This window comes from Rhinopithecus roxellana, chromosome 5 (genome assembly GCF_007565055.1).
Source record: "Rhinopithecus roxellana isolate Shanxi Qingling chromosome 5, ASM756505v1, whole genome shotgun sequence".
Lineage (NCBI taxonomy): Eukaryota > Metazoa > Chordata > Mammalia > Primates > Cercopithecidae > Rhinopithecus > Rhinopithecus roxellana.
In genome coordinates, this window is record NC_044553.1 from 1,170,773 (window position 1) to 1,242,861 (window position 72,089).

The following is a 72,089-nucleotide window of genomic DNA, read 5'->3' on the forward strand; positions in this document are numbered from 1 at the left end:
TCCAGAAGGCCGTGTATGCTGTGAATCAGCATCCAATATATGGTCCTGTTTCTCCCACAGCCATAACTCGTGGATGCAGGAGTCAAGGGTGGAAGTGGAAGTGGCACCATTCACCATCGCCCCCAGTGATCCACTAGCAAAATTTTTGCTTCCTGTTCCCATGACATTACATTCTGTTGGCCTAGAGGTCTTAGTTCCAATGGGAATAATGCTGCTGTCAGGAGACACAACAACAATTCCATTAAACTGGAAGTTAAGATTGCCACCTGTACACTTTGGGCCCCTCCTACCTTTAAGTCCACAGACTAAGAAGGGAGTTACAGTGTTGGCTGGGGTGATTGACCTGGACTATCAAGATGCAATCAGTCTATTACTCCACAATGGAGGTAAGGAAGAGTATGTATGGAATACAGGCAATCCATTAGGGCGTCTCTTAGCATTACCATGCCCTGTCATTAAGGCCGATGGGAGACTATAACAGCCCAATCCAGGCAGGACTATGAATGGCCCAGACCCTTCAGGAATGAAGGTTTGTGTCACTCCACTAGGAAAAAAACCACGACCTGCTGCGATGCTTGCTGAAGGCAAAGGGAATACAGAATGGGTAGTAGAAGAAGGTAGGCATCAATACCAGCTACAACTACATGGTCAGTTGCAGAAATGAGAACTGTAATTGTCATCAGTATTTCCTTCTTTTGTTAAAAGCGTGTTTGTGCATGTGTACCCTTGTACTCAGAAAATTCTTTCATTTTATTTCTTTTTTCCTTTATCATGTGACATAAATTTATTGACTTCGTATCAGCATTTAAGTGTTCTTAACTTCATGTAATAGCATTTGGGTTGGGGACTGGTGCATTTCTGGTTGTACAAAAGATAGTTGTATTACATTAGGTGTAATTATGACCTTATTATTGTCTTTGTTTGAAGCTTATGTATGATCTCAGGAGATTCGTGTGGGCTCAAGTTGACAAGGGGTGGACTTGTGATGGTTACTGCTGAGTGTCAACTTGATTGGGCTGAAGCATGCAAAGGATTGATCCTGGGTGTGTCTGTGAGGGTGTTGCCAAAGGAGATTAACATTTGAGCCAGTGGGCTGGGAAAGGCAGACCTACCCTTAATCGAGGTGGGCACCATCTAATCAGCTGCCCGTGTGGGCAGGATATAAAGCAGGCAGAAAAACATGAAAAGACTAGACTGGCTTAGTCTCCCAGCCTACATCTTTCTCCTGTGCTGGATGCTTCCTGCCCTCAAACATCGGACTTCAAGTTCTTCAGCTTTGGGAATTGGACTGGCTTCCTTGCTCCTCAGCTTGCAGGCGGCCTACTGTGGGACCTTGTAATTGTGTGAGTTTAATATTCCTTAGTAAACTCATATATATATAAAATATATATAAAACATATAATATATATTATATAACATATAATATATTATATATAACATATTATATATCATATATATAACATAACATATATTATATATATACATATTAGAGTTCTCTAAAGGATTGGAACTATATATAGGTTCCATAGTCTGTGGTGTAGAGTAGGTAAAATGAACTTTACAACCTCCCGAAGGGTAACACCCAGACTCTCACCTGAATTCCCTGAAATCCTGTGCCCTGGGGATTGGAGAAACCTTCAAACCAAAGCCAGTGTTAAGTTAGCTTAGTCTTTGATTGAGCATGCAATCTGCCTATACTTGGTTTCCAGGGGTGGGTGAGGGAGAATTCCTGCCTGGAACAAAGTCACATTACAAAGAATCTTCACGATGCTCATGAGACATTTCGGACCTTCCATCAGAAGCATTCAGGATGGCAGGAGACTGGACATGATGTGCAAACATGGGGATAGGAGGAAGGAAACAGAGAATAGAAGGAGGTGACAGCTGACAAGGCCTTGTGTTCTCAGATGCTGAGCATGAAATGAAGCGTTTATGACGAAGGAAACAGAACAGATGTATGGTACAATATTAAATATACAACAGTAAATTACAGCAGGTGGCTGCACAGCAGCTTAGACACAGCAGAAGAGAAGAGGACGGAATTGGAAGATCGATGCTCAGGACAGATGCAGAGTGAAGCCAAAGACCTGGCAAAGAGGATTTGGGAGTTGCAGACTCTGGGAGTGGACCCACTCCAGAAAGAGAGGAGGAGGGGGATTGGAGGAAGAAGGAACATTTGAAAGTACCCCACTGAGAACCAGGACAACCCCTTGGGCCAAGCTGTCCATGACCCTTACAGCCTCAGAGGTCCAGACTCCAGCCTGGCCTCACGTGCTGGTTGGTCTTGTCCCTGCCAGGCCAGAACCCTCCTCAGAACCCAGAGCCCCCACGGCTCTCCCTCACCCTATGCCCAGGACATGTCTCCTGTGCACTCTTCCCTGGCCCACAGGTGGGAGTTTACACCTGCTCGGGCGGCCTCGGCATCCACACCAGCAACCTGGTAGCAGTTGTCCTGCTCCCTCCACCTGGCACAGCTCGGATCTCCCACAGCGCAGGCCCTGTGGTTAGGAGTGATTAGAACACACAGGAGGGCAGCTCAAGACAACAGGTGCTGAGACGTGCAGATTTCGAGGATTTAAGTGCTGATGCCCTTGGAAGACCATTTCCGTGGGGTTAATCGTGGTTTCTCTTGGTGAACTGTTGGCTTGTGTTTTTGATATTGTTGTTGCTCTAAATAGTGTTTACCTGACTTCAACATGAGCTCGGTTGATCACGTTCTTTGTTAAGATATGTATCATTCTAAAAGTTCACACAGTGTTAGATTTGTTACTCAAACTACCTATAACATTTCTCCAACAGAATGCACATTTGCCTTCCTTCCCCGCATACCTCCGCTCCCTGCCCTGAGCAGTGTCCCTGCCGGTCCCATCTGTTTAGGGGGTGGGGCAGAGGACACAGGCCCTGACACGAGGTGGGGCCACGCCAAACTTTGTGGTCTTGCATGGGCACTGAGTGGGTGGGCCCTGGAGAAAGGGGAGGTCATTCCCCCTGGGGAACCCCCCAGGCCACAGGGGAGAGGTCAGCTGATGTGTGAAGTGGGGGCGGAGATGCATAATGAGTGGGACGGGCCTGCTGCTCCATCAGCAAAACCCCTCACACCCGAAGGGCACACAGGGAGAGGGCATCGTATTTACTGACCTCACAGGTAACTGTCCATTAGCATTCACCCACAAAATAATAAAATACACTGAGAGGGGAACAGGAATGAATTGCTCGCATCTGTATGTCGGCTGAATGGAGGAAATTTCTAAGCAGGTTGAGAGAAAGGATATCAAGCTGTGTTTGGAGAAAGGGGTGGGAATTCTAAACAATGTTATGGAAGCAGGGCAGCTAGAACCACAGGTGTATTCAGAAGAATGCTAGATCTCAGTACTACTCTAGAATATCAGCGGTTTTCTGTGGACGGTATGGGAAGTGTGATTTCTTCCGTTTGTGGGCTTTGCGTTTGACATTCTCTGTGACATATCTACACTGCGTTTTAAAAATCAATATTATTGTGAATTTTAATTTAAAATAAAATGTTATTTCATTCAGTTCTTTATACATTTAACTTTCATTTTCCTTCACAATAACTTAGCAACACACCTAGCCCTGTTTTCACCCGGACCAGCCTGTGCTGCTACAAGCCTGGTTTCTCTTCCTCATCACGACTAACTCAGCTTCCCTTCCCGTTTCAGTTCAAGGAAATGTGGGGCGGGAAGGGAGGGGCAGCTGCCACTCACACAGCTCACACTGAATGCCAGAGAGCTTGCCCCGCACGTCCACCTATTTTTCTAGCTGAATTTCATTGCATGCAGCAATCAACCTCAGGAATTCATTTTCCCACATACGGGAAGCTCAGCCCCAGGTAGGGGGATTTGCTTGGTGGGGAATTTAAACCCAGGTCCCTCTCACTGCAAATCCCACAACATCCCCATGAGGAAGAGACAGGGAACAAGGAGTAGCCCTGGGTCACCCTAAACTGACTTCAGGCTCAGAGAAGGACAGATTACCTGGGGAATGAGGAAGCGCATTGCTCTGGAGCTCACTTCTGGAGAAATGTCATGAATGGGCCCTGTAAGGAGCTGGTGGCAACTTCTGTTACTTCTGGGACCAGCGACCTCAGGTCAAGAGCCAGATGCTCACTCAGGTCTCTCCAGGCCAGAGGCTCTGGCCAAGTTTGGGCTCCCAGTGGAGTCTAAGAAAATGTGGAGGGCACCAATGTGTGTTTATGAAGATTTATTTCAGAGTGAGCATCATTTCGCGAAATGTGGACTTGAGCTTTGCCATCCCTTCCCCTGATCCTGTTCCATAGATTTTGCTGTTATATTCTCTGTATCTTTACCGGGGTCGGGAGGCTGAATTAGTCTTATTCTGGGTCAGTAGCTGTTACTTCCTTAACGGCGGTGGTCCTGATAGTTCGCACATTTGTGGCCGTCCCAAAGAGCAGTGCAATTATGAAGGTGTAAATACGACCAAAGACCACTCTCAGATACAGCACTGACTGCTGGCTTTGTTTGACCGAACGTGTTCTTCTTGGAGGTGGCCCACTGTCAACACTCCCACCAATACCTCTTCTTAGGCACCGTGGAGGATCCCAGCCTATATGGCAATGGCAGTTCCTTCTGTTGTTGCAGACCCCTCTGTGACTGCACTTCTGAGGGTAACAGTCATAGTTCAGTGAAGTGATAGTCACATTGCACTGGGTGTTTTTACAGGCCATTCCACGAAAACAAGGAGTGCCGTCTATCACACGCCCAACATCAGTTGTGCCTGTTGCACGGTGTTCATCCAATCCAAAACACTGAAACCTTCCTCTCACTGAGTGATGGAATGAAACATGTTCCTGCAGCCGGGGAAGATGGGTCACGTTGGTACACTGCAGTCTTCCACAAAACTTATCTTTTCCTACACAAGGCTCATAGCTGAGAGCTGTTCGTTCTCGAGTACAATGTCCAAATCGGTGACTTTCAAGATTGATGTCATAGCAGTCCTCAGGAGCATCCTCAGCACCGACACCAAAGATCGCCTTGCAGAGCACATTGCGGTCAGTGCAGTTCCCATGATAGCAGTAGCCTTCTTCAGTGCACGGGGTTCCATCTTGCAAATAAAAGTCTGAGGGGCATGTCAAGGTGGTCCCGTGACAGTACTCTGGAAGGTCACATATATTTTGGATAGGTCTGCATAGAGTCCCTGGTGCGGAGAAGCTGCAGTTTGTACAGCAGTCTCCTAGATGACAGATGCTCCCCGGTGTGAAACGACAGTCACTTTGGCAGCAACGACTGGCATAACACTGCTTGAAGGAGCCACAGTCACATTCCTCCCTCCCTTCCACGATGAGGTTTCCACAGAGAACCGTTGTCATGGTTTCGTTATACACTGGAGCGAGTGCTTCAAAAACGCACCGCGCTGAATTTACAAAACAATTTTGTGCATGTCCATAAGAACAGTTACTGAAAGCATCTGTTATCCCAGGATATCGCTGCATAATGCAGAAGGCCCTTCTCTGACATGTGCAGTAGTTGTCATCATACTCCACACCCATACTTCTCATCAGTGTCTGGGTTGTTATGACGGCTACCAATAAATAATGTCTGCCTAGAGTACCAATGTGTAATAGGCCTAAATGTGTACAGAAGCCATACCTTTGTGGTTCATAGGTAGATTCATGTGGTGCGTCTTTAATAAGTAGTGTGGATGAATGAACATGAAAAGTATCAAAAAAGGTTCTTCTAAAATAGGTAAACATCGCACTACGAACTTGATATTGATTCACAGGAGCTGGGTCACGAACATTATATATGGTCAAAAGATAAATATAGTACCGCAGATCAATATTTTGAACAATGCTGTCAATGACACTGAACATCTGGACCACCTCTTTGGAACACGTTGTAATATTGCCATATATACGATAATATGAGTTGGAACATTGAACGTGGCCTTTTATGTTACCTCTGTGAGAACTATACAGCGATGGAGATAACCTGGGGTTCATGCTGTCATTTGCTTCAGAGAACAGGGGGTCTGTCTCCTCATTGTCACCGTCTCTAAATGTGGGCCCCGTTGCGTTGGGCTCAGCCACTATCTGAGAAACAACATGTTCAAACCTGCGGGAATCCTGGAGGGGTTTGATTTCGTAGGCAAGGTCGTCCAGCTTCATGATGCCTCTGAGGCCCCCATAGCACGTGTTGATGGTGACCATGGACAGAGGCACCTCCTCCAGGTAGCCGAGGTAGTAGCAGTCTGGAGGGATGTAGGGGTCATCCACCTGCAAGGCTCCTTGGTCATCCTGAGTTGTCACCAGCAGATGTCTGGGCCAAAGAAAGTGTTTTCTCCGCATGTGAACGACGTGTCTTTGACCCCCAAAACGCAGGCTGTAGGACAGCCAGCCGGGAAACTGAAGGCCTTTGCCATGGTGCGTCTCCTTTCTGGGAATCACCACCTCGGAGGATGCGTAATGCCACAAGGGACGGCCTTGAGAACACCAGACTGGAGCCAGGAGTGCCCAGAGCCCCAGCAGCAAGAGGGGGGCCCTAAGGGTGACCTGCACTTCTGCTGGCCTCATGTCCCAGCCCAGGGATAGTCATCCAAAGAGAATGGGAAAGGAAAGTCCTGTCCTTGGGGAAGCCAGGCCCCAACCAGCTGCGGTGGCTGCGTCCCTCCCAGGGAGACCCTGATGGAGAACAAAGGACCTCCCCGCAGGCTCCTGCACCACACCCTGGGGGCACCTGGACTCCTGGAGGGAATGAGGTAACAGTCCCAGGGCGGGGCAGGGGTGGACCCAGAGAGGATGGCAGCTGCTGCACACGGAATGAGGCTGAGGGTCCTGGCTATGAGGATTCATCAGGAAGGGAAAAGGGAGAGGGAAGCAGGGCTCTGTCTCTTTTACCACCGTCAATCTTTTCTGTTGCTTTCTGAATCTGCAAAGTACAAAGATGTGTTCAATGCCCTCGCATCAGGCGTGTTATTCTCGGTCGCTCTGTGGGTTAATACTGCTCCTTTCTGTGGGTCACATTGCTTGGTCCGTTGCCATGTGGAGGTGGACACTGCCAATACTTTCCTTGTGGACTGATGTTTTCTCGTCTTCATAAGTACCATGTCTTATTCTTTTTGTTGTTGTTTCGTTTTGTTTTGGTTTTGAAGTTTGGTTTGAAGTTACCAGATTGTGAAAGGAAATATCTTGGGCCCCGCTGAGCTGGGAACCACTCCGGGCAAGTCTGCCTCCCAGTCTATTTAAAGCTGTCCCTGTGGTCACAGAGATAGATCAGAAACTCAAAAGAATGCAACCATCTGTCTCTCACCTACCTGGAAGCCCTAAGTGGGGAGGACTTGCTTTGAGTTGTCTGAGCCTTTCTGGGTGGAACTAATGTCCTTCTTATATTCACTGATGTCTCACGTCTCCCTGAAGTGCGTAAATCAAGCTGTGCCCGACCACCCTGGGCCATTGTCATCAGGACTTCCTGAGGCCGTGTCACAGGCGTGTCCTCAACCCTGGCAAAGGAAACTTGCTAAATTCACTGAGATCTGTCTCAGAGTTCCTGGGTTCACAAGATCAACAGTTGAAATAGGGTAACTCTTTCTTCCGTGCTGTGTAAAACCCTTGCGAATTATGATACTTTTTACTTAGTCCGTCTATTGGGGGCAGACGCTATTCCTGACCCCATGAGCCCAGGTGCTGTCCCTCCGATACTTCTGTGTGGTTCTCTCCTGGTCTTTGGTCATTTCTTCAGATGCACGAGCCGATCAGTTCTCAGGGAAGGACACAGGGGGCCCTCTGTGGGTGTCTCATGTCTGAGAACAAATATTTCACATATTTCTCCCATACTGAGTCCTCTGTGTTCAGTCCTGATTACCAAATGGAAACCTCTGGGCATCCCAGGACTGTGGGTCTTCTCTCAGAGCTGCAGGATCAAGTCTAGGCTTGTTTTCACCAGGAGAGAGAGGGCCCTGTTTTCCTGCCTTCTCCTCCATAGCAAGCTGCGATGTGGGACGCCTGAGGAGAGGGCAGAGCCCAGAGCAGATGTGCGACTCCTGGAGGAGTTGAGTGGCAATGGCAGCATTTGGGAAAATATGATGACTTATAATGTGACTGTGCCATGAAACTCACTTAGCAATTATTACTATTCACACATGTGGACAAATTCAAATACACTGCTTTAGGCAAACTTTAAGAGACATAAACAGAGAAATAGCACACAATATAAAAATAAGAGAAGACCTTAATACCTCACTTACAACAATGTGTAGCAAATCCAGAAAGAAAATTCTTAAGCCTCCAAACTTGAACAACACTATTCAACAAATTCACCTAAAAGACAGTTATGGAACCTTCGAACCAAGAGCCATGTAATACACACTCTTCTCGAGCACGCATTGAGCATTGTCCACGATAGGTTATATGTCACATCATAAGATGAGCATTAACATTTAAAGACGTAATCCTAACCCTTCTCTAACTCTTTCAAAAATTTGTGAAGGGTCAGCCTTCCAAACTATTTCTGAGGCTACCGTTACACTATTACCAGTAATATTACCAGTAATAGGCAAAGGCACCACAAGAAAATAAAATTATAGATCAATGTCATTGGTAGACACAAATTAACCACTCCAAAAATAGTAATATTTTATATTACTTTTTTATATAATAAATTAATAAAAAGTAATATTTTTATATTTATATTTTATATAATAATAATAACTAAGTCCTAAAGATTTTACAGAAGACCATACACCATGACCCACTCAAATTTATTCTGAGTTGCACAGATGATTCAACATCCTCCGTCAATCAATTTGGTACACCACATTAAAAAGTAAAGAAAAAGTATTTCAGTAACGTTTCAAAAGACATAGAAAAAACATTTGAAAAAATTCAGGGTTACATTATAAAACTTCTGAACAAAGTAGGAAGGCAGCAAAACAACTTGTACATAATAAAATCCATTTTAAAAAGTCACAGCTACTCTGAAAGTTTAGACTATTTTGTTCTAATATCTGAAACAAGTCAAGAATACAGCTTGAGGTATTACACTTGCAGGCCTCAAAATTTATTGCACACTTAGAGTAATAAATCAGATTGGTATTGGCATAAATGCATGCAGAGAGCTTAGACATAAACCCACATATTGATGGCCAGCTGTTTCTCAGCATGAGAACCAGCGATGTACAATGTCTAAATTACAGTGTCTTCCAAAGAGCATGTTATGAAAACTGGATTTTCACATGCAAAGAATTAAGAATTTTAAGTTAGAATAAAACAAAAATTAACTCTAAATTCATTAAATATTTAAATGTAATAAGCTTAATTGTAAAACTCCCACTCCTGAAAAAAATAGCAATCTTTTTTCTGGATTTTGCATTCAAAACACATATAAAAAAAGCAGAATTGAATAAGTGGGACCAGATTTTACAAAAGATTCTGCAAAGCAACGAAATAATTCCAACTTACAGAATTGGATAGTACACCACGTATCTGAAAAAGTGTTAATATCCAATATATAAATAAAACTTCTATAACTCAATAGCAAAAATAAAAATAGCCTGTTTTTGTGGATCACGAGGTCAGGAGATCGAGACCATCCTGGTCTACACGGCGAAACGCCGTCTCTACCAAAAAATACAAAAAACTAGCCGGGCGAGATGGCGGGCGCCTGTAGTCCCAGCTACTAGGGAGGCTGAGGCAGGAGAATGGCGTAAACCCGGGAGGCGGAGCTTGCAGTGAGCCGAGATCGCGCCACTGCACTCCAGCCTGGGCGACAGAGCCAGACTCCATCTCAAAAAAAAAAAAAAAATCAGTTTTACACCTTTAACAGTATAAGAACCTAGAACTCAGGTTAAATGTTTTTCTCCATGGCTAACGATCTGTCTTATGGTGTACTTGGCTGGACAATACTTTGTATTGATTTGACAAAACACTAATCCAGGTGGTGTTGTGAATTTTGTAATAAAGGTTATTAAAACCATAATCAGTTGACTCTGTGTTAGGTAGATTATCATTGCTAACCTGCTTGGCTCTGATTCCATCAGATCAGAGCTGGAGAAGGTCAAACTCCACAGTGATTAAGCAGCTTCAGCTGTTTCTTTGACTGCCAGCCTGCACTTACTAATGGCCGGCCCTGAGGATATTGGATGTTTCCAGTCATCCCCCAAAATTGACATCCCCTACATCTCACAGGAAAGTGGTGTGTCCCTCTGCAGCTTGTCACACCTAAACTTCAGACAGAGAAAGACTCTCCAAAATCAAATAATATTTATTTGAAAATGGGCCTCGCAAGGGGAATATGCATGGGCACATTTAAGGAGGTAAATGAAGACACAGGTTTTAAAGGATAACTGAGGAGGCTTACCTGAGCTGTTTTCAGACAATTATCCTGGGCTGGAAGAATCAGTAACAAGGGTGGAATCAGTTTAAGGTTGGACAGGGAGTGGTAGGGTAGATATCCCCACAATATTAATACTTTTATTGTTGTGGCAGCCTTAGCCTTTGTTCAAGGTTGTAGTCGTGCAGATAATTTGTGTGTGTGTGTGTGTGAGTGTGTATGTGTGTGAGATTGAGTCTCACTCTATCACTCAGGCTGGAGCGCAGTGGCGCAATCTCAGCTCACTGCAACATCCGCCTCCAGGGTTCAAGCGACTCTCCTGTCTCAGCCTCCCATGTAGCTGGGACTACAGGCATTTGCCACCACGCCAGGCTAATTTTTTTTTTTTTTTTTTTGTATTTTTTAGTAGAGATGGGGTTTCACCACCTTGGGCAGACTGGTCTCCAACTCCTGACCTCAGGTGATCTGCCCACCTCGGCCTCCCAAACTGCTGGGATTACAGGCATGAGCCACTGTGCCCAGCTGTGCAGAGTACTTTTATGGTAGTTCTTGTTATCAGGAATATGTTCATGAGAACCCTCCATTCATGACCTTCTCCAGCTTCACCTGTAAAGATCATAACTCAAGTTGTTCTATTTTGATTCTGACAACTTTCACACCCTCTTCCTCACACCAGTAGTGAAGAACGTTACTGTGTGAGGATTTTTCAGAACAGGATTAGAAACATATCCACATCCCACGTTAACCAAACAAGCTTGTCCCCTTCAGTCCCCACTGGGAACTTGCATTTCCAGATGAGTCTCCAGGCAACACAGTGGAGGGTCCTGAGTGACGAGGAGTGAAGAAAGTCCCACCAGCCTCTCCTGCGTGACTGCGGCAGCCACAGCCTGAGACCCACCTGAGCTCCAGGAAAGGGCTTGAGGCCTGGAATTGTGACCACAGGGAAAATATCTTCCTTTTCCAGAAAGCAGGAAGAGCAAATGGAAAAATGAGAACAACAACTAGAAAAGAAAGTAAATGAATTAGGAATAAAAGAATCAGTGTTGATCTGATTCGCATACTTCAGTGTCAGGAGAAGGGCCAGACGTGAAACCTGTGAGGTTCTACATGACACTGGCCCTGGCCCAGCCTCTACCATCTGTGATCAGGATCCGTAAAGACTGTTCTAGTCATGAAGGCTCACTGAGGTCCCTGTCCTGGGTCTGACTGGAGAAGACTCATCAGGAAGCCCTGAGCTTACTCAGGATTCTGATCGTGGTGACTATGTTTGAGGACTTTGCATCCCTGTAAGCTCCAATCTGCATTTTGTGCCGGTGAGAATAGCTCCTTATATTAAACTAATCTCTCTCAAATACTTAGAGAAGACATTGTTAGGCACAGAATCCTAAACTTAGAGAGGTTCCCGGGGAAACTGTAAGAAGTAGAGGAAGCCCCACATCCTGACAGGAAATCAGGCTCCGTGTGCGCCGGCCTCTGGGTTGACTCTGATCCGTGGGTCCCGAGCGCCCCCTGGTGGCCCGGCGCGCCCCTGCAGGGAGGTTTGTGTCTGGGCTCACACCGACTTCCCCTGACTGTGTCTTTCGCACAGTAATACACGGCCGTGTCCTCGGCTCTCAGGCTGTCCATTTGCAGGGAGAGCGTGTTCTTGGCGTTGTCTCTGGAGATGGTGAATCGGCCCTTCACGGAGTCGGCGTAGTATATAGTACTACTAGCACTACTAATATACGAGACCCACTCCAGCCCCTTCCCTGGAGCCTGGCGGACCCAGCTCATGGCATAATCACCAAAGGTGAATCCGGAGGCTGCGCAGGAGAGTCTCAGGGACCCTCCAGGCTGGACCAAGCCTCCCCCAGACTCCACCAGCTGCACCTCACCCTGGACACCTGCAAACAAAGAGACACCCTGGTCACAAACTGCCACACAGATCCACTGTTTCTCTCACTCATATCCACACACACTCAACCTCTCTAGTTTTCCCTGAATCACCTTCTAAAATAGCAACAAGGAAAACCCAGCTCAGCCCCAACTCCATGGTGAGTCCTCTGTGTTCAGGGCTGATCCCCAAGTGGAAGTGCCTTGGAATCCAGGGCTAAGGCTCCTCTCTCAGAGCTGCAGGGTCAGGGTTGGGTCGGTTTTCATCAGTAGAAGGAGGGCCCTATTTGCATGTCTCCTACTATATAACAAGCTCTAGGTGGGACGCTTGAGGAGTAGGCGGTACCCAGATCAGAAGACAGTGCCCTGCAGAAGTTTTATGACAATGACGGTATTTGGAAAATATGCTGTCTTATGAAACTGTGCTGTGGTAAACACTTTGCCATGATCACCCTATTTCATTTTTAAATATTTGTGTAAGCTATGTTATGTAGAAGTCAGTATTTTCTCCATTTATGGATGTGGAAGTGAACCCACACATGGAGGGGACTCTGTGTACATCTAGGAGCTCGTGTCTGGGATTCGCCCTGTGCGCCTCGTCACTGGCTCTGACTGCTCCTTAACCAACTCCAGGACAAAGCTGGATGTGTTAGTGTTTTTGTCAGAACCCACTTTCCATAATAAGAGCACATGTGGTTTTGCTGCACTCCAGCACTTGCCTGAAAATATGGAGAGAACTAGGGTCCAGGCACATTAATTTTCAGGTACTTCTGACATTTAACTTATTTTTTCTGTCTTTCTAAGTTTCCATTTGTTTGCTTGCAATACATTTTATGATGCTTAATTGAAAGGTAATATACTTCACACATTTAAAATGTACAATTAATAAACACGATGTGACTGTCATCATTATCAAGAAAGTGGACAAGTGAATTATTCTCAATGTTTCCTCATGTTCTGCTGTATTCCTCCTCCTCTCCCCTTCCCTTCTACCATTTCCCCAGGCAGCTACTGATCTTCATTATGTTACTTTAGATGCATTTTTATTTATCAGAATTTATAAAAATGAAATAACATAGTATATATTCTTATTTGTTTGACTTATTTTAATCAACATAAATACTTAGATATTTTACCTTGTTGTTCTGTGTCTCAGGCATTAATTTATTGTAAGTGATGGGTCGTATTCCAGTGAACACATTTACCATAATTTGTTTTTCTATTAAGCAGTTTAACAATATTTGCATTCTTTTATTACTCTGGGTCTTACTAAAAAATCTTCTACACAGCTTGGAAATGGACATAGATGAATAATATATTTTACTTATTTTTTCAACAACAATATCAATAATAACACATAAACAGAGAAGCTGGAATTTTTCAATTTTTTTTGGAGACTGAGTCTCACTCTGTTGCCCATGCTGGAGTGCAATGGCATGACTTGCAAACTCTGTCTCCTGGGTTCAAGCGATTCTCCCTTCTCAGCCTCCTGAGTAGCTGGGATTACAGGTGCCCGCCACCATGCTAGGCTAACATTTTTGTATTTTTAGTAGAGACAGGTTTTACCACGTTGGCCAGGCTGGTCTCAAACTCCTGACCTCAGGTGATCAACTCACCTCGGCCTCCCAAAGCGTTAGGATTACAGGTGTGAGCCACTGCAACCAGCCAAAATTTTTTTTTCATAATACTTTAGATACTTGAAGTTTTAATGTAAACATCAAATGTGAAATCTAGGGAGAGACAAGTTGAGACTGGTTGAGAGTAACAAAGCTGGGGTATGAGCTGAATTGAGGCAGCGTATGGCATAAAATGTAGGCTGCTACAAGATAAAAACACACTTATACATTGGATTGCTTGAAGTCAAGTGTGGTAAATGTGCTATAGTGTGAATTTCTAAGAGACCATATCCTGAAGAGCTTTCCTATCCTATTGAATCCCTTTCCCCCAGAATGGGGACAGTCAGAGAAATCTTTCAGTCCCAATGTGTCTGTCTAGGAGGGAAAAAGTGCCCACACTTCTGAAAAGCATTCAGACCCACCCCATTGGAGAACTAAGAAATTACTCTGCAGGGGCAAGTCACCAAAACCAGTATCTTAGGGGCACTGCTTAGGAACTGAGATGGGAAAAGGGGTCTTCACCTGAGTCCCATTGAGAACTACCTCCCCTCTCTTTCTTATTTAATCAGAGCCCTGATCTGCAGTTCAAGTCAGCAAATCTTGAAGGTGATAACACCAAAAGAGAACATGGGAGCTGTGGGAGGGAACAACTGGGGAAAACAAGAGGACTCCAACCCGGGGGAAGAGCAAGAACACGCAGACGGACATCTCATCGGGAGGAAGTTCAGAAACCCTGGAAAGCTGACACCCAGACTCAGGGTCACAATATGAACCCAGGAAAGGTCAGAAAATCTCCCTTTATTCTATTGCTTTCCACCAGTTTCACAACTGTCACTTAAATAACATTTTAATCCACCTAAGAGAGCTGAGCATGATTCTCTGGAAGAGGGAACAAGGTAAAGCGGCAAAGCCAAGCAGGAAAGAGAAACAAGGTCTCACTGGAGGATCTGAAGTCTCCGGTGGACACAGAAGAACAGACTTCAACTCGGACGTCCACTGCAAAAGAAAATGTCAAACGTAGCTCTGAGAAGATTCACAGACACTCCCACAATAAAGTCCTGGCAAAGATAAAGTGTGATCCAACACAGGCAGAAAATGCATAAAATGAAATAATAGACCAGTAACAACTGTCCATCCCAACATGTGTGGCTATCAACCACTATTATGTACATTAATGAGAAATAGCAAAGTTGTAATAAATGAATGATCAGCGTGAGATTTGTAAATGATACAGATATTATAACGATCTAATTAAACAATATATGTAAAGTAGCTCTAATTCATATGCAAGAATCTCTTAAAGCAACTGTGAACATAATGCAGGACTAAATAGGCAACTGAAATATGAAAATACTAAGAGGAAATCAAACGGAAATGCATAAGAAATCAAAAGCAATGCCGTATAAACATCGAGCAAGCTTTGGGCACAGACCTCAGTCGAGCTGGCTCAGCTTTTAAATGAAACCATGCACTTAAAATGTCACTAGAAATTTCACAAAGTAAATTGCAAAGAAAAGAAAGTAAAGGAAGAAACTAAACATTAATATCAAAATTATAGTATATGTGTATTTTAAATCTGAGAAGGAGAAATTATAAATACAGAGAAAGTATTTGAAAAAATAATGGCTAAATATTTTCCGCATTTTGTGAAAGACACTGAACTACAGATCCTAGAATCACAGAGAACCCCAAGCAGAGTAAACACAAACATACAGACACACACACCACACATACACCTCGGACAGAGTGGCACACAAGAAAAAGCTTACACATCACAGACAACACACACATTTCCTGAACTTTATTCATCCTACTTAGTTGTTTTAAAATTATTTACATTTATAGTAATTAGTAGTCTAAAATTAAAATATATTATTTTATGCCTAAGTCTGTCTATACTTAGCACGATCAAATACAGAGTTTGGTGCAAATGAATGTAACTACATTGTTAGTTAATTTGCTATTTCAAAGAAAAATGGTATTTATTCCTGTCTCTGTGTTGAATCATCTGTAATGTACGCCAATGAAATTATTTTTAATTAAAGAGTGTTTTAAGTGGGCATATAATAACTGTTTATACTTATGGAGTACACTGTGACATTTCAATACATGTGTGCCTTGAGGTATGACCAAAATCAGAACAATGAGTCAATTAATCAGCTCAGACACTAACATTAATTTGTGTTGGTAGCATACAAAGTTCTCTCTTCTGATTACTTATAAACAGAAAACGTACAATATGTTGTTAGCTGTAATAACCATACCGTGCTGTGGGACACTAGGGCACATCCCTCCTGTCTACCTGTAATTGTGCGTTTGCTAACAAACCTCCTCTTATCTCTCAGTTTCCCCCCATTCCCAGCCTCTCATGACCACTACTCTACTATTTACTTCTGGAACACCAACTTCTGAAAAAATTCCATATAACACAGAAACGCCGCATTTATTTGTCTGTGTCTGGCTTGTTTCACTGAAGATAATGGTGTCCAGTTCCATCCATGTTGCTTCAAATGGCAGAATTTCATTGTTAAGGCTGAATAATATTTCATTGTGTAAATATATCATGTTTTATTTATCCGTTCAACTGTTGATGGACACATACGTTGATTTCATATCTTAGCTATTGTTATTAGGGCTGCAGTAAACATAGGTGTACAGGTATCTCTCCAATATTAGTTTTTTCTTTTAATTATTTAAATAGGTATATGCTCAGCAGTTGGATTGCTGGATTATATGGTAGTTCCATTTTTTTCCTTTGATGGCTGTACTAATTAACATTTCCACCAGTGGTTTATAAGAGTTTTCCTTTCTAGGCCGGGCGCGGTGGCTCAAGCCTGTAATCCCAGCACTTTGGGAGGCCGAGACGGGTGGATCACGAGGTCAGGAGATCGAGACCATCCTCGCTAACATGGTGAAACCCCGTCTCTACTAAAAAAATACAAAAAACTAGCCGGGCAAGGTGGCGGCGCCTGTAGTCCCAGCTACTCGGGAGGCTGAGGCAGGAGAATGGCGTGAACCCGGGAGGCGGAGCTTGCAGTGAGCTGAGATCCGGCCACTGCACTCCAGCCTGGGCGACAGAGCGAGACTCCGTCTCAAAAAAAAAAAAAAGAGTTTTCCTTTCTAGGCATCCTGGCCAGATTTTGATATTTATTTATTTATTTATTTATTTATTTATTTATTTATTTATTTATTGTCCTTCAGACAACAGACTTTCTAGCCGAGATGAAGGGTGAAAAGACATCTTATTGTGAATTTGCATTTTCCTGGATATTATCTACGTATGATCTATTTGCCCTTTGCATGTCTCTCTCTCTTTTTTTTTTTTTTTTTTTTTTTTTTTTGACAGGAGTTTCGCTCTTGTCACCCAGCCTGGAGTGCAGTGGTGCGATCTCGGCTCACTGCAACCTCCGCCTCCCAGGTTCAAGCGATTTTCCTGCCTCAGCCTCCTGAGTAACTGGGATTACAGATGTGCACCACAACACCCAGGTAATTTTGTATTTTTAGTAGAGACAGCGTTTCTCTATGTTGGTGAGGCTGGTGTCAAACTCCCGACTTCAGGTGATCCGCCCACCTCGGCCTCCCAAAGTGCTGGGACTAGAGGCGTGAGCCACCGTGCCCAGGTTTGTCCAGGCTTTTTCGGTCCTTCAGAGAATTGAAGAGTCATCTCCTTGCCTGTTCCCGCCAATTTTCTTATCTGTGTGTGACCCTTGAGAATGTCATTGCCATGTCTCTACATAACAGGAGTCCAGTCTGGCATGAAGCTGACCTGCTGGGTGTGTCAGTGTAGAATTGGGCAAAGAAACTGCCTGCATACATGAACTGTTGCGTTATCCAGGCCTGGAGCCTCTCACGTCTAGGCTTTGCATTTTGTCTGTGATTTGCTCTGTTGTTAGTCAGTACAAATGTGATTTTTAACTTTCTACTGAAATAGCCTCACATAATAATCTAGAGGCATAAAGATTAAAAAATAACTTATTTGGAAATTAACCCAGGTTCCAGGTGAGGCCATAGTTAGTTTGTGGTGATAGTGAGACAGGGAGAAGCATGGCTGGAAACTATGACTGTGCTCACAGATGCTTCATGTTAATAGGGAAGACCCTGGACAAAGAAGGGAATTGGACACTCCCGCTGAGAACCTCGACCTAATATAATTTTGTGAATCATGCTCAATAATAAAACTCTAGGTTTTTGACTAAAATTGATGTTACTAACGTAAGCTTTTCCTTAGAACACAGTCCTCTATCTGATGTAAAATCAGCCCAGATGGCAGAAGTGATTATATTTATTATATTTATTAGAATTTTTATTTCTAATAAATAAATATTTATTTATTAGAATTTTCCAATTTGTCAAACTAGAAAATAAACACGTTTGAGGGCAGTGCATGGCATTGGGCTGCTTTGTGAACAAAAGAGCATCTCACATACTCTGGAACACCCACCAAAATGGGCAAGTTAGGGGGCTCTTAGAGGCAGTCCTTTATCCCAGATTCCGGGCAAATATAAAGGTGGAAGTCAATGCAAAATGGTGACACTGAAGCTAAGAAAACTGCCACCCCAGGTCATATCCTCAGAAGAGAAAACTGCTGAGAGGGTCACAGATGTTATTCACAAATATCAATGCTTAGCCCCTGATTTTAAATAAAAATGAATGAAAAATATCTAGTTATCATCTTTGCTTAATTTGTGCCATATTATTACAAATGAATATTTTTTGTATTTCAACTCTACAATTTATAGACAAATTGGTTATCCGATTAAATAAACACTTTGAGGAATCAGCAGAGGTTGATTCTTGATGAGGTGTGACGAGCTAGCCACAAAATCCTCGGAGAATCCTAACATTGGGACCGAGACAGAATCGAGCCACAGGGCCCTTTGGACACATTTAGGTAAACTTTCCTCTATTTTCACCCTTAAGGGGATGTGAATATATTTTATTTATCATTTATCTGTGTTCTCTGTGTCTTGAAATAATTCTTTGACAAAAGGCTTCAGCCCTTTCAGTTGATTAAAAGCTTCTGCATTTTGTGTTTTTAGCCTGTGACCTGCCAGATTTTGCATGAACTGAGTGAAGCCTGGGTGGATACAAGAGAGAAGGGGATAAAGAGAGGTGGATTACTGAATTCAGATATATAGTTATATAGGAGAAATAAAACCTAAATGTCTGATAGATCAGTAAGGTGACTATAGTTAACAATAATCTAATGTACACATTAAAATAGCTAGAAAACAGTCATTCCAATGTGCCTAGCATAAAGAAAATATACATGTTTAACATGATAGATATATCAATCCTGATCTGATCTTTACACGTTTATAAATGTATCAATATATTACGTTCCCATAAAATAGGTATGTCTATTATGTGCCAATAAAATAAATAAATAATCTTCATGGCATGTTTTTACAAAAATGTTAAAAAGTTCTTCAGTTTATATAAAAATACAAAAGCCCTTAAATAGCCAAAGTAATTTTGGGCAAAATTTAACTCATATTCTGTAATTTCAAAATCAAATCTATATAAATCAAAACAGTATAATGCTGACATTTAAACAGACATATAATCCGATGGAACATTGTAGACAACCTGGAAATCAACCCATTCCTTCCGAATAAACTGATATTTGACAAATTGCCACGGACACACAGTAGAGAAAAAACAGTCTCTTCAACAAGTGGTGTGAAAACTGGGCATCCATATACAGAAGGAAAAAAAATGGACCTTACCTCACACAATACAGAGAAATCAGGTAAAAACGGATTCAAGACTTAAAAAGACCTGAAAATGTGGTACAAAGGTATCCATGTATGGTTTGGAACAAAATGTAAATTAGTACAGCCATTATGAAAAACAACATGAAGATTACTCTGTGAATTGAACATAGAATATATCCACTTCTGAGTATACATCTAGAGAAAATAAAAGAAGTGTGTCAAATATATGTTCATTGTGAGATTATTCCTAATAGCCTAGATATGGAAAGTAAGTCAATATCCATCTATGAACAGACAAAATGTGGCTTACACCTACATAAAAGTGAACGTTATTCAGCCTTTGAAAACAAGGAAATTCTTACATTTACAACACATAGAGAACATTATGCTAAATGGAATAAGCCAGACACAGAAAGACAAATGCTGCGTGATCTCATTTACATGTAGAATCTAAAATATTCAAGCTCTCCAAAGCAGAGTAGAATAGTAGTTCCCAGGGACTGGGAGGAGGAAAAAATTGGGTGATGTTTGTCAAAGGGTGAAAACATTCCGTTGATGTGGTTTGGCTCTGTGTTCCCACTCAAATCTCGTGTCAAATTGTAATCCCTGCATGTTGAAGGAAAGGCCTAATATAAGTTGACTGGGTCATGGGGTGGCCTTCATCTTTGCTGTTCTCCCGAAAAAATTCTCAAGAGATCTGATGTTTTAAAAGTGTGACACCTCCCCACTCACTTGCTATCTCTCTCCTTCCACCATGTGAAGAAGGTTCTTGCTTCCCCTTCACCTTCTGCCATCATTGTGTGTCCTGATGCCTCTCAGTAATACTTCCTGTTTAGCCTGCAGAACTGTGAGCCAACTAAACCTCTTTGCTTCATAAATTACCCAGTCTCAGGTAGTTCTTAATAGCAGTGTGAGAATGGACTAATACAGAAAATTTGCACCAGGAGTGGGCACTGCTATTAAGATACCTAAAAATGTGGAAGTGACTTTGTAACTGGGTAATGGGCAGAGGTTGGGAAAGTTTGGAGGGCTCACAAGAAGACAGGGAGATGTGGAAATGTTTGAAACTTCACGGAAGCTTGTTGAATGGTTTTGACCAAAATGCTGGTAGTGATATGGACAATAAAGTCCAGGCTGAGGTGATCGCAAATGAAGAGGAAGAACTTCTTGCTAACTAAAGTAGAGCTTACACACTTTTAACTGAGATTCTCCATTAGGGCTCAGCCCCTGCATCAGACTTCTGCCTGAATATCTAGGCATTTTCATACATCATCTGAAATCTAGGAGGAGGTTCCCAAACTTCAACTCTTGCCTTATGTGCACCAGCAGACGCAACACCACGTGGAAGCAACCAAAGCTTAGAGCTTGCACCCTCTGAAACAATGGCCTGAGCTGTACCTTGGTCCCTTTTAGCCATGGCAAGCATGAGAGGGACAGGACACAGGACACTTGCATTGCTTTAGCAAAAAGACTAGTGGCATTTTGCCCCTGCCCTAGAGGTCTGAGAAATGTTGAACTAGGGAGAGATGATTTAAGGTATCTGGCAGAAGAAATTTCTAAGTAGCAAAGCATTCAAGATTTGCCCTGGCTGTTTCTGAAAATATAAGTCATATGCATTCATGAAGAGATGGTCTGAAATGTGAACTTAGGTTGAAAAGGGAAGCAGAGCATAAGAGGTTGAAAAACAAATTGCAGCCTGTCCATGTGGTAGACAAGAAGATCCCATTTCTTGGGGAGCAATTCAAGCTGGCTGCAGAAATTTGCTTTAAGTCATGAGGAGCCCAAAGGGATAAATGTCTCCAGGGCATTTCAGAGATCTTTTCCGCAGCCCCTCCCATCACAGGTCCAGAAGCTCAGTAGACAAAGATGGTTTCATGGTCCAGGCCCAGGACTCGACTGCTCTGTGCAGCCTCAGGACATGGCAGCTTACATCTGTGTCCCTCTCATGCCAGCCATGGCTAAAAGGAGCCAAGGTACAGCTCAGGCCATTGCTTCAGAGGGTGCAAACCCTAAGGTTTGCTTCCTTTCACGTGGTGTTGAGCCTGCTGGTGCACATAAGGCAAGAGTTGAGGTTTGGGGACCTCCTCCTAGATGTCAGATGATGTAGGAAAATGCCTGGATATTCAGGCAGAAGTCTGATGCAGGGGCTGAGCCCTAATGGAGTATCTCAATTAGGCCAGTGTAGAAGAAAAATACGGTGTTGGATCTCCCACACAGAGTTCCCACTGGGGCACTGCCTAGTGGATCTGTGAGAAGAGCGCCACCTTCCTTCAGACCCCAGAATTGTAGATCTACAACAGCTTGCATGGTGTGCCTGGAAAAGCCATAGGAACTCAATGGCAGCCTACGAAAGCAGCCATGGGGACTGTACCCTACAGAGCCACAGGGTGGAGCTTCCCAAGGCCTTGGGAGACAACCTCTTGCATCAGTGCATCCTGGATGTGAGACATGAAGTAAATGGAAATTATTTTGGAGCTTTGTGATGTAATGACTGCCCTGCTGGGTTTTGGACTTGCATGGGGCCTGTAGCTCCTTTGTTGTGGCCAATTTCTCCCAGTCCATGCACCCCATTGTATCTTGGAAGTAACTTACTTTAGATTTTACAGGTTTATAGGTGGAAAAACTTACCTTTTCTCAAAGGAGACTTTAGATTGTAGATTTTCGTGATAATGTTGAAATGAGTTAAGACTGGGAGACTGTTAAGAGGGGATAACTATATTTTGCAATGTGAGAAGGACATGAGATCTGTGATGGGCCAGGGGTGGAATGATATGGTTTCACTCTCTGTTTCCACCCAAATCTCATGTCCAATTTTAATGCCCAAGTGTTGTTGGAAGGGTCTGATGGGGAGTGATTGAATCATGGGGTTGGCCTTCCCCTTTGCTGTCCTTGTGATAGAGTTCTCACAAGATCTCATGGTTTAAAAGTGTGGCACTTCTCCCCTTGCTCTTTCTCTCTCTCCCCTGCCAGCATGTGAAGAAGGTCCTTGCTTCCCCTTCAGTTTCCATGATGACTGTAAGTTTCCTGATGCCTCCCAGTAATGCCTCCTGTTAAGCTGGTGGAACTATAAGCCAACGAAACCACTTTTCTTCATAAATTAAATTTCTCAGTCTCAGGTAGTTCCTTATATTTGGGTGAAAATGGACTAAAACACAGGTTGAAATAGTTCTAGAGATCAAACATACAGCAATGTGGCTATACTAATGAATACTGTAAAATGTATCTTTTGCCAGAGAGTAAATCTTAGGTGTTTTTTTCACACACACACAATAAACTAAAGGCACAAAATGATAACTCTCTGAGATGATAGGCTTGTCAATTACCTTGATCATGATGAGCATTTCCCTAAGTATATCAATACATCAAGTGGTGTACCTTAAATACATACAATTTTATTTGTCAGTGATAGCTCCATAAAGCTGAAAAGTTATAATGCATGCTTATATTAACACATATTTTATCAAAAACATGTGAGAATATAAACAGAATGACTTGTATGAAGATATTTATAATAGTTTTGTTTATGATATTTTTATTGGAAACAAATTTAAATTCCATCAACAGGAAAATGGGTATATATATAGTCACTTATTCACTTAATGAACCAATTTATTTATTTAATAAACTGTCATTTATTAATGTAATGGACTGACTCAGATATGAAATACCTACATGTGTATGAGTACATATGTATGTATTTATACATGATGACAAAACCTTGATAGATGCAATTACATGAATGAACCTCACCAATAGCAAAAGTAGCCCCTTACAAAAAATGATCTATAATATTTGATTCCATTTATATGAACTTCAAAACAAGAAAAATGGAGCTATAGTGACCGAAATCAGAACATTTTTCTATTTGCATTTCTCTAATGATTTATGATGCTTAGCATTTTAAAAATATATTTGCTGGTCACTTGTATGTATTCTTTTGTGAAGTGTCTGTTTGTGTCATTTGCCCATATATTAGTCCATTTTCAAACTGCTGATAAAGACATATCTGAAACTGGGAAGAAAAAGAGTTTTAATTAGACTTACATATCCACGTGGCTGGGGAGGCCTCAGAAGCATGGCAGGAGGCAAAAGGCACTCCTTAGCTGGTGGTGGCAAGAGAAAATGAAGAAGAAGCAAAAGCAGGAACCGCTGATAAACCCATCAGATCTCGTGAGATTTATTCACTACCACGAGAACAGCACAGGAAAAATGGACCCCCATGATTCAATTACCTCCCCCTGGGTACCTCCTACAACATGTGGGAATTCTGGGAGATAAAATTCAAGTTGAGATTTGGGTGGGGACACAGACCAACAATATCAGCCCATTCTTAATAGGGTTATTTGTTTTCGCTTCTTGATTTACATTTAAATTTCCTATAGATTCTGGATATTAGGACTTTCTTGGATGCAACATTTGTGAATATCTTCTAACATTTTGTAGGTTGTCATTATTCTGCTGATAGTTTTGTTTGCTTGTTTGTTTGTCTGTTTGTTCGTTTTGCTGAGCAGAAACTCCTTAGTTAATTAGATCCCACTTGTCTATTTTTTGTTTCTGTTGAAATTGCTTTTGGATACTTAGCCAAAAATTCTTTGTCAAAGCTGGGGTCGAGAAGAATATTTCCTAGGTTGTCTTCAAGGATTTTATGGTTTGAAGTCTTACATTTAAATAGTTCATCAATTTTGAGTTAATTTTACATATGTTGAAGGTAGACGTCCGGCTTAAATCTTCGTCTTATGGCTAGCCAGTTGTCCCAGCACCATTTGTTGAGCAGCAATATTGGTTTACTTCCTTACTGCTTGTTTTCACCTGCCTTATCATAGGTCAGATGATTGCAGCTGTGCGGCCTCAGAAGGTGCAACCACTCAGAATGGCTGCCACTAAAAAGTCAAAATACAATGGATGCTGGTGGGGCTGTGGAGAAAAGAGAACACTTATACTGTTGATGGGAAGAAGAATTAGTCTTGGCCACTTTGGAAAGCAGACTGGAGATGTCTCAAAGAACTTAAAACAGAGATATCATTTTATCCAGCAATTCCACTACTGGATATACACTAAAAAGTAATCAAATAATTCTTTATTTGTGAACACATTTGTCAGAAACCCTCAAACTGTACATTGAAAATCTATGCATTTTTATGTTAATTTTGTCTAATAAAAAAAGAACATAGACAATTGTAGGCAATATTTTATAATGAAATTAAAATCTGCATAAAATATATATGAAAATTCAAATACAAAATGTAAATGTGATTTTTACAATAATTATTAAAATGCATTCAGCTATACTAGAATAAAATCCCAGAAATAAGAAAGATAAAAGTGATATATTTAAATGAAAAATTAATAAGCACAAATTTCACAGATAATTATAACCTGTCTAAAAACATGTGGAACCTTTTATATTATTAGTTATGCAAAATTAATAAACTAGTGATATATTTTAACCTGTTTTATCAGGAAAAATTACAAATATTTTGTGTAAAATCATAACTGGGACAGCCAAGAGGAAAATAACAATATCTGCAAGCACATGTTTTAAATGTTAATATATTCTCAATGTTGGCCCAGTTATTACAGCTGAAATTTGTAATTATATCATGGATTTGTTTGAGTCCTTGGGAAAAAGAATTTTAAGAGATGACTTAGAGTAGAGGAATAATCTCCAATATGGAGATATTAGTATCTCACCTATAAAGAAATTGAAAGTACATAATGTATGTAAAGTCCTGATAAGAAACTCTGTCCCATGGAAAAGGGCTTATCCTATTTGGTTGTGATACATTTACTGTTAAAATTATCACCTTCGTGATGTTTTAGAAAATTAAAGCAAAGCGTGATGAATTGAAGGTGATGTTGCTTGTTTGGTACAACAGCGGGGTGCGGATAATGAAGAGCCCTGTGATACCGAGGAGATGGCCTAATCCAAGGAGAGGGAGGCTCCAGGTCGTGTGGACTCACACTGGGCACCTGCTTCTGCCCGTCCCGCAGCCACTCCCTGAAGCCTTCAGGAGACAGGGGTGCCGAAGGGCCCTTGAGACGATCCAATGAGATCCGGAAGTGATGAAAAAGATAATGATCTGGGATGGATTTTAAAATTTAAAATAGAAATGGTATTGTAAATTCACAAATTACTGTTGTTTATATTCACAAGGTAAGAAGCAATGTTATGATTTGTGAATATAATATGGAATAACTAAGAAAATTAAGAAATAATTAAGATAATTATCATTCATCACTTCAAATTCTGATCATTTATTGTGACATTTCAAATGTAGTCTTTTTATACAAATATACAACTTTTTGTATATACAACCAATATACAACTTTTAAATTAGCAAATATAAATCAATTTATGTAAACAAGTAAAAATAACAAATCAATTATGAATTACTCTAATAATTTATATTTTGATCATCATTAAGTTTGTTTCTTTAGGACATATTTTCAGAATTATTTTATCGGAATGTTTAATATGAATGCCTACACATATATGCATAGGTCTGTGTATTTACGCATCTTTGTTTTTTCTTTTTCTCCTTTTTTTTTTTTTTTTGAGATAGAGTCTCACTCTGTCACCCAGGCTTGAGTGCAGTGGCCCAATCATGGCTCACTTCAACCTCCACCTCCAGGGTTCAAGCAATTATCCTGCCTCAGTTTCCCGAGTAGCTGGGATTACAGGTGTGAGCCACCATGCCCGGCCTATACATCTTTCTGTGTGTATAAATATATGTCCCTATAGCTATGCAGCTGCTAATGTCAACAAATGTTAATAAAAGTCTGGAAGAATCAGTGCAAATAATTAGCAATGTATATTTCTCGAAAGTATATATTTTAAAAATCTATATGGAATTTTAATAATATTTTAACACTAACAATAACAACTTCATAATAAATACAAGTAATGAAATATCACAGCCTAGAATGCTCCAGAGTTCTGCAAATACAAACCTGACTTTTCCAGCTGAGGACAAAGGAAACCTCCCGCTGCACCTGCTCCTGGGACCTGCACGTCCTCAGTGGGTCCCGAGCGCCCCCTGGTGGCCCCGCGCGCCCCTGCAGGGGGGTTTGTGTCTGGGCTCACACTGACCTCGCCTCACTGTGTCTGTCGCACAGTAATACACGGCCGTGTCCTCGGTTTTCAGGCTGTTCATTTGCAGGTACAGTGTGTTCTTTGAATCATCCCTTGAGATGGTGAATCTGCCTTTCACAGACGCGGCGTATTCTGTCGTGTAACTGTTAGCTTTGTTTTTAATAAGGCCAACCCACTCCAGCCCCTTCCCTGGAGCCTGGCGGACCCAGTGCATGTAGTAGTCACTGAAGGTGAATCCAGAGGCTGCACAGGAGAGTCTCAGGGACCTCCCAGGCTGGACCAAGCCTCCCCCAGACTCCACCAGCTGCACCTCACACTGGACACCTGCGAACACAGAGACACCAAGGTCAGAAACTGCCACACAAATCCACAGTTTCTCTCACTCATGTCCCCTCACACTCAGTATTTCTAGTTCACCATGAATTACCTTTTAAAATAGCAACAAGGAAAACCCAGCTCAGTCCCAACTCCATGACTGGTGGTCTGTGTTCAGTGCTGGTCACCAAGTGGAAACTCCTGGGAATCCCAGGCGGGGGCTCCTCTCCCAGAGCTGCAGGGTCAGGGCTGGGCTGGTTTTCATCAGCAGAGGGAGGACGGTATTTGCATGTCTCCTACTATATAGCAAGCTCTGGGGTGGGACGCCTGAGGAGAGGACGGGCCCAGATAGGATGACTGTGCCTTGTAGGAGTTTGGTGACTATGATGGTATTTGGGAAATATGTTGTCTTATGAAATTATGCTGTGATAAACACTTTGAACTGATCACCCTATTTTATTTGTACATACTTGTGTAAATTATGTTTTGTCACAGCCAATGGTTTCTCCACGTACAGATGTGGAAGTAAACCACACATGAAAAAGGGGCTCTGTATGTATCTAAGGGCTCATGTCTGGGATGAGTAAGCCCCGGTACCTGGGCCTGTGCCCCACTTACTCCCTGAACCAACTCCAGGACAGAGCTGGGGGTGCCTAATGTGGTTGTGGAACCCACTTTCTGTAGTGAGAACATGTGTGATTGTGCTACATTCTAGCATTCACCTAAAAATATGGTGAGAACTAGGGTTAGGCAGATACATTTCTAAGTATCTTTGAAATTTAACATACATTTTTTCCCATCATTCTATCACTCCTTTCTTGTCTAAGTTTCCAGTTGTTTGCTTGTGATACATTATATAAGTTTAGTTTACATGCAATAAACTTTCACATATTTAAAGTGTACAATTGATAAACATGAGGTAACCGTCATCGTTATCAAGGTGGACAAGAGAATTCTCAGCATTTCCTTTTGTTCTTCTATATTATTCCTCCTTTTCCTTTCTTCCTTCTACCATTTCCCTGGCAACGACTGATCTTTGCATTGCTGCTGAGTCATTTTAATTTACCAGAATGTATAAAAATGAAATAACATGGTATATATTCTTATTTGTTTGGCCTGTCTTAAATGATTAGATATTTCACCTTGTAGTTGGTATAGCAGACTTTTAAAATTCTAAATAGTGGGTAGTATTCTAGCAGACAAATTTACCATAATTTGTTTTTCTATTAAGCAGCTGAACAATATTTGTTTTTTTTTTTATTATTCTAGGTCTTACTAAAGATCTGCTATAGAGCTTGGAAATGTACATAGAAAAGGAATGTATTTTTTCTTATTTTTACAACTTCATCAACAATAAAAGATAAATACAGAAGATGGAATTTTGCAAATTTTCTTTAATACTTTTGATATTTAAAGTTTCAAAACAAACAACAAATCTGGAGTTTTGGGAGAAGCAAGCTCTTGCAGAGAGTAACAAAGCCAGGGTTTGAAATTAGCTAAGGCAGAGTCTGGAATACGAAATAGAAGCTATTACAAGATAAAATACAAATATATATTGGATTGTTTGAAACTGTGTGTGGTGCCCATGTTGTAGTGTGAAATTTCAAGGGACCACATACTGAAGAGCTATCCTACCCTGTTAAATCCCTTTGCCCAAGAAAGGGGAGAGTCACGAATCTTCCTTCCCTGAAGTGTCTGTCAGGGAGAGAACAAGAGCCCACACTTCTGAAATGTGTTCAGCCCAACTCCCTTATTCCCATTACAGAACTAAGAATTTACTCCGCAGGGGCAAATCACTGAAACCAGAATCCTAGGATCACTTGTTCAATGTCTCAGGAATTGAGATGGTAACACCAAGATCTATTGAGAAGCAGCTCCCCTGTCTTTCTTATGGAATCAGAGTCTTAGTCTGCAGGGCAGGGCAGCAGATCTGCAAGGTGATCACTCCGATGGAGAACACCGGAGCTCTGGGAGGGAACACTGGGGAAAACAGGAGGACTCTATCCCAGGGGAAGGGCAAGAACACACAGACCAGCATCTCATCTGGAGGAGGGTCAGGAACACTCGCAAGGTCACATGCAGATCCAGGGTCATGAAGCCTTCCAGGAGCATGAACCAAAGAACATGGACCTAGGAATATGGACCCTTTAGTCTAATGTCTTTCACCAATTGAGAAATTGTCAGTAAATAAAACACTTGAGTGCACCTGAGGGAGCTGAAAGAGATTCTCTGAAGGATGAAACAAGGTAAAGAGACAAAGTCAAGCAGAAAAGACAAAGAAGGTATCATTGGAAGATCTGTAGTCTCTGGCGGGCGTAGAAGGACAGACTTCAATTCGTTTTTGAAACCTTTTTATCAGTCTTTAGTAATTTATGTGATAAAATAGTTGGCCTCATCAATGGCGTCTTATTATCCCCATCAGGGATGAGGGTCCATGTGGCACAGTTCTAGTCATGGGGGCAGGAGAGATGCTCTGTTGAGGTGTTCCAGGTCCTTCAGAGGAGAATCGCAAAAAGTCTCTTCTCCACTTCCAGACAATGTATAATATGTGTGTGTGACCCTTGGGAATGTTGTCCCCATGTCACTGTATGAGGGGAGTCCCCTGGGGGGTGAAGCTGACTTTCTGGATGTATCAGTGTGGAAAATTGAGAAAAGAAACTGCCTGGGAAGATGAACTGTCGAATTATTCAGTCCTGGAGCCACTCACATCCAGGCTTCCTGTTTCATTAGGTTGTGATTTTCCTCATTGTTGAATCAGCCTAGGTTGTCTTTCTTCACTCTCTGCTAAAATAGGCACACATAATAATCTACAGGCTTTTGGGTAAATAAGTAACTAATTTCAAAATTAGAACAAGTCCCAAGTGAAGTAAGTTACCGTGTGGTTAATAATGTGGTAGACAGGAGACATGGCTGTATACTAAGAGAGTGTTCATGTCTATTTTATATTAGTTAGCAAAATCTTTTGTATATTCCTTAGATAATACACCCATTGTGACCTTTGATTTAGCATTATTTCTTGATGAGTAACACCTAAATAATAAGTGTGATGGTTATTAACCAATAATTTATATTACAAGTACAAACTTCCATTTGGGATCTATTCCTCTACCTGATGTAGAGGAATCCACCCAGAAGGCAGAAGTTATTGCACTTATTAGAGCTTGTTAATTAACCAAAGGACAGGATTAAATACAGATGTTTTACTGTAGTGCAGAATTTTTTTTTTTTTCTTTTTGAGACGGAGTCTCGCTCTGTAGCTGGGGCTGGAGTGCAGTGGCCGGATCTCAGCTCACTGCAAGCTCCGCCTCCCGGGTTCACACCATTCTCCTGCCTCAGCCTCCCGAGTAACTGGGACTACAGGCGCCCGCCACCTCACCCGGCTAGTTTTTTGTATTTTTTTAGTAGAGACAGGGTTTCACCATGTTAGCCAGGATGGTCTCGATCTCCTGACCTCGTGATCCACCCGTCTCGGCCTCCCAAAGTGCTGGGATTACAGGCTTGAGCCACCGCGCCCGGCCTGTAGTGCAGAATTTTAAACTGTGCTGCAAGCAGAAGTTTTTAAATCTTCTGAGAGCCCCATCAAAATGGACAACAAGAAAATACACTTTTAAATAAATTCCTACATTCTAGAGACCTGATATATAAATTTGAAACCAAATGCAAACAAAGAGAAAAACAAAAGTCTAGCATGGAAACTAGAATAATATTATGGTGCATCATTTCTCCAAACACAGTCTTAACCTGGTGTGTAATATTATCTAAACATGGAAGGCATCGCCACTGTTCACATTATACAGAATCAATCCCACTCACAATATTCTGGATATGTTGAAAAATGGCATGTTTAAATAAAAAATATTTAAAAATTAATAAAATATGGAAACTCTCTTGGCCAAGAGTTATCCCACTAGCACTATGGCATCAGGGTCCCTCCCTCAGGACACATCAGTTACTGCCCTATGACCCGGGAGCTGGAGGATTCATACATTTAGAAATTTTACCCTCATTGCTCACCTTTGTCCTATTGCATGCATGTGTTACACGACATTGAAAATAATTTTTGTATTATACTCACTCCATACACCAAAAGTTTAAGGTTGACTTTTTATGTCATCTTTTCACAGTATTTTGTGATCTTCAACCATGAAATTATGTCTGTTGGAACAAACATCAGAAAAAATATTGTGCTGTTGAAACATTTTGGCATAAATCATATCAGGCACGATTAACCAAAATACAGCAGAAAACAATTCAGGGAGTCAATTATTGGGTTGATATTTTGCAACTAAAGGATCCATTCAGACCAGATGTGGTGGCTCATGCCTGTAATTCCACCACTTTGAGAAGCAAAACCAGGAATATCGCATGAGACCAGGTGTTTGAGCCCAGCCTGGGCAATATAGAGAGATCCCATTTCTATGAAAGAACTTTTTAAAAAATCAGCTGGGTTTGGTGGTGCACCCCTCTAGTCCTGGATACTCAGGAGGCTGAGAGAGAAGGATTGTGTGAGCCAGAAGTTCAAGGTTACAGTGAGCTGATTGTGCCAGTGCACTCCAACCTGTGTGACAGAGTGAGACCCTGTATCTAACTATAACAATAATACCTAAGAATTTTACATGATTGTACCTGTGTGACAGAGTGAGACCCTGTATCTAACTATAACAATAATACCTAAGAATTTTACATGATTGTACCTGTGTGACAGAGTGAGACCCTGTATCTAACTATAACAATAATACCTAAGAATTTTACATGATTGTACCTGTGTGACAGAGTGAGACCCTGTATCTAACTATAACAATAATACCTAAGAATTTTACATGATTGTAAGGCACCTTAAATAGAAGATACTAAACTGAGTAGCCTCAGGATTCCTCTGATGCTTCTGATGTTTTGGAGCAGACAACTCACCTAAGACGTTCCGAATAAGCGGGTGATTTTACGTAGTGAAAGGTTTCCACACAAGACATTGGAACAGGACCCTTGTCTAATCCCCTGCCTGTACCTTTCACCCCTTTCTCCCCGTTTTCCTCCTCCTTTTCATTATTAGTTGCTTATTCTTATAATTGGTCTTCTCATTTTTTTGTAGACCTGGTTATTGTCCACTCATATTGGACACTGATTTTTTTATTAATAATTTATATAATTGCTACATAGAGTAAGTCATCAGACTATTCTTTTGCTACTGATAACTTAATGCTTATTCCTCCATCATCGCCCTTCTTTCCAATACAAGATGAATCTAGTTGGGAATCACAGGAACTCCCTCATTTGATGCCATTTGGAGGTTCAAACCCCACAAACTCCTTTCTGTGAGTGAGAACCCTCACTCTGCCTCCACCACCAAACCACTATAGGAACACTGAGCCAGTCTCGTTTCTTGTTCCATTGAGCCATTTTGGACATTCCTGAGAGACCAGCACTAATCTCGGCAGACACCTCCAGAGGTCATTAACCTTTCCATATTCACATGGGGGAGTGAGCGGCACCCACAGATGTGACATCCACACAGCATTTTAGTTGTGATCTCCTGGTCTTTTTATGGTGTCAACTAGAACAAAAGCTGTTAGCTTGGTGTCACGGCTCCTAACCACAGGACACACCTGTTCCCTGAACCAACTCCAGGACAGAGCTGGACATGCCTGGTGTGGTTTGATTAACCCCCATTATGTAATGAAATCATGACATTATTTTCTTGTATTCTAGTGTTTCCCTAAAAATGCAGGGTTTATTCATGCATATATTCAGGAGTCTTTGATTTTTTTTATATATTTAATTCAATCATTAATTCTGGGCTGAGAATTTTAAAATTTCTTGAGGTTTATGAGTGAAGTCCTTATGCCATTGTTCTGTGATTTTATTTTTTTATTTCTCATATATTTTATTCATCTCTAACTCATTTTCTACCAAATTATAAGTGTTTAAATTTGTAATATTTTAATGAGGTGAAATTAGCAAATAGTAGCCATCCCATAATGTGTACCATTTGACAGATAGTGACATAACCATTACCTTTCTCAACATAGAAAATACTCAACTACCCTCAAAATATCCTTTGGTTTTCCTATAACTGCTGCTTCCTACACCTTCCCTTCTCACACCACATTCAGAGTCAATTACTGGTTTTCTTTATGTAACTTTAGTTTTCATTTCATATAATTTATAAAAATGGAATCTTATGTATGCACTTGTAATTTTTTTTTGTCCTTTTTTACTCATCATACGTACTTGTGAACTCACCCTCGCTGTTGAGCGTATCCAGCTGTACCTGATTGTGACAGTGGGTGTTTTTCCAGTGAATGAATTTACCACAATTTGTTTACTGATTCAGCTGCTGATTGATATTTGGATTGCTTTCAGTATCTGGGTATTATTTAAAAAGCTGCAATCACCTTAGAGAAGTACACAGCTGAGAAACACAATGTTCTTCTTCTTACAACAATATGAACAGCAGCTAAACTGGAAAAGCTGCAGTTTAATCAATTGTCTTCAACACATCAGGTAATTGAAGTTATACAATTCAGTGTATGTGAGTGAGTTTGTGAGTGAGAGAGAAGGAGGGAAGAAGAGAGAAAGAAGATCCTACACAATTGATCTACACAAGAGATCCTACACAATTGACCATGATTTATGAGGTGATCGAATAAATACAATGACTTAGAGTCTTCATGGAAAAGGTCCACGTAAGATGGAGAGGACGACTCGATGCACCTACAGATGGTTATATATATGTATAAATGTCATGTCCTAATAATACAAGGAATCACGTACATGAGAACAAACACAGTGGCGGGCGTCCAGTGGTGAAATATGTTGGTGATGCCAGACCCCATCTCCTGCACCTTTTCCCCCGATTGCATCTGCCTTGATGTGTGTCCTGGGCGCCCCCCGGTGTCCTCAGCGCCTCCTGCCATTCCTGAGCTTCCCAGCAGGGAGGTTTGTGTCTGGGCTCACAATGTCTTTCCCTCGCTGTGACTTTTCTGTAAAAATCGTGGTTGTGTACTCGTTGCTCAGTTAGCTCAGCTGTAGGAGAAACTGTTTTTTGGATGTGGATCTGGAGATGGTGACCGGACTCTTGAGGAGTGGGTTAGAATGTGCACTCCCCTCATGACCTGTGCACCTGATTCACTCCAGTCCCTTCCCTGGGGGGCTGATGATGCAGCTCCAGCAGGAAGCACTGGTTGTGATGGAGAATGCAGACATGGCACAGGTGAGGGAGAGGGTCTGTGAGGGCTTCACCAGGCCAGGAGTGCATGAGAAACACAGTTGTTGGCGTGCACAGGTTCTGAACAGCATGTTGGAGTTCACAGATATTCACTTTTTTGTGAGAAGGAGGAGCTCCCCGTGTGGATGAGAAGGAGGAGCTCACTTTTTCCAATTTGCGGGTCCCCTTGAGCACATAGTAGATTCTGAGGTTAGAATTAGACAAATATTTGGTCACATTTTTTCTTCAAACTTTCAACCAAATAGGAAAGATAATCTGCTGTCAGGAGAATGGGCATTGCATCATTACCTCTATCTATGATAATGCTGATTTTCAGAATCTGGTTGACCTGTGATAGCCTAAAGTGTGTCGTAATCCTGAATCCACAATTAGACCTGAGCAGCAATCACAGGCAGTGGAGGTCGCCTCACATGGGGAAACATCTGACTCTGCACAGCTGCACATGGGGGTCTCTGCAGGCCCTTAGTTGTACAGGAACAGCTCCTCCCTCAGACTCAGAGTGAAGACAACGTGCTCTTTATCTGGGGAACATGATGGTTAGTGTGTGGAAAGAAGCAAACTTACTCTAAACAATATATTTGTACTTGAACAGAAAGCAAAGTTTACAAGAAACAATGAACTTGGGGTAAAGTAGGAAATTATAATTGTTTGCAGGCCGCATGCTTTCTTCTCCATGTCATCTAAGAGAACCAAGGAAAATCATGTTTCTTATGTACATTTCCATAAACCCTAATGTACCTTATGTACAGTTCCACCCTAAGAACACACCTCCGGTACCTCCAACATCAGGGAGCACCTGGATCAGGCACCCAGCACAGCTCTCTGACATCTATCACCCAGGTTTTGACAAAGAGACACATCCTGGAGCTCCTCCCAAACAATGACTGTGCACAGTGAAGATGCAAAGGTGTGGCTGCTGCTGGGCACATGGGAGATTTCTGATGGACAGCTATGCTCTGGGAGGAACTAATGGCCTTGATGGAATTAGCTTGGACCACAGCGTAGTTGGGAAGCTCCATCAGACTCCCACCTTCTCCAGCACTCGTTGTGAGATTGGTATAGTGGGCTGACAGTGTCTACAGCCTCACCCAGCCTCCTGGGCACTTTTCTGCCTCTTGCCTCTCCCTGAGACTCCACCATCTGCAAATCACACTACACATATACAAACACAGACATTTTGGTAATAACTGCCAAACAGAATCTCTGTTTTTTTCACTCATATCTACTCACACTCAATATCTCTAGTTCTCCATCATTCGCCTTTGGGACAAGTGAAAATGTTTCCTCCTATGGTAGCAAACTTTAATAACCCAGAGGCTTCAGTGGTAGGAGCAGAACCATACATATAAAGGCTGCCAGGAGAACTGTTGGGTGCAGAGTAATCCACAGGTCAGGAAGGAAGGCAGTCCTTGGCCTTCACGTGCACCTGAACCTGCTCCCGGAACTGTCCCTGTCTTCTGTGGGTGCTGAGTGACCCCTACAGCCCAGCTTCCTCCTTTCTCCCTGCAGGAAATTTTGTCTGGGCCCACACAGATGTCCCTGCACTTGGTACCTTTGACACAATAATACAGAAACATGTACTCAGCTCTAAGACTGTTCATTTGCAGATACAACGTGTGTTTGGCATTGTCTTTGGAGATGGTGAATCTGCCCTTCACAGTGTCTGCATATTATGTCTGACTTCCATCGTATGTTATATCTACTACTCACAGCAGCCCCTTCCCTGGAGCCTGGCAGATTCAACTGATCCAGTAGCTACAGAAGGTGAATTCAGAGGCAGCACAGCAGAGTCTCAGGCACCCCCCAGCTTGTACCAACTCTCCCCAAGACTCCACCACCTGCAACTCACGCTAGACACCTACAAACACAGAGACATTTGAGTCAGAACCTGCCACACAGAATCACTGTGTTTTCACTCATATCCACTCACACTCATTATCTCTAGTTCTCAATGTTCACCTTTTAAAATAGCAACAAGAAAAACCCATCTCAGCCCTAACTCTGTGGTGAGCCATGTGTGTTCAGAGCCAATCATCAAATCCAAACTCCTGTTAATTCTGGACTGGGGCTCTTCTCCCAGAGCTGCAGGGTCAGGGCTGGACTGGTTTTCATCAGGAGAGGGAGGGCCCTATTTTCACTTCCCCTCCTCTGTAGCAAACGCTGAGGTGGGAAGCCTGAGGAGAGAGCAGAGCCCATGGCAGACGTGAGACTCCTGGAGGGGTTTAGTGTTGATGGCAGCATTTGGAAAATTTAAATTTTTGTTATGTGATTTTCTCTTTAAAAGTACTAAGCAGTTAGTATTTTATTTCTATTTTATGCATTTGTGAAAATAGAAATATAACTGCATTAACCAGACTTTAAGAGATATGAAGGGAGAAATAGAAAACAGAAAAGGAGGAGACTCAACACTTTCCCTCAATGTACAGAACATCCATAAAAATTCTCAGGAAGCCAGTGGACTCAACACTACGGAACAAACTCATCTAGTAGACATCTACAGAATATTCCAACCAAGAGCAGCGTAATACCATGCTTCCCAAACACACAATAAATGTTCTTCATGATAGGTTATAAGTTAAATAAAAATGACTCTCAGCATTTGAGAAAGTCATGCCAGCCATTCTCCAACTTTTTCAAGAATTGATGAGGCGCCAACCTTCTAAACTCTTTCCAAGAGTCTACAATTACTGTATTACCAGCAACAGACAAAGGCAAAGGAAGAAAATTAAACTTTAGACAAATATTCTTTGTATATACGAATAAACTATGCCCAAATTATAGTCAATTAAGTTCTGTAAGACTTTAAAAGGATCATGCACTATGACAAGCTCAAATCTATTTTTGAGATGCACTGATTATTCAACATCCTCAAGTCAATAAATTTGGTGTGTGGACTTAAGAGATTCAAGAAAAAAATCCCATTAACTTCTCCCCAGACACAGAAATAACATTTCAAAAAATTCAAGATTTCTTAATAAAAACTCTGAAAAGTAGGAATACAAGAATATAACCTGTACATAATAGAAGTCGTTATGAAAAGCCATACCTATTATCATACTTAATAGTGAAAGGTTAAAATATCTTGCTGTAATATCTGTAACCAGGCAAGAATAAGCTTGAAAGCATTTTACTTCCAGATTTCAAAAGTAATTACAAAAGTAGAGTAATAAGAACAGGGTAGTATTGGCATAAATATATAGAGAGAGCTCAGAAATAAACTGATATATCGATGTCAAACTGATTTTCAGCATGAGAATCAACAATATACAATGGATATATCAAAGTGTCTCCCTAGGAGGGTGTTAGAAAAGCTGGATTTACATATACAAAGGATTAAGAATTTTAGGTTAGAATAAACACAAAAATTATCTCCAAATGGGCTAAATAGTTAAAGTGTGGCCTACAGCTGTAAAATTTTCTCCACCCGAAAAATAATATTAGCAATAATTTCCTATATTTCACATTAAATTCACAGACAACAACAGCAGAACTGAACAAGTGGAACTCCATCAAAAAAAACATTACACACGGCATGCATGGAAAAAGTTCCAACCTACAGAATAGGAGAATATAATTGCAGCCACGCATCTGAGAAAGTGTTAATATTCAAAATATATATGCAGCTTCTACAACTCATTAGCAAAATCAAAACTGCTTGATCGTAAAGTGGTCAGTATTTCACCTTGAAAATTTTCGAAAACATAGGTCTCATGTTAAAGCTTCTTTTCTATCGGTAATGGTAAGTTTTATGGTACACGTGGTTAGGGTAAACTTTGCATTTATTCAACCCAGCACTGATATAGGTGGTGTTGGTGAATTTACTTAATAGATGTTATTAGAACTGTCATCGACCAGGCGCGGTGGCTCACACCTGTAATCCTAGAACTTTGGGAGTCCAAGGCAGGTGGATCACCTGATGTCAGGGGTTTGAGACCAACCTGGCCAACATGGCAAAACCCTGTCTCTACCAAAAATACAAAAATTAGCTGGGGGTGGGAGCACATGCCTGTAATCTCAGCTACTCGGGAAGCTGAGGCAGGAGAATCACTTGAAACCAGGAGGCAGAGGTTGCAGCGAGCTAAGATTGCACTGCTACACTCCAGCCTGGGCTACAGAATGAGATTCCGTCTCAACAACAGCAACGAAAAGATAACTGTCATCAGCTGACTCTAGGTTAGGTAGACTGCCACTGATAAAAACGGCTGGGCCTGAGTCCATCAGAGCATAACTGGAGAAAGTGAAATTCCACGGTGATTCAGCAGCTTCACCTCTCTCTGGGACTCCAGCCTACACTTATTGATGGATGATCTTATGGACACTAGATATTCCTAGACAGCTCCAAAAACTGTCATCCTCTACATCTCACAGAAAAGTGGCACGTCCGTCTGTAGATTGTCAACCCTGAATAACAGACAGAAAGAGACTCTAAAATGTAATAATATTTATTCTAGGATGTGTATTGCAGTTGAAGTGTGTATGGGTGCATTCAGGTTGGTAATGGAAGATAAAGAATTAAGAAAAAATGAGAAGGGTTACACAAGCCGTTTTGAGGTAACTATCCTGAGCTAGAAGGATCAGTAACAGGGGTGGCATTGATGTAAGGTTGAACAGTCAGTTTCAGGGCAGACATACTTGGAGAAGTAATTCTTTTAAGGTTGTGGTGGCCTTTGTACAAGGCAGAGTCTATTTACGGTAGTTCTCGTTATCAGGGATATGTGTGTTAGAACCCTCCTTCATGGCCTTCCCCAGGCTTATTCTTTAGGGTTTTAACACAAGTGGCTCCATCTTGATTCTGATAAATTTCACAAGCTCTTTGTAACACTATTTCTGAAGCAGATGACTCTGACAGTGTGCATACGACAGGGTTAATTCCACATCCACATCCCATTTTGTTCAAATAAGTTTATCCCCTTCACTATTAATGGCCAACGGCATTCCCAGAGGAGTCTACACACAACTCAGTGGAGGGTCCTGAGCAAATGGGGAGGAAAGGAAGTTCCATCAGCCTCTCCCACGTGGCTGCAGGAGCCACAGCCTGAGCCCCACCTGAGCTCCAAGAAAATGCCTTGAGCCCTGGAAGGTAGACTACGGAGGTTATCTGTTTATTTTTCAGGAACCAGGAAAAGCAAATAAAAAAGGAAGAACAAACACTCCCAAGAAAGAACATGGATAGGGAGCCGAAGGAGCACCAGGTCAGTGCTGACGCTGATTGGATTTAGTGTCGGGAGAAGGGTCAGAGGAGAAACCTGTGAGCTTCTACATGACACTGACCCTGGCCCAGCCTCTCTATTGGCTGCGATCAGCATCCCAAAGACTGTTCTAGTCCAGGAATCTCCCTGAGGTTTCTGTCCTGGGCCTGATTGAAGAAAACTCATCAGGCACCCCTGAGTTTCCTCAGGACTCTGATCCTGGTGACCATGATTGAGGACTTTTCATCTCTGTAAACGTCAATCTGCATTTGGTGCATGTGAGAATAGGTCCTCATATTAAAATGATCTTTTTAAGCAGTATGTAAAGATGACATTAAGAAGCACAGAATTCTAAATGTAGGTTCACTAGAGACACTGTCGGAAGAAGATGAAGTCCCACATCCTGACAGGAAGTCAGTCTCTATCCGCACCTGCCTCTGGGGTTGACCCTGATCAGTGGGCCCTGAGCGCCCCCTGCCGCTGATTTCCCCCCAGCGTCCCTGCAGGGAGGTTTGTGTCTGGGCTCACACTGACTTCCCCTCACTGTGTTTCACTCACACAGTAATAAATGGCTGTGTCCTCAGCTATCAGACTGTTCATTTGAAGATATAGTGTGTTTTTGGCATTTTCTCTGGAGATGGGAAATAGGCTGTTTACAGAGTTTGCATAATACGTGCCACCAGCAATACTAATACCAGAGACTCACTCCAGCCCCTTTCCTGGAGCGTGGTGAATCCAGTCCAAATCACAGCTGCTAAAGGTGAATCCAGAGGCTGCACAGGAGAGTCTCAGGGACCCTCCAGGCTGCACGAAGCCTCCCCTAGACTCCACCAGCTGCACCTCACATTGGACATCTGCAAACACAGAGACATCCTGGTCAGAAATTGCCAGATGCAACCACTGTTTCTCTCACTCATATCCACTCACACTCCATATCTCTAGTTCTCCATGAATCACCTTTTAAAATAGCAGCAAGGAAACCCCAGCTCAGCTCAGATTCCATTGTGAGTTGTTTGAATTCTGAATTCATTCAATAGAAACACCTGGGCATCCCAGGGCTGGGGCACCCTTCTCAGAACTGCAGTGTCAGGGCTGGGCTGTTTCATATCAACAGAGGGAGGGACCTATTTTAATGTCTCCTACTATATAGCAAGCTCTGGGGTGAGACGTCTGAGAAAGGGACATTGCCCAGATCAGATGACAGTGTCTTGGGGGGAGATTAAAGTAATCACATGATTCAGGAAAATATAATTTTATATTGCCTTACTATGCATTTATCATTCATCATTTTTTCTTTTTTTATGCATCTTCACTATATATACATATATACGTACATACATTTATATATACATATATACATACATACCTTTATATACATATATGAACTATATAGATAGTCAGTATCAGTGTTATGTTTTACAGACGATAAGTTACATACAGAGCAGAAAGGTCGTGCAATGCATTCAAGATCACACGTAAGGACAGAGTTTGCCCACTATCTGCACCGCTCTCCTAACGCTGGAGGAGACCGTGCCGCCGAGACAAGTCCAGAGCAGCAAGGGACGGGCCTGGCGAGGCTTGCAGGATTCCCCACCTGTCATAGCAACTTTGTGTAATTTTCTGTATTCTGGAGTTTATGTGAAGTATATGGAGAGTATCAGGGTTCATGCACGTGTATTTTCATTTCTTCATTTTTGCTGCTTTATTTAATTATAATCGGTAAGTAATTAATTCAAGTTTAGAGCGTTCCATGTGGAAAATGTCGAGCTCGATTTGCAATTATTCAACAAGGCACTTCCAGAAGTTGTTAACAATTGAAGTTACTGCTGAATTTTCCTCGCACCCCTCTGTGGTTTTCTCTCTCCCCGACACTGTGCCCACCACCCTATTCTCAAAGCAAAATCTTCCTCATGTTAGTTTTGAATTGTTGTACAATTTATATAAATGAAACTATATGACACATACATTTAATTATGTAGTTTTTGCACTGACCATAATTAGAGGATGTAGCAATGCTTTTATGTGGATCAGACACGCCTTGATTTTAACACTGAGTTGTATCTAATATGTGAACACATCTCAAGTTATTCAACTGTTCACCTGTTATGGATTTTTGAACTGTTCTCTCAGTTTTTGGCTTTTATATAGAAAGCAGCTTCTCAGTGAGGGAATGTAAAATTCATATGAATATGATATTATTTTTACCTAATCCTGGACAACTGCAGATAACAAGAAAAGAAAAACTTTCAACTTATCAGAATTGAAATCACAGACAACAAACAAACAAACAAACAAACAAACAAACCAAACTCCCTGCATCAGAAGAGCTCGGGGCCTGCAGAGAGAATCAGGACCCACAAACTCCTTCACATGGGGCAGGAGCCACTAAATGACATTTAAGATAAAAAAGACTAACTTGAAAATTGTCAATGAGTTGTTTGAGGATGACTGTGCTAATCTTGCTAGAGTGTGAAGCTCCCAGTGTCTGCATGATTTTTCTACAGAATTGGGGAAAATCCACAGAACCCCTCCTCTTCTGTCCTGAGGTGTTTATTAGGGGAAAAGAACAGCAGCCACTGTCAAATATCTGGATCCCCTTCACTGCCTGCAGGGAAAATCAACCAAAATCTGTGTCCTGTGGGCGTTGGTGGAGGGAAAAAAAAAAGGTGGTGCACACCTGTCGTCCCAGCTACTCTGGAGGCTGAGGCAGGAGAATCACTTGAACCTGGGAGGTGGAGGTTGCAGTGAGCCAAGATGGTACCATTGCACTCCAGCCTGGGCAACAGAGCAAGACTCCATCTAAAAAAAAAAATTCATTTAAATTCAAAGACAAATACTGTGTCAGACATATAGACACTGAGAAAATGTATTTCTAGCATAATCATCATTCAGTAGATGTTTTAGCCAATTTTCCAGGTGAGTAGCCACACAATATAGAGTCTAAGCATAAATCTATCCAAAGAAATATAAATGGTCATAAATGGAAAAAATAAGGTGGAAATGTATTTTAATATTTGTGATTATTCTAATATATGACTATGTAAAGCAGTAATAAAAATGTAAACAATATTATATTTTATAGCATACATAAGCCAGAGAAAATAAGATCAAGGAAGTAGAAGGAGGAGTTAGAAGTACACAGTTTTAATATCTCTGAACTACATACACAAATATCATTATCTGAGTTAGAATCTGATCATAGTAAAATTCTTATTGTAAACCTTGTGATAACCAACAAAACATTAATAAAAATAAATTAAGTCATAAGTAAATTTATAGAAGGTATAAAATTTATAATAATATGACAAATTAAAACATTAATTAACAGGCTGGGTGCAGTGGCTCATGCCTGTAATCCCAGCACTTTGGGAGGCCGAGGAGAGTGGATCACCTGAGTTTGGGAGTTCGAGCCCAGCCTGACCGACATGGAGAAACCACGTCTCTACTAAAAATACAGCTTTGAAAAGAAGGAAATTCTGGCATTTGCAACAACATGGATGGGTCTGAAAGACATGATGCTAAGTGGAATACGCCAGATGCAGACAGGCAAATGCGGCACGATCTCATTTACGTGTGAGATCTGAAATATCCAAGCTCTTGAAAGCAGAGAGTAGACCAATGGGTCCCAGAACCTGAGAGGAGAGGGAAATCGGATGATGCTGGACAAAGGAGACAGAGTTCCAGTTGTGCAGGGTGAATGATGTCTGGAGATCTAACGTACAGCAATGTTCCTGTATTTAAAATTGAATTGTAAATGTGATTTTCACTAAAAGGGAAGATTGCAGGTGTTCTCATTGAGACACACACACACACAGAGTACATTTTAAAAATAATAAAATGGGCTGGGTGCAGTGGCTCATGCCTGTAATCCCAGCACTTTGGGAGGCCGAGGCGGACAGATCTTTTGAGGTCGGGAGTTCGAGACCATCCTGGCCAACATGGCAAAACCCTGTCTCTACTAAAAGTACCAAAAAAGAAAGAAAAAAGATTAGCCAGGTGTGGTAGTGAGCTCCTGTAAACCCAGCTACTTGGGAGGCTGAGGCAGGAGAACAGCTTGAACCCAGGAGTTGGAGGTTGCAGTGAGCCAAGATCCATGCCACTGCACTCCATCCAGGACCACAAGAGCTTAACTCCATCTTAAAGAACAAACAAAAAAATAGTAGCTCTGTGAGAAGATGGATATACAAGTTACCTTGACGATGATGGGCATTTCACAATGTGTATCTGATATGGTTTGGATCTGTGTCCTGGCCCAAATCTCACACTGTGTTATAATCCTCAATTGAGAAGGTGGGACCTGGTGGAGGTAACTGGGTCATGGAGTGGGCCTTTCATTAATGGTTCAGCACCGACTCCTGGTGCTGTTCTCATGACAGTGCGTGGGTTCTCAGAAGACCTGGTTGTCTAACAGTGTGCCTGCTCCCCTTCGTCTTCTGCCATGATTCTAACTTCCCTGAGTCTCCCCACAAGGAGAAGCCACTTCACTTCCTGTAAAGCTTGCAGAACTGTGAGCCAACTAAACATCTTTTTTTTTTTTTTTTTTTAACCAAATTACTCAGTTTCAGGCACTTCTTTACAGCACTGTGAGAATGGACTAATACAATACCAAAACATCAAGTGGTGCACCTTAACCTGTACATTTAAAAAAATACTTTATTTCTACCTCAATAAAACTGAAAAAAAAACTTACTCAAAGAAATACATACTTCATATTTTCTCAATAAAAGGGAGACAACATAGAAAAACGTACACCAAGGTATCTTTAACAGCTTTGCTTATAATATTCATAAACTGGAAACAAAGTCCATCGACAAACAAAATAGATCAATACATTGTCATATATTTACTTAATGGACTGTCTCAGATATAAAATCACTCTCCTTCCTTTCTCTCTCTCTCTCTCTCCACATATGCGTGAAGACTCTGAGGTTTCATATCAGTCAGCCCATTAATTGAGTAAACGACACTATGTTGATCTAAGTTCATACATTAAATAGCATGAATTAACCTAAAAAGTAGCAAAGTAGCCCCTTACCAAAAAAAGGTCTATAATGTTTGATTCCATTTATACAAAGCTCAAAACAGGGAAAAAACTAGATCTATAGTGTCAGAAATCGAAACCTTTCCCTGTGCAGGATTTGACCACAGACACGAAAAAGACACGTGTTGAGGGGATAGACTTGCTCTTCGCGCTGCCTTAGGTGTTCAGTACAAGGGTATTCACATTTGCCAGAAACTCTCTAGTGACCCATTTCATTATGGATTACTCTAATTTATATTTAGTTCATCATCAAGTTTAATTCTTTGGGACATGTTTCAGAATTATTTTATTACAATGTTAAATAAAAATGACTACACAGGTATGCAAAGGTTTGTGTATTTATACGTATGTCTATAGATGTAAATTAATGTCGCATAACTATGTAGTTGCTGATATCAACAGATGTTAATAAAACTCTAGAGGAATAAGTGCAAATTATTAGGAAGAATTATTTCTTGAAGTTACATATTTTTTTAAAAATCCCTACATATAACTGTAAAAATTACTAAAACACAAATATCAATTAAAAAACACTTGATAAATAACCATAATAAAATATCGCAACCTTATATGGCTCCAGAGTTCTGAAAACACAAACCCAACTCCTGCATTTGAGAAAGGAAACCTCCCCCTGCACCTGCTCCTGGGACCTGCACGTCCTCAGTGGGTCCCGAGCGCCCCCTGGTGGCCCCGCGCGCCCCTGCAGGGAGGTTTGCGTCTGGGCTCGCACTGACCTCCCCTCACTGTGTCTCTAGCACAGTAATACACGGCCGTGTCCTCGGTTTTCAGGCTGTTCATTTGCAGGTACAGTGTGTTCTTTGAATCATCCCTTGAGATGGTGAATCTGCCTTTCACAGACGCGGCGTATTCTGTCGTGTAACTGTTAGCTTTGTTTCTAATACGGCCAACCCACTCCAGCCCCTTCCCTGGAGCCTGGCGGACCCAGTGCATGTAGTAGCTACTGAAGGTGAATCCAGAGGCTGCGCAGGAGAGTCTCAGGGACCCCTCAGGCTGGACCAAGCCTCCCCCAGACTCCACCAGCTGCACCTCACACTGGACACCTGCAAACACAGAGACACCAATGGTCAGAAACTGCCACACATATCCACTGTTTCTCACTCTCATGTCCCCTCACATGTTCTAGTTATCTATAGATCACCTTTTAAAACAGCAACAGGGAAAACCCATGTCAGCCCAAACGCCATGGTAAGTTCTCTGTGTTCAGTGCTGATCACCGAATAGAAACATCTGGGAATTCTAGGTCTGGTCTACTCTCTCAGAGCTGCAGGGTCAGGGCTGGGCTGGTTTTCATCAGCTGAGGGAGGGCCCTATTTGCATGTCTCCTACTATATAGCAAGCTCTGGGGTGGGACGCCTGAGGAGAGGGCAGTGTCCAGAGTGGATGAGAGTGTCCTGGAAAACACGGGTGGTAATCCTATCTCTCAGGAAAATATAACTTCAGATTATGTGACTGTGCCTTGATAATCATTTAGTAATCATTATCTTATTTCATTTTTACATATTTGCAGAACATATTTCATTGAAGTATCAACTTTACATTTTAAATAAGATAAATTACATACGGAGCAGAGCAGTTGTGTAGTGTGTCCAGTATCACACATCTGGACAGAGTTAGCCCTATTATCTGTGCCTGTGCCTCTAAACACTGGAGGAGACTGCTCCCCTGAGACAACTCCAGGGCGATGTGGGACATGCTTAGTGAGGTTTTCAGGATGTCCCACCTGTCATAACAACTTTATGTGATTTTTGCTTCCCTAATTTTTGAGGTGGGGCCTGGTGGTTGTAGCATGGGGGTGGATTTATAATTAATGGTTAGCACCATCCACTTGCTGTGATAGTAAATGAGTTTGCATGAGCTTTGGTTGTTTAACAGTGTGGAGCAGCTCCACCCTCACCCTTTCTTTGCTCCTGCTCACACCATATAAAGTGTCTGCTCCCCTTTTGCCTTTCACTGTCATTGTAAATTTCCTGGGGCCTCTCCAGAAGCTGAATAGATTTATCATCAGGCTTCTTGTACAGCCGGCAGAATCATGAGTACATTAAACCTATTTTCTACATGAATTGCTCAGTTTCAGGTATTTCTTTCTAGCAATGTGAGAACACACAAGTCAACTGGACATCTCCCTCATTTCACCAGGGTCCCCTGCAGCCTGCAACACCCCAGCTAAGGAGGGGGATGGTCCAATCTCCATCACTGACACCATCGAGGTGCTGCCTCAGGCCCAGATGGTTTGTGATGGATGTCAGTTTACTAATGTTGAGTTCTGGGAGTATAATGCCCTCCTCCCCCATGCCTCACAGATGAAGAAGCATCCTGTGATCAACTCTCTTTACTTCTGTCTGAGTGCATTTCTAAGTGTCAGCAATTCCACAGTGGTGGAATCCCACTTTGTGGTGTGCTTCCTTATTTCAGGTGGGGAAACGTCTTCGGGGGCTAGTCTCTGCTGGTGCAGTTGGCCCATTTTTACGTTGGTGGTAACCAGCAGATGTGTAGAGAGGACAGGAACTCCTATGGACTTACCCCAATCTTCATCCTCTTCCCCCTAGAGCTCTTCATGGGAACTGGGTCTTAGGGTCTCATGACAATTTAGTCATCAGTAGCCCTAACTAATTCGTGTATGGTCAGAAATCCTTCAAATGTGCTGCTCAACAAGCTGCGGTCCCCAAATCTCCATTCAGCTTCCACAGGCAGGACAGAAAGGTCTCTGATTAGTCTGAGCTGGTCTGGCATGTTTTTCTAGGAGTAGCTCTTCTTATGACTGACACACTGTAGCCTACACAGTGAGCTCTGTCTCAGTGGCTGTTCAGAGTGGAGTCAGGAGGAACCAACCACCTGAAAATGCAACAGCTTGGGCATCTGACTTTCACTTTGTAAGATGCACCCACTGAAGCTGTTCTTCCAGGACTTTTGGTACTTTGGCAGGATCGCCATACTCACGCACTGGGCCCCATCCATCATGGATAGCAGCTGTTGGGCTCCACATAGAAATTAACAGCCTGCCCAGAGTTTCTGCAGGGGTCTCCTCTTTTCAGCCATTGTCTGGGTGCTCATGAGATTTTTTTTGAACCTTTTTCCAGGTTCACTGGGGGTCAGGCCAGACCAGTATTGACTCCAGTAGCACTGGCATCACGTACAACAGGCTAAGGAAATAAACCCAGATCAGTGAACAAGACAGAGTTTATTGAGGGCTTTCACAGTAGGGTGGTTCAGGAACAGCAGGCTGGACAAGAAAACTACAACCATTTGACAAAGGTATGCAGCTTATGTAGCAATTTTTACTTAACACCCTCCACCTAGCAACTTCCCTTTAACCCAAAAGGAAGAGTCTCAATCACCCCTAAATCCTGTATTCCAAGGAATAGGCCAGGGGTTTGGATGTTATTCATAGACAAAAAATGAGTCTCTGGGTACTCCACTCCTTGATTCCTTAGCTTGGAACTTGAAACGTACATTTCTTTTTTCTTTTCCATTATTCTGGCTAGGATTTTTAGTAATATGTTGAATAGGAGTGGTGAAAGTGTGCATTCTTGTTCACGTTCTTCAGGAATATTTTTGCAACTTTTTCTCATTCTGTATGATGTTGTTTTGTTCTACATGGCTTTTTTTCCAGTTAAAGTCATTCATTTCATCACTACCAAGTCTAGCACGTTGAACAAATCAATTGCATAGGTTTTTGCAAGATTTAAGACGATCCCAGTTCTATTGATTTCCTTAAGAGTTTTTGTTGGCTGTTGCATGTGGCTTTTATTATTTTGAGGTAGGTTTCTTTGATGCTAAGTCTGTTAAGGGATTTTTCATGAAGGGATATTGAATTTTATTGAATGACTTTTTTGCATTGATTGAGATGGTGATGGTCTTATGTTTTTTTTATTTCTAATTATGCTATATGTCAAATCATATTTATCGATGTGTTTATTTTAGACAATCTTGGCATCCACAGAATAAAACCCAATTGGTCATGATGGATTATCTTTTTATTGTGCTGTTGGTTTCAGTTGGCTAGTATTTTGGTTACTATTTTGTATCTATGTTCAGTAGGGACATCTCCCCGTAACTTTTTGTTGCTGTAGTTGTATCCTTGCGTGATTTTGGTACCAAGTGATGCGAGTTTTTGTAGGTCAGGCTGGGGAAGCATCTCTTCTCTTTAATCTTTTGGAAAAGTTCCAGTAAGAATGGCACATCTAGTAAAATTAGACTGTGAATTTATCTGGTTCAAAAGAGTTGGGAGATTTTCAATTTCTAATTCAGTCTTATTACTCGTATTGGTCTACTTAGGATTTCTATCCCTTCCTGGTTATATCTGGGGGAGAGGTGGTTGAATACTTCCAGAAATTTATTGATTTCCTCTAGATTTTCTAGTTTATGAGCATAGAGATATTCAGTACAATAATCTTTTGTATTTCTGTGGAGTCAGTTGTAATACCACCTTTATCATTTCTGCTTGTGCTTATTTGAATATTCTTTTTTCTTTGATTGACCGACCTAGTTAGTGCTCTATCAATTGTGTTCATCTTTTAAAATAACCACATTTTGTTTTGTTAATTCCTTATATTTTGCTTTTTTGTTTCCATCTTTTTAAATTCTGCTATGATCTTTATTTATTTTCTTCTTCTAGCTCTGGGGTTAGTTTGTTCTAATTTATCTAGTTCCTTGGAGTAAATCAATAGATTGCTAGTTTGTAATATTTCTATTTTTTAGTAGACATTTAGAACTACAAGCCTCTCTCTTAGTACTGGTTTTGCTATATCCCAGAGGGTTTGGTATGCTGTGTCTTCATTTTTCTTTGTATTTTTAAAAATTAATATCTTAATTTTATTGGTGAGCCAATGATTGGTCAAAATTGTGTTATTTGATTGCCTCATTTTTTATACTTTTAACAGTTTTTTTTTCCAATTGATTGTTTAGATTTTTCCCATTGCTGTGCAATAAAGAACTAACATCTAGAATCTAAGAAGAACACAAACAACACAGAAACAACAAGAAATTATAAATTACACCATTAAAAAGTGGGCAAAAGACATCAACAGATATTTTGTGAAGAAGACATTCAAATGGCCAACAAGCACTATGAAAATAAAAAGCTGAACAACACTAATTATCAAATAAATAAATATTAAAACAACAGTGAGACACAAGTTTACACCAGTCAGAATGCCTATTATTATAAAGTCAAAAAGTTATAGATGTTGATGAGAATTCAGAGAAAAAACAATTGTACAGTGTTGTTGATAATGTAAATTAGTGCAACCTATGTGGAAAAAATTGTAAAGCCTTCTCAAACAACTAAAAATAGATCTATCATTCAATCAGCAATCCCACTCCATGATATGTACCCCAGAAAATAAATCATTGTGTCAAAAACTGCTTGCACCCATATGTTTATCGCAGCACTATTTACAATAACAAAGATATAGAGTTAACTTAATGTCTTGCAATGGATAATTGGATAAAGAGGATGTGGTATATATACACAATGAAAAATAATTTAGTCAGAAAAAAGCATGAAATTATGTCTTTGACAGCAATATGGATGGAACTGGAGGTCATTGTCTTACGTCTAACAACTCATAAATAGAAAACAAAATATGGCTGTTTCTCACTTATCAGTAGGAGTTAAATACTGGGTACACATAGACACAGAGAGTAGAATAATAGACATGGGAGACTCATAATGTTTGAAGAATGAGATCACTAATCACTTAATTGTTCCAAGGTGAGCTTACTTTAAAGTAACTGGTGAGCTTACTTTAAAAACTCGGACTTCATCACTATGCAATATATTTATGTAACATACATGCATTTGTACCCCACATAACTATTAAAAAATTTAAAAAGGCTAAAAACCCACAAAAAATTGGGATATGTCAAAAAGATGAAGGAGGCAACTGGAAAAAGCTCCCAATTTCCAAAGAACTGAAAAAACTGAATATTAAAATAAATAATATAGAAATAGATTTTGACCAAAGTATTAAATAAATATGTATAAAAACATACTGTTATTAATAAATGAATAAATAAAACATATGAGAGAAGAAGGATGTTTATCTAAAACAGTATAATTACACAAAATTTTGTTGATATTTCTGCATTCAAAGTGTTGGAGTTTAACCTGCATCTGTAGATTATGGCATCAGCTTTGGCACATGAGAACAATTCTTGCTCACTTTAAACTTCAGAAATTTTAGATATAATACCAAAAATAAGATATAAAAAGTAGATAATTTCACAGGGTCAACATTTTATTAAATTATGCGTAAAACACTCTGATGTACTAGTGTAGAGACAAGTCTCAGCGCCAGTAATTCTTTGCCAAGGCCAATGCAGAGAAGAGTATTCCTAGGTTGTCTTCCTAGTTTTTTGTAGTTTGAAGTCTTAGTTAAAGCTATAACCCATTTTGAGTTAATTTTCCTTTTCATATGGTGATAGTTAGGAGTCAAGTTCCCGTCTTCTGCAGCATGGCCAGCAGGTTATCCCAGCACCATTATTGACTGGGTTGTCCTTTCCCCACTGCTGTTTATTTTTTTCAGGGTTGTCAAAAACAGATGGTTGTACGTGTGCAGCTTTATTTCTGAGTTTTCTATTCTATTTCATGGGTCTATGTGTTTATTCTTGTACCAGTAGCAAACAGTTTTTGTTAGTGTGGCTTTATAGTAGAGTTTAAAGTCAAATAATGTGATGTCTCTGGCATTGCTCTTTTGCCTTAGGATTACTTTGGCGGTTTTGGCTGTTTTTTTGGTTACATACAAAATTTAGAATACTTTTCTTATATTTCTCTGAAGAATAAAACTGGTATATTGATAGTAATAATATTGAATCTGTAAAATTTGAAGGGCAATATTGTCATTTTTGTAACATTATTTCTTCCAATCCATGAGCATGAAATGCTTTTTCCATTTATTTGTTTCCTCTCTGATTTATTTCCACAGTGTTTTTTAGTTCCTGTAGAGATATTTCACCTCCCTTGTTAGCTGTGTTACTAGGTATTTTTTTTCTTTAGATATTGTAAGTGGGATTGTGTCCTTTATTTTGCTCTCAGCCTGGATGTCATTGCTGTATTAAAAAGCTACTGATTTTTGTATATTTATTCTGTATCCTGAAACATTACTAAAGTTTTTTTTTTTTAATCAATTCTAGGATTCATTTGGCAGAGTCTATAGATTTTTCTATGCACAGAATCCTATCAATAGCAAAAAGAGGTAGTTTGAATTCTTATTTACTTATGTGAATGTCTTTTATTTCTTTCTCTTGTCTAATTTATCTTGCTAGAACATCCAGTACATGTTGAATAGGAGTGGTGAGAGTGAGTATTCTTGTTTTGTTCCAGTTACGAAGGGGAATGGTTTGAGCTTTCGTTGATTCAGTATGATGTTAACTGTGGGTTTGTCACACGTGGCTCTTATCATTTTAAGGTACATTTCTTTGAGGTCTAGTCTGTTGAGGGTTTTTATCATGAAGAATGTTGAATCTTATTGAAAGTTTCTCTGGATCGATTGAGATAATCATATTGTTTTTGCTTTTGATTCTGCTTATGTGGTGAATCAACTTTACTGATTTGTGTATGTTGAACTAGCCTTGCATGAAAGGAGTAAAATCTACTTGATCATAATGTAATAAATTTTTAACGTGCTGCTGTATTCAGTTTCCTAGTATTTTCTTGAAGATTTTTAGGTCTATCATCAGGAATATTGGTTTAAAATTGTCGTCTATTGTATGTCTCTGCCAGATTTTGTGTTCCAAGAATACACAATGAGGAAAAGATAGATTTTTAACAAATGGTGTAAAAACTGGGCATTCATATGCAGAAAAAAATGAGACCATATCTCACATCATATGCAAAAATCACCTAAAATGTGTTCAAGGCTTGAATATAATATGAAATCTAAAATTGTAAACTCATAGAAGAAAATGGAGAAAAAAGAAGCTTCTTGGAATTAATCTGGAAAATGATTTATTTGGATTTGACACCAAAATCACAGAAAAATAAATTATGTGCAACTCCATGTCTGACAACTGGTTCTATCTAAATGTTTAAAGAACTCATACAATAGCAAAAAATACAAATAACCTGATTTTTAAGAGGGCAAAAATTGTGCATAGACATAGTATTCAAGGGAGGACATAAACATGGCCAGCAGGACACAGAAAGGTGCCCACATTGCTTATCATCAGGGGAGTTCAAATGAAAACCACAATGAGATATCACCTCACATTATTTAACATGATTAATATCACAAAGACAAAAGATAACAAAATGCTGACAGCAAACTGGTGAAGAGGGAATTATTCAGTGGTGTGGTAGTAAAGGTTATTTTATAAATTGAAAGTAAAACTATTATATGATCTGGTGATCCCACTTCTGACTATGTATTCAAAGGAAAGAAAATCAGTAAGTAAAAAAAGGTTTAATACAAGATTATTCATAATGGCCTAGAATTTTTTTTAAGGTTAATGAGCATAGGTAAATGGGTGTAAAAAGGAAATGTATACACATACAATGGAATATTACATGACCTCTAAAAATAGGGAAATTATAACATTTCCAACAACATGGATGGGCCTGGAGGACATAATACCGAGTGGAATAAGCCAGACACAGAAAGACAAATGCTGCATTATCTCATTTACATGTGGAATCTAAAATATTCAAATTCTTAGAAGCAGAGAGTAGGAAAGTAGTTTCCAGGGCTGGGAGGAGGGGAAGCAGAGTGATGCTTGTCAAGGGCATAAAGTTTTCAGTTGTGCAGGTTGGATGGGTTCTGGAGGTCTAACGTAAAGCGATGGGACTATAGTTATCAACACTGTATTGCAAACTTGATCTCTGGAAAAGGGACAGATCTCAGGTGTTCTCATCGGACACATACATAATAAATTAAAGGAAGAAAATGGTAACTGTGAGGTAATAGATATGCTAATTCCTTGGTCATAGTGAAAATTTCACAATTTATATCAAAACATCAAGTGGTGCACCTTAAATATATACAATTTTTGTTGTCAGTTATGGTTCCATAAAGCAACAAATTAACCTTACTTTTATGATGAAGGAATGCATATTTCCACATCTTTTCTCAATAAAAGTTAGAAAATATGGATAAAAAAACAAAAATATTTACAGCAGCTTTGCTTCTGATGTCACTAAACTGGAAACAAACTCAAGTGCATCGACAGGAAAACGGATCCGTTCACCGTCATTTGTTGCTAAATGGGCTGACTCAGGTATAAACTTTCTCTCTCTCTCTCTCCATATATGTCAAAGCTTTGAGATTTTATATCAGAGGCAGCCCATTAAGTGAATAAATAACAATATGCTGATGTAATTTTACACATGAAATAGCATAAACAAACATCAAAAATAACAAAATTAACTCCTTACCAGAAAAAGGGGTCTATAATGTTTGAGTCCATTTATGTGAAAATCAAAACATGAACAATGAATCTACAGTGGCAGAAATCAAAATATTGTGTTAAATAGGAGAGCTGACTGGAAGCACAGAGAAGGTCACTTGAGCTGGGGGGATGAGCCTCTTCTTCATCCGACCTTGGCTGTTGTGGACAAGTGTGTTTACATTTGCCAGAAATCCTGTAATGATACATCGTAGATCTATCCATTATTACTTATATTGAAATTACACCTCATAAAAATAAAAAATTAAAAAATAGTGTATAAGAAATAGTTTAAAATTCAGTAAATAATGCAACTAAAAATAAAATCAAACTCAAAATGTAAACAATATAATATGAATTAATGAAAATATTTAACAAACCTGCTAGAATTAAATCCCAGAAATCAGAATGATAAGGGTGACGTTTGATAATAATAAGTTAATAAACATGCATTTCATAGAGAAAACAAAATGATCAAAAATATGTGGAATATGTATTTTGTTATTATCAAAAGTTATTAAATAATTGATACAATATTTTCATCTATTTTATTAGTATTAACTACATATATCATGGGTAAAATCATAACTGACAACAGCCTTTAAGGAAACAAGGATATTTAGCAGCACATGTACTAAGTTAAATATATTCTCAATGTTTTTCCAGCTATTAGTGTTGAAATTTCTAATTGTATCCTGGATCTCTAACAGAATCTGAATGGGCCCTTGGACAAATTAATTTTCAGAAACAACTTAAAAAATCAATGTCTAATATGGGGATATTAGTATCTCATCTCATAAAGAAATTGAAACTGTGTGATACATGTAAAGCCCTCAGAAGAAACCTTAGTACGTGGGAAAGAACTTATTCTTAGTAGGTTGTGATGTTTATTGTTAAAATTATTACCTTGATTTTTAGGGGAAAATTAAAACAAACCGTGACGAATTGAAGTGTGATGTTTCTTGTTTGGTACAATAGCGAGGTGAGGATAATGAAGAGCCCTGCGATCCTGAGGAGATGCCCTAATCCAAGGAGAGGGAGGTTCCAGGTCGTATGGACTCACACAGGGTGCCTGCTTCTGGCCTTCATGAAGCCCGTCTCAGAAGTCTGAAGGAGGCAGGCGTGTGGATGGGTTTCTCAGGACAATCCAATCATACCTGGACAGGGGAAAAAAGATTATGACCTAGGATGGATTAAATAATTGTCTTGAAAATTGATAAATTATGGTTGTGTATATGTATGAGTTACAAAGCATGTTGTGATTTATTAATACAATATAGAATGATTAAATAACACTAATAAGCATATTCATTACCTCGAAACCTTTTCATTTTTTGTGTCAAGACCATTTGAAATTTACCTTAGCTATTTTGAAATGACCAATATACTATGTTTAAGTAAAGAAAGATGTATTAATTAATATAAACAATATAAAAATATTGAAATCAATTATGAATCACTCCAATAATTTACATTTAGTTCATCAATAAGTCTGACCATTTAGGACATATTTTAAAAATCATTTTATTATAATGTTAAATATAAATGACTACACATTTATGCACAGGTTTGTGGTATTTAGACCTATGTCTACAGAAGTAAATGTATGTTCTCATAGCTATGTAGTTGCTGATAGCAACATATGTTAGTAAAATGTGGAAGAATAACTACAAATAAGTAGGAATAATTATTTCTTGAAAGTATATATTTTTTAAAAATAACACTACATAAAGTGTTTTAAATTATAAAAACCTAAATATCGATGATAATAAATACATACTAAATAACAGTATAAACATATAACAACCTATAAGACTCCAGAGTTCTGAAAACACAAACCCGCCTCCTGCAGTTGAGAAAGGAAACCTCCCGCTGCACCTGCTCCTGGGACCTGCACGTCCTCAGTGGGTCCCGAGCGCCCCCTGGTGGCCCCGCGCGCCCCTGCAGGGAGGTTTGCGTCTGGGCTCACACTGACCTCCCCTCACTGTGTCTCTAGTACAGTAATACACGGCCGTGTCCTCGGTTTTCAGGCTGTTCATTTGCAGGTACAGTGTGTTCTTTGAATCGTCTCTGGAGATGGTGAACCTGCCTTTCACCGACGCAGCGTAGTCTGTCGCGTAATTGTTAGATTTGCTTCTAATACGTCCAACCCACTCCAGTCCTTTCCCAGAAGCCTGGCGGACCCAGTGCATAGCAGAACTACTGAAGGTGAATCCAGAGGCTGCACAGGAGAGTCTCAGGGACCCCTCAGGCTGGACCAAGCCTCCCCCAGACTCCACCAGCTGCACCTCACACTGGACACCTGCAAACACAGAGACATCCTAATCAGAAACTGCCACACATATCCACTGTTCCTCTCACTCATGTCCCCTCACACTCAACATCTCTATTTCTCCATGAATTACCTTTTAAAATAGCAACAAGGAAAACCCAGCTCAGGACAAACTCCATGGTGAGTCTCCTGTGTTCAGTGCCGATCACCAAGTGGAGACGGCTGGGAATCGCAAGGCTGGGTCTCCTCTCCCAGAGCTGCAGGGTCAGGGCTGGGCTGCTTTTCATCAGCCAAAAGGGGGGCCTTATTTGCATGTCTCCTACTATATAGCAAGCTCAGGGGTGTGACGCCTCAGGAGAGGGCTGTGCACAGAGTAGATGAGGGTGTCCTGGGGGAGATTGGTAGTGATCCTATCATTCAGGAAAATATAGTTTCATAATATGTGATTGTGCCTTGATAATCATTTAGCAGTCATCATCTAATTTCATCTTTACATATTCGCACACTGTGTTTCCCCTCATATATTTCTGAAGTCCCTTGGCTTGTCTGTTTGAGCGATGTCTCTTTCCTCTGTGAAGGGTATAATGTCATTGTTCACAGGTGCAGTCCTAGATGTACACGCAGTTTCCACGGAAACGCTGTCATTTGGCAATGTTGCCTTTGACAGACTCATTACCTCATTTTTCTGCTTGAGGGTTTGTGTCTTTTAACATCCCATCTAGATTTTACACTGTGCTCATTTCTGGCACGGGGACACTGTTTTGTAACATAAATTGATCAACAATCTGATGGAATTAAATTTGGGCTTCTTTTCAGGGGCAGTTTTAGAGGTTTGTCCTGACCCCAAAATGTTACTGATTTTTTTCAAGAAATTGAGTCTAGCTGTGTTTCCAGGCTGGGCTTAAAATCCTGGGCTCAAGTGATCCTCTCACCTCGAACTGCCAAGTAATGGAACTCAAGGCAGTGCCACAGTGCCCAGCTGGTTATTCTTCAATTATAGATTTTCTTATTCTCTCTGTTAAAATGAGTGGACTATTGTTTCCTATATTGCTTTCATGGAGCTGTCAGCTTTCTATTAATTGCTTATCATGAAAGCTGCTAACATTTTAGATAAAGTTTAGGGTTGAAATTATTCTCATTTGACTGCTAATCAAGTCACGCCCTTTAGAGAGAGCTTCGTTTCACTGTGTTTATGCCCTGCCTCTATCACTGTAAAAATATGCCAGACTCTACCTTGGTGCAGAAGAAAGGGTTCAGCTATCTCAGAGGAACAGTCCTGCTTTAAGTACAGAAAACTACGTGGGAGTGGTGGACTCCTATGATCTCATTGTGCCTCTCCCAGGAAGCTCCCCAGAACCTCTTGCCTGCAAGTGAGCTGGCATGAGAATAATCGGGGTCCACCTGTTTTTGGCCTGTAACATATGGCATGGAAACTATGTCTCATGGGTGAGGCTGGGAGGAGAAAGGCATCTATCAAATCACAGACTGGAATTTAGTCTCCACCATAAAGACCTGATGTCATGATGTCAACTGAGATCTGGGGGAGAGGGAAGCACCACCTTCTGGTCAGTTCAGCACAAGGTCAAGCTTCTGTGATCCTGAGATGTAAAGAAGAGGGTAATGCTCTTCTCTCAAGTATTCTGCGTCCTCACTGCACTTCCTGAGACTATTTGAGCCGCTGTGAGAGAATACCACAGACTGGCTGACCCAGAAGTAACAGAAATGTATTTGTCCCAATTTTTCAAGGCTGGGAAGTTCAAGATCAAGATGTCTTAGAGATTCGTATCTGGTGATGTCCCAATTCTTTATTTATAGATGGCCACCTTCCTACCATGACCACACCTGGTGGAGGAAAGAGGAGCTCCCTGGGGTATTTTATCAGGACATTAATTCCACTCATAAGACGGTGCCTCAACACCTTTCAAAGGAGACCAAAGGCCCCACCTCCTGCCACCATCACATTGGAGTTGAGATTCCAACATATGCCTTATGGGGGTCATAACCATTCAGTCAATAGGAGCACATTATGTCAATCAATGGATTTCATTTACTGTGTGTTCTTAGAATAATTTTGCTTGATATTACAGGTTGAGTTTCTACAATTTTATCAGATGAGGTTACTTCTTTGGAAAGCTTGAAGTTTCTGACATCATCACCCTGGTAATGAGATAACTCTATTTATATTCATGATTGAAGCTTCCTCATTCGGGCCATAAGCATTTGGAATGTTCTTCTTTTAAATTATTTGCCATGATGGAATAAACTTGTCCCTCTCATCAGTGTTATAATTTGTTCAGAAATACATTTTTTATATTTTAATATCACAAATTCACCTTTCTTTCATCTTTATCATGGTGTCTTTCTGTATATTTTTGAATTTGTAAGTGAATATGTTTAAAATTTAGGGTAATTTTAGATTTTAAGGAAAGCCCCCTGTAGTAGGGTGTGATCTCGTGTACAACTTGCCCTGGTTCCCTCACACTGATCCCCCCTCTACCAAGCCTGGGTCTCTCCCCTGCCATCTGTGGGGCTCACTCTCTGAACAGTGTTCTGCTATCCACTGTCTATTCTGTGGTCTCCACACTTCCTGGCCTGTCTGGGATCTCAGCTCCTTTTCCTCAACTTCAAATCTACCTGGTTCCACTTCAGCACTGTGGCCTGGAAATTCTCTAAAGAAAATACCGAAGCGTGCATTAACCACACGGCTCCTTTTGTATATTTTCTCCCTCCCAGCAATCACTGTCCTTGTTACTTGATGTCACACATCTTAAAATCATGTTTAAGAAATTTCACTGTGTTTTACAGTTATTTCTGGTGGAAAGTTACATCTGGTATCTGTTGTTACACTTTGTTTGAACGTTATCTTGCACATAAATATTAGAATCAATTTTATGATGTTCAACTATATATATATATTTCCAAGATAAATCTATATATATATATATTCAAGCCTAAATTCCAGGAGACATCTCTGTAGACATGTGTTATAATGGTTATGTATTTATATATTTGGTAGAATTAATGTTATACTTAATTTTAAAAATATTCAAAATATCTATATCTATCACATAAGTAATGCACAAGTTCTATGATGCCCTAACACAAAACTTATTTGTCTATGGGTTATTCCCAAGGAAACAGAGGGAGACATTTTAGGCCACTGACCCCAGCGGTGCCTTCAGAGACCCTGCCCAGAACATGACCCAGCAGGGAAGTGAGAGATTTCTGTCTCTTGCTTGGCATCCTGTCTCCTTCACAGGGAAATCTGAGCTCTTCCTCTATCCATGGGTTGCGCAGCTTCGCCATTCAGGACACTGAGGGACAGACAGAGGGTATGTCAGGCCACAGACATCAAAGGCCACAGTGTGGATGAGGATTGAGGTGCTAACCTGCCCTAGTGAGAACGGAGACCTCCATGGTCAGAGCCACAGTAAACGATCTTAACCATGTGGGGATGTGTGTGCCTGTCTGAGAGAAGCGTCCACATGGGGACAGTGTGTGCCTGTCTGAGAGTGAAGGCTCATTCATGAAGGTGTCTACCTAGACTGAGGTTGTGTTTGGGGAAAATATTTCTCACTCACAAGATAATGAGAAACTTGAGTGATCTGTTTTTGGAAAAGAAAAATAGGTCATGTAGAAACCCCATGCAGGAAGAGAATCTGGACAATGCTTATGAAAACACACTTTACTATGAAGGACATTGCTATCTAAGAAGGAAAGCACTGTCTCTTTATAGCCTAAATATTACCCAAATTTGTCCTAGACCACATACAAAAATAATATTGATATGCTTTATAGATTAACCGGATACCAAAGATACTGGTGCCACTTATTTTTATGATACTTCACTAATACCTTATTAATTGACCAGTGTTCATCTAGAGACCCTTTCCCATGAAATTTTTGTTGTTGTTGCTGTTGCTGTTGTTGTTGTTTTTGTTTTTGAGACAACGTCCCGCTCAGTCGCCCAGGCTGGAGTGCAGTGGTGCAGCCTCAGCTCACTGCAACCTCCATGTCCTGAGCTCAAGCCATTCTCCTGCCTCAGCCTCCCGAGTAGCTGGGATTACAGGCGCCTGTCACCGTGCCTGGTTAATTTTTGTATTTTTAGTAGAGACGGGGTTTCACCATGTTGGCCAAGCTGGTCTTGAACTCCTGACCTCAGGTGATCTGCCCACCTCAGCCTCCCAAAGTGCTGGGATTACAGATGTGAGCCACCGCGTCTGGCCAAAATGTAATTATTAATTCAATAAACATTTATACCACGAGACAAATTGTCTTCCTGATGACTAGATATGCTTGCTGATTTTGATATAATGATCATGATGTTGACAATTAAGATGGCATTCTCAGAAAAAATGACCCAGGTTCAAGGAGTTAACTGCAGAGTCATATTTATGTCTCTTTTGCTTTGGGATAAGAAAGACATGAGTTAAAAACAACATAGTGGGTGGTCTCCTGAGGGCTCCATGCTGTGAAGGAAAAGAAGACAACCTTAGATGGTGGTCAGAGGCTCCGTGGCTGGTTCCTCTCTGCAACTGCTTCTCACTGGGTCTCTGCCTTGGGTGAGTTCTGAGCATCTCCTGCTGGTCCTTTGAGGTCTGTGCATCCCAGATAAAGGAAGCTTGGGGATCTGCTTCTGAGATGCCAAGTTGTTTGTCTGGTTCCTGGAAAAGAACTCAGCCAGGGCTGGGAGCTGCACCTTGGATCTCAACCATGTGACCTCACCTCGGTAGTGAGCTTCCTCAAAGCCCAAAGACAGGATCAGCTGAGTGGCTCTCCCTTCAGACGTTACTGGAGGCAATTTTCTGCAAATCTAGTTGTAGTTTGACTATACAACTCAGCAATTATGGTTTTAGTAATGCACTTAAATCACTATGTCCACACAATGAACTATACATGGCTGTTCCTTTATATTTCCAAAATACTGGGGACATTAAAAAAAATCCTGATTAGTTCAGCAAGTTGTGGGGTTTGAATCAGGAAACTAGGGGTTAACATTTTCTATAACCAAACTTATAAATGAAAAAGATAAGAAAATGGAGTCAGAAAAATGGAGCTTCCATTATTATGTAGAATCTGATGGTCGTAATTTATGAAACAGAGCTGCAGAGAAATAAGCTATCAAGTGACCTCATTCTGAACTCATCTTTAGAGCTGACCAGCAATCACCAGGAGTGGGGCAGCCCATAATTCCCCTACATAGAAAAACACCCTGACTCCATAAAATGGCACTTGAGGTCTCTTCAGGCTCTGAGGTGTGCAGGAGAAGCTCCTACCCCAAAGTTTGCAGTCAGTCAAGTCTCTGCTCTTTCCTTTGGGCCATGAGAGTTAGAGTAGATAAGGCCCAGACATGCTCTACTCAAGGCCTCTGCACATGGCTAAAAAAAATGCAAATGTGAAATGCATGCTATCAATCCATGAAACGATACCCATGAAAGATGTAATTGTTCCAGGACGTCGTGCAGAATGAAGAAATAACACAATTGGAGTAAATGTGAAAATTGCAATTGTTTGCAGACTGCACATTCTTCATGTAAATTAAGTAAAAACATGTGTTCTCTATAAAAATCCACAGCATGTTGGCTCTGAGAATGCACCTTCCTCCCTCCACCTACAGGCAGAAGAATGCACTTGGATCATGCATCCAGCTACTGCTCTCTGACGTCCGTGTCGTGACTCATGCTGAGGCCCATGTCCTGTGCTCCATTCACCAGGATAGAGTGAGCTCTGCACTCATCTGAGGCAGAGCCACTGCAGGGAGTCATGGGGGTTTCCAGAGGGGCAACTTTGACTCGCATGAGACTCAATGATAATGTGGACCTTCTTTGCACGGCACAGAAGTGTAGGAAATTTCCACCCAATCCTCCCTCCCTCTCTCCTTCACTCAGGGACAGGCTTCCATCACATGACTTCAGCTTCCCCAGCCTCGTTTACCCTCCACACATTTTCTCTCAAAAGGGTGGATACCCTGCTTCAACAAATGCATGCAAACTTAATCAACTACTGGAGATTTATGCTCAGAAAACCAATAAGAACACACATATTTTAGCAAAATTATTTATGACATGACTCTGATTCTAATTATGTATAACATGAGTCTGATTATATTGTCAAATATAAAATATTAACTTTTAATATTAAATTAATATTGCATTGATTAATATTAGTATTAAAATATTAATCAGTATAAAATGTAAAATTTTAATCATGGTAATAATCAGTTGTGTGTCATCTTGACTGGAACATAGTCTCAGATATTCATCAAACACTAATCTATGTGTTGCTCTGATGGTATAATACAAGCGTTATTAAAGCCTGTCATCACTTTTCTCTAGGTCAGGAAGATTGTCCTAGATGAACTTGGCCGGTCTGATTTAATCCTAGCAGAAGAGAAGACAATGGAACTGTATGATGGACAGCAGATGTAGGCTTCCCAGGAATTCCAGTCTGTCTTTCCTGATGGCCAACTCCATTGCCTTTGGCTGTGCCCACCTAAACCTTACAATTGCCGTCACACAGAGCTCACAGCACAACAATCTCCATCCTCAACTCTCCCAGAAGCCACAGGTGAGGGTGGGGGCTCTGTGACAGGGTAAGAAGCACAAGATCATCTCTACCTCAGTGTCCCATTTGAGGAAATGACTATGAGTGTTCACTTGCATTTCCCAAATGCATCCACGCATAGAGGACAGCAGAGGTGTCCAGGCAATGAGGAATGAGCAAGACCCCTCAGCCTACCAGGTCGTCAGGAGCCATAGCCTGGGCCACATCTGAGTTCCAAGTAATGATTCTGAGACCTGTGGTTTAGACCACAGGAAGCATACCCTCCATTTTCAGAAAAATAAGGAGAAAAGGGAAGTGTAAGAATGAAGCCTAGAGAAAAGGAAAATAGATTAGCAGAGAAAGGGCCAAATGCATCAGTTTGAGTTGGATTTTTTCTTTTTTTGCTTTTTTTTTTTTAATGGTTCGTTTTGTTTTGTTTTATACTTTAAGTTCTAGGGTATATATGCACAACGTGCAGGTTTGTTACATATGTATACATGTGCCATATTGGTGTGCTGCAACCATTAACTTGTCATTTACATTAAGCATATCTCCTAATGCTATCCTTCCCCCCAACCCCCTTTCCAGAATAGGACCCGGTGTGTGATAATCCCCTTCCTGTGTCCAAGTTATCTCATTGTTCAATTCCCATCTATGAGTGAGAACATGCTGTATTTGGTTTTCTGTTCTTGCGATAGTTTGCTGAGAATGATGGTTTCCAGTTGCATCCATGTCCCTGCAAAGGACATGAACTCATCCTTTTTTATGGCTGCATAGTATTCCATGGTGTATATGTGCCACATTTTCTTAATCCAGTCTGTCACTGATGGACATTTGGGTTGATTCCAAGTCTTTGCTATTGTGAATAGTGCCGCAATGAACATACATGTGCATGTGTCTTTATAGCAGCATGATTTATAATCCTTTGCGTATATTCCCAGGAATGGGATGGCTGGGTCATATGGTACTTCTAGTTCTAGATCCTTGAGGAATCGCCACACTGTTTTCCACAATGGTTGAACTAGTTTACAGTCCCACCAACAGTGTAAAAGTGTTCCTATTTCTCCACATCCTCTCCAGCACCTGTTTTTTCTTGATTTTTTAACGATTGCCATTCTAACTGGTGTGAGGTGGTATCTCATGGTGGTTTTGATTTGCATTTCTCTGATGGCGAGTGATGATGAGCATTTTTTCATGTGTGTGTTGGCTGTATGAATGTCTTCTTTTGAGAAATGTCTGTTCATATCCTTTGCCCACTTTTTGACGCAGTTGTTTTGTTTTTTGTTTTGTTTTGTTTTTTTTGTTTTGTTTTGTTTTGTTTTTTGAGTTGGATGTTTTAAAGGACAATGGGTTTTACAGTTTTAAAGGACAATGGGTTACTGTGAAAACTGTCAGGATTTGAAGGACCCTGGCCCTGGGTGAGCCTCCCTCTTGGTCCCAGTCTGAATCCCAAAGCCTGTTCCAATCAGAGATTCCCACGGAGACACCAGCCCTGAGTCTGATTGAAAAATACTTCCCAGGTTCCCCTGGGCTTTCTCGGGACTCTGATTCTGGTGACCAGTGGAGGGTCATTTCTGTGCTCAAAGTGACACTCGGGCTCCTGTGGAGGTGAATTTGTGTCTTCCTGTTACAAAAACAAACACACACCATGGAAAAATGTTTCACATTCAGAGACATTAAATGTCAGTACAGAATTGTAAATCTGAAAGGTTCTCTGAGGAAACTTGATGATGAGTCAGTCCAAGATGCTAACAGAAAACAGCCTTTAGCACCACCAGCCCCTGCCACGGAGAATAACCCAGTTAACAGGACTCTGGACACCCCTCATGGTCTCGGATGCCCCTGCTGGAAGGTTTGTGTCTGGGTTCACACTCACTGTGCTTCTAATACAGTAATACACAGCCTTGTCCTCAGCTCTCAGATTGTTCATTTGCAGATACAGCGTGTTCTTGGCATTTTCTCTGGAGATGGTAACTTGGCCCTTCATGGAGTCTGCATAGTATGTGCTACTCCCGTCTCTATTAATACGTGAGACCCACTCCAGCCCCTTCTCCGGAGCCTGGCAGACCCAGCTTATGCAGTAGTTACTGAAGGTGAATCCAGAGGCTGCACAGGAGAGTCTCATGTATCCCCCAGGCTGTACCAAGTCTCCCCCAGACTCCACAAGCTGCAGCTCACACTGGACATCTGAAAACACAAAGACACCATGATCAGAAACTTCCACACATATCCACTGTTTCTCTCACTCATGTCCATTCACACTCAATATCTCTAGTTTTCCATGAATCACCTTTTAAAATAGCAACAAGAAAAACCCAGCTCAGCCCAAACTCCATGGTGAGTTCTCTGTGCAGTCCTGATCAGCAAGCAGAAGCACCTGGGAATCCCGGGGCTGCGGCTCCTCTCCCAGAGCTGTAGGGTCGGGGCTGGACTTGTTTTCATCAGCAGAGGGAGGGCGGTATTTGCATGTCTTCTACTGTATACCAAGCTCTGGAGTGAGACAACTGAAGAGAGAGCAGGGCCCAGAGCACCTGAGAGTGTCCTGAGGAAGATGGGTGACAACAATGAGATTTGAGAAAATGTGCTTATTATGAAATTGTGCTGTGACAAAAACTTTGCCCTGAACACATTTCAGTTTTACCTATGTGTGTAAATTATGCTCTGTAGGAGTCAATGTTCTCTATTTACAGATGTCAAGTAAACCCACACATGAATGGGCTCTGTATGTACCTAAGAGCTCATGTCTGGGATGAGTGAGTTCTGGTATCTGGGCCTCCGCTTCTCACCACTGGCCCTGACTCCTCCCTTAGCCAACTCCAGGACAGAGCTGGACATGCCTAGTATGGTTTGGAGAAGCCACTGCCTAATCAGAATATGTGTGATTTTGCTGCACTCTCCTGTTCACCTTAAACTGTGGAGAGAACTAGGGTTCAGGTAGGTAAATTTTCAGGTATCTCTGACATTTAACCTACTGGTACCTATCTTTCTGTCACTCCTACAGTGTCTAATTTTCAACTTGTTTCCTTGTAATAAATTTTACAAGGTTTGACTGACATTACATGTTTAAAGTGTACAACTGATAATCAGGACATGACTATGACCACTATCAAGAAGGTGGACAAGTGATTTTCCTCAACTTTTTTTCTGTCCTTCTATATTTCCTTAGACCTTTCTCCTTCCCTTCTTCCAACATGTTCCCAGGCAACTACTAATCTTCTTTATATTACTTTAGATCAGTTTTTATTATCCAGAATGTATAAAATAGAATCATGTGTTATATACCCTTATTTGTTTGGCTTATTTTACTCAATTTAAATACTTGATAATTTTATCTTCTTAGTTTGTGTATCAGACATTCCTTTATTATGATTGGTGGGTAGTATTCCAGTGAACAAAGTTACCATGATTTGTTTTTCTATCAGGCAGCTGATCAATATTTGGATCCTTTCATTATTTTTGGTCTTACTTAAAAAATCTTCTATTCAGATTGGAAATATACATAGGTGAGATTTTTTAAATATTTTACCACAATAAAATCAACAATAACTGTTAAACAGAGAAAATGGACTTTTGCAAATTTTCTGTAATACTTCAGATCATTGAAATTTTAAGACAGTCAACAAACCTGAAATCTAGAGACACACAAGTTCTTGTACAGAGAATCAAAGCGAGGGTGTGCGCTGAACTGAGGCACGATTTGCCAAATGAAATACAGGCTAGTACAAGATAAAGTACACTAATATACATCGAATTGCTTTGAGTTGAGTGTGGTAAGCATGATTTTAGTGTGAAATTCTCAAGGAACACATACTGAAGAGCTTTTCTATTCTTTTGAGTCCATTTCCCTTTTAGTGGGAACAGTCACAAAAATCTTCCCTTCCCAAAGTGTCTCTTTGGGGGAGTAGGAGAGCCCACGCTTCGGAAGTGCTTCCAGAGCCAACAACCTTATCCCCACTAGAGAACTAAGAAATTACTCAACAGGGGCAAACCACCAAAACCAATATTCTAAAGGCCCTGGTTGTACCCTCAGGCATTGAGATGGGAACAGAGCTCCCCATCGAGGTTCTACTGGGAAGCAGCTCCCCTCTCTTTCTTATGGAATCTCAGCCTTAGTCTGCAGGGCAGGGCAGCAGATCTGGAAGGTGATGACACCGACGGAGAACCCTGGAGCTGTGGGAGCGAACACCTGGAGAAACAGGGAGGCTCTACCCCAGGGGATGGGGAGCTGCTCAGCAAGGGACAAAGGAGCCCCCATGTCAAGCTTCGGGGTTCCAGGGAGGGAAGTGGAAATGACACCGCGTTGAAAACCCGGGCAGTGGAGCAGCCACTGTGCCCACCCCGCCAAGGGTGCAGGGTTCCTGGGCCTTGGGAGGCTCTGTGCAGGCTGCCCGGGCCGCCTCTCCAGGGGTCTGCCACATGTCAGGGTGACCACGTAGGCTATCACTCCTGACTGCTGGCTGGGGTCGTGATCAGTTGTGTCCCGGGCCTCCCTGAGCACTGGGGCAATGGGGAGAGCTTGTGGAGATGTCACCCCTGCCCTGGACACTGACCAGGGCCCAGCGAGGATCAGGAGCCCCTGACCAGGCTGCAAGGAGGGGCAGAGGGAGCTGATGCTCCACGGAGCCGGTGGGAGCCAGGAGCAGGCAGCAGCCCTGACCTCTCAGGTGTGGCTCCAGCTGCCCAAATCAGGGCAGTAGACTCGGCCTCTTTGTGCTCTCGGAGGTCGAGGAACAGGCAGGAGCCCTGCGCTCCTGGGTGCTGCTGCAGCCACCCAAACCATGGCTGAAGACACGGGCATCTCCCTCCATGGAGCAGGTAGAAACTCTGCCCCTGCAAACCGGGGGCTGCAGCCTCAGGCGCCCCTGCAGTCTCGGGGTCCCCAGGAAAAGCTCTCCCCTCTTGCATGTCCCGAAGTGCCTGCTCCCACTTCCTGGCTTCTTCCTGCTGCTGGCGCCTGCTCTGATCCTGGAGGAAAGTCGGGGGGAGCCCCCTGGGCCTTGAACTGCAGCAGGAGGCAGGAAGACTCCTGAGCACAGGGGCGGGTCCCTAGGAAGGGCCTGAAGGCTGGGGCCCGGGCTCCCAGATCCTCGGACCAGAGTCGGGACTTGTGGTGCCTTCTCTGCCCACCCATGACCACCCGTGGACCAGTGGGCACGCACTTCCTCCCCTCGGAGGTCCGTAAAAACCCCTGGGCTCAGCCGGAGCAGGACAGAGGATGGAGAGATGACAGGAAGACCAGCTGCAGACAGGAGCTACTCTCTCTGCTGAGAACTGGGAAGACCGCAGGATGACCAGCTAGGAGAGGAGCTACCCTCTCTGCTGAGAGCTGAACACTCAACTGGTCAACTGCACCTACAGAGAGGAGCTAGTCACTGTGGGTCTCCTGTGAGAGGCTCCAATGCTTCATGAAGCTAGTCTTTGCCTTGCTCACCCTCCACATGGCTGCATACCTCATTCCTTCCAGATGTAGGACAAGAACTGAGGCAAAAGCGCCACTGGCCACAGGGGGTTCTGGCCAGAAAAAGCAACACCCCAGTGACTCAGAAACAACCGTAGTGAATACTGTTGGCCATGGAAACATAGTAGTAATTATCTGTGTACCTAAACGTAACGAGATATAGATAAATAAGGAAGTATAGTATTGTGGAACCACCATTGTTTGTGCCATCTGTTACTGGCAGAAACTTTGTTATGCAGCATATTACTGTATTTAAATTTCTGGGGGAAAAAACAGCCAGCCAAGAACCTAAAATTGAAAAAACATCTCTTATGCAATGAAGGATAGAGAAATACTTCCCAGACAAAGGAAAACTGAATAAATTCATCATCACTAGAATAACCTCACAAGAAATGTCAAAGGGTTTCCACGAGGTACCCCGTAGATTGAAACTCCTGTTTCAGCCCAACTATGGCATCTGCCATGTGATTGTTCTGTGTCGATTTGCTTTCTGCTGTCTTAGGGTTTTTCCTCTCTTGAGTCATGTCTCCCTTTCCCTCTTTATTCTAAGTCTATCACCACAATTCATATGTAGCCGAGAACAGTGGAGCCTTTGGAAGACATTTTTATCTTTCCATCACCAGGTCTAATGAGCTCTCTTCATGGGTGTCCATCTCTGTTTTGCTTTCTTGTGTTCCCGTGGGATGATGGCCTTGCTCCTATTTCAGTCCTGCCCACATTTTCATACACATGAGCCATCCTACAATCGCCACCCAGGAAAATCTGGAGGGAATGGACCCTGCCACGCACCTCATCAGCCTCCATGTGCATGGTGATCATTCCTTCAGCTTTCACACATGCTGTAGGGCTTCCCACTCAAAAGTGCCTTTCACCACCCCCCAGAACTGCAGCTCTTACACCCTCAGTAACTCTGAGACAGTTTCACATTTCTGCTGCTCTCTAACATAATGCCATGAACTGTTCCCTAGTCTCACTAAATCTATATGCAAGTCACCCGTCTTTATTTCAAACACTTTGTGGATGGGTTCTTACACATCATGGTTCATCTTGCAGTGTTTTTTATAAGTAAATGTGGCAGCGAAGTCAACTGACAGTCACACAACACCTGACTCCTGAGCCCACAGGGTCACTGACCATAACAATGGAAAATAATGAAGATACGATGAAAATATGCTACATAACTCTGAGTGCTTAAAGAAACTGTTAACAAAAACAACAAATAAAAAGTGAGGATGATGTGCAGAAAATATCTACAGAAAGGTTGTAACTAGAGTTGTGCTCATTTCATCAACAGGGTGATTTCTGAGCAACACATGAAGCTTCCAATATGGAATCGTTTTTACTGACATAACATAAAAACAAAATATCAGTTTTGCGGAGTGATTAGAACAAGGGAGTGAGTTGTGGTATTCGAGGTAAAAAGGTAAACAGATGGTACACAACACTGGATCTTACGGCATTGTTTCCATTTACTGTGGAATGCACAATTCAGTAGCTCTTTATCTCAACATGACTTATTTATCAGGACTCTTCTTACTATCATTGAATTATATATCATTTGAAGGACAATAAAATATTCAGGTGACAATTGTTGTTTCTATAGTTCATGTCCAATTTAAATTATTTATGTTTTATGGGTATCCCTTGACTATTTTATGGGAGTGAAAACATGGTGTTTAGCTGTCTGTTCCTGGCTCTTTCTCTTAACATAGGGTCTTACACGTCACATGCAAGTTTCTATGAGTGACACAATTTAACCTTTCATGGCTGTGTAGAATTCCATTGTGGACATATTCCACATCATCTTTCTCTAGTCATCTTATATTGAACACTTCGGTTAATTCAATTACTTTGCTACTGTGAACAGTGCTGCAATAAACATGGGAGTGAAGAAACCTCACCAAAATAGTGATTTTCCTCTGCAATATATTAATTTCCTGTCCTTGGGAGAAATGTCCAGTGATAAAATTTCTGTATCATATGATTGTTGCATTTGTAGTTACACTAACTTCTATACATCTCTCCATAGTGGCTGTATGAGTGTACATTCTCACCAACAGTGTATACATGTCCCATTTTATCTTCATCCACATTAGCACTATTTTAATCTATTTGAATATAGTTATTCTCTCTGGGGTGAGATAATATTTCATTGTAGTTTAAATTTGTGCTTTCCTGATTATTAGTGATGGTGATGCTTCTTTGAAAAATGTCTGCTTATTTGGATTAATTGTCCATTATGAAATAGTATCACTTGTATTTCTGTGGTTGAGACTTTTTTTGTCTGCTATGTTCTGGATATTAATAGCCTGTTTAATTAATAGTTCAAAATACATTTTACCATTTTTATGTTATCCAATATTTGGATTATTTTACTGTGTAAACACTGTTTAATTTGATAAAATTTAATTCATTTGTGTTTTATTTAGTTGACTGTACTTTTGAGGTCTTATTTATAAAATTGTTTTCCAGCCCGATTTCATGAAGCATTATTTCTAAGTTTTTAAGAGCAGCTTTATAGTTTTGGGTCTTCCATTTGAGTATTTAATTTATTTTGATTTTATTTTTATATACGGTTAAATGTGGGAATGTAAGTTCATTCATCTGTATATGGATATTCAGTTTTTCCCAACAAAAGTTATTCAGGAGACTTTTCTTTTCCCAATAAATGTTTTTGGTGCCTCTGTTGAAAATAAATTATCTATAAATGTCTTTGTTTCTCTACTTTTTTCCATGGATTTTTATACCAGCACTATGCTGTTTTTGTTATTACAGTTTTATAATGTTTTTTGAAATCTGGTTGTTGATATCTCCACCTTTGTTTTTTATTCACAAGATTGCATTGGCCATTTGGGGTATTTTCAATTGTATACAAAATTTAATAATGCTTTTTAATATTTCTGTGAATAATGTCATTGGTATTTTCATAGAGATGATGTTGAATATGTAGATCATCATGTGCATTATGGTCATTCTAATGATGCAAATTATTCCAGTTCATGAATGTAGATTTCCTTTTTATTTTGTGTTTGTCTCATTCAATTAATTATATCAGTGTTTTATAGTTTGTTCATTTACAGATTTTCACCTCCTTGGTGAAATGTATTCCTAGTTGTTTAATAGTTTTTGTAGTTATTGAAAATGGCATTTCTTTCTTGATTTTTTTTACCTAGTTTATTGTTTGTGTGTAGAAACCCCACTGATATTTCTATGTCTATATTGTATCTTGAAACTTTACTAAATTCATCAGCTCTGAGAGAGTTTACAAGAGTCTTTAGTATATATATGATTATGTCATCTGAAATTAGAGGTAATTTGGCTACCATTTTTCTAATTTTAATCCGCTTTATTTCTTCCTCTTGTCTAACTGCTCTGGCTAGTACCTTCAGTACTGTGCTGAATAAGTGCTGAGAGATGGCACCCTTGTCTTTTCCAGTTTTCAGAAGGAAAGCATTAAACTTTTGAGTTTTATAAAGTGCTTATTCTGCACCTATTCAAGTAAAAATATGTTTTTCATCCTCATCATATATATGTGATATATCATGTTTATTCACTTGTGTATGTTGAAGCATAAGTGAATCCCTGGGTTGAATTCAACTTTGTCATGCTGTATCATTATCATTATTATTATTGTTATTGTTATTGTTATTATTATTTAAATGCTGTTTGATTTGCTGTGCTAGTAATTTGTTTTTTTTATTTATGTTCAATAGGATATAGATTTTTTAAGTGAGTCCATCTCGTTACTTTTTATTGGTCTGTTAAGGCTCTCTATTTTTCCTTTTTTTACCTTGTTAGGTAGTATATGGCCAGGAATTTATCCAATTCCTCTAGGTTTTCGCATTTATCACATAGAGTTATTTACTATAGTATTTCCTAATTTACTTAAATTCTTGGATATCAGTTGAGACATCTTCTGTTTCTATCTTATTTATTCATGTCTTAGCTCTCTATATCTTTTGTTAGCCCAGCTAATGGCTTTCAATTTTGCTTATCTTTTTTAAAAGACTATTGCTATTTTAATATTTTCTGGTATTTTTAGTCT

At 41.0% G+C, this 72,089-nt stretch overlaps 1 protein-coding gene, 1 pseudogene and 3 gene segments (V, D, J or C); all 5 read right to left on the reverse strand.

The window, feature by feature from the left end:
* Positions 1-4,348: 4,348 nt before the first annotated feature.
* LOC104668363 (disintegrin and metalloproteinase domain-containing protein 21-like) lies at positions 4,349-6,547 on the reverse strand. The gene has a single exon (XM_010371031.2). It carries the CDS (start codon positions 6,545-6,547, stop codon positions 4,349-4,351), a length of 2,199 nt encoding a protein of 732 aa, XP_010369333.2.
* A 5,124-nt stretch (positions 6,548-11,671) lies between these two features.
* LOC104668388 lies at positions 11,672-12,427 on the reverse strand. The segment is given in 2 exon segments: positions 11,672-12,184; positions 12,288-12,427. Coding segments are annotated over 2 exon segments (559 nt in total).
* A 14,095-nt stretch (positions 12,428-26,522) lies between these two features.
* Positions 26,523-27,170, reverse strand: LOC115897452. The segment is given in 2 exon segments: positions 26,523-26,923; positions 27,027-27,170. Coding segments are annotated over 2 exon segments (447 nt in total).
* A 17,765-nt stretch (positions 27,171-44,935) lies between these two features.
* On the reverse strand, positions 44,936-56,289 carry LOC104668396 (annotated as a pseudogene). The gene is made up of 2 exons (XR_004057230.1): positions 56,177-56,289; positions 44,936-45,430 (listed from the first exon to the last, which is right to left on the reverse strand). The product of XR_004057230.1 is annotated as an immunoglobulin heavy variable 3-72-like (transcript).
* An 8,062-nt stretch (positions 56,290-64,351) lies between these two features.
* On the reverse strand, positions 64,352-64,974 carry LOC104668404. The segment is given in 2 exon segments: positions 64,352-64,773; positions 64,877-64,974. Coding segments are annotated over 2 exon segments (468 nt in total).
* Positions 64,975-72,089: the final 7,115 nt, after the last annotated feature.

Bases quoted from the DNA above. Each gene is read 5' to 3' on its own strand.
- LOC104668363 (XM_010371031.2), bottom strand. From the start codon at position 6,547: ATGAGGCCAGCAGAAGTGCAGGTCACCCTTAGGGCCCCCCTCTTGCTG.